At 40.1% G+C, this 57526-nt stretch overlaps 1 protein-coding gene across 1 annotated transcript; it reads right to left on the bottom strand.

Annotated features, from left to right (window-relative positions):
• Positions 1-304: 304 nt before the first annotated feature.
• ALPK2 (alpha kinase 2) lies at positions 305-42910 on the bottom strand. Its single transcript, XM_062599597.1, has 10 exons — positions 41383-42910; positions 29104-31999; positions 26008-26155; positions 23639-23766; positions 23504-23539; positions 17111-17385; positions 16899-16987; positions 12836-13053; positions 9207-9255; positions 305-928 (listed from the first exon to the last, which is right to left on the bottom strand). The coding sequence occupies exons 1-10, from the start codon at positions 42790-42792 to the stop codon at positions 706-708; spliced, it is 5472 nt and encodes a 1823-aa protein (XP_062455581.1). The 5' UTR covers positions 42793-42910; the 3' UTR covers positions 305-705.
• Between the last annotated feature and the right edge of the window lie 14616 nt (positions 42911-57526).

Consider the following 57526-nt stretch of genomic DNA (forward strand, 5'->3'; position numbering starts at 1 on the left):
AGGAATTCTATGGAGAATCACGGAAGTTGCTCAGCTTTCAGCTGGTTGGTGGTTAGTTGGTTCTTAATTTGTGAGAACCCTAACGATGCTAGCTATCTTTCTATGGGGAGAGAAGACAGGTATGTACAATCATCAACGGCTTTATCTTGTATTAGATGACATGACAACCAACCAACCAACCAAAAAAAAAAAAAAAAAAAAAAAAAAACAGTAGCACGATCACAACTACACAAAGATCTGGTGAAGAAAGCAATTGTTCTAGAACAGCCTGAACAAAATACTAGTGCAAAACATTTAGTAAGTGGCATCTTAGATATATTGATGTTTACATAGCAGCTGAACCCACAGGGCCACTGGCATAAACACGTATGAGGGAAGATGTTTTCCAGTGACCTGTGTTATGCACAAAGTCCAAGACTCAAAATATGCAGATATAAATGTACAGAAGAGTTGCAAGATAATCCAGGCAGATGGCTTAGTGTGTCTCCAAAACCTTAACTTGGCATTAACTCTTACCTAGCTGGGTCCTAGAGTCAGCCCCTTTCTTTGCTGCTAGCATTAGCATCAGAATGGCTTCCAAACAATGTCATAAGGCAAAGGACTCAAGTTATCCCCCCCATCAGGTCATCAGCACCTATCACTACTACGTGTCCTCAAGAGGAGTCTTCACAAGTTGGGCCAGTGTTACTCAATGTTCCGAAGAAATTAAGTCTCTGTTTTCTTGCTTTCTTTGGCACCGGAGAATGTTTTCTTTACAGCTGTTGAGTTTGGCAGAGTTTTGCTTTTTATGGATGTTGGTTTCTTCTGTTTTTGATGAGTGGATCGGAGAGATTTCAACCCCAGCATCTCACAGTATTTATTGCACTGGTGAAGGACTCTGAACTGCTCAATGAAGGAAACAGAGCAGTTGCCTTTAAAACCTTTATATCTGTAGTAACAAAGAAAAAAACAAAGCCAAATGGAACTTCAAGATTTACTTTTCAGCATAGAGGAGGTAGAGTATGACTGTTCACTTATAAGTAACTTGGAAACATTAAACAAGTCTCTTCTACTCATGCTATGTTGAGGAGCATTAACTCCCTTTCACAGATAATCAAACTGAGCCTTTGAGAGGTGACAGAAACCAGGTAGCCAGTAGTAACAGAACAAAGGAAAGGACTTAAGAGTCCTGGTTCTGAGGCCTATGTTCCAGCTTTCTTCTCTGTTTCATTTTGTTGGGAATATATTGTCAGCTACCTTAGTCTCAGCAATATATAAATTGAATGTATTTTACAGCGTTTTCTGTAAACAGTACTTTGGGCTACCGTCAAGAGACAAGGTTGCAGCAGGAGGTGTTGTCAGAACTACAAGCTGTTTTGATTCAAATACCTCTGCAACTTCTCTGCTACACTCCTCCCTCACCCAGGCTTCATTACAAGACCTGAAGGAGCCAAGCCTCTGGGGAAGATGGATGTAAGAAGCATTCCTGAAGAAGACAGTCCCACCTAGCCTGCACAAATCTCAAGCTACCACCATGTCTCCCTCTGCTACCCTTCCTCTTTCTAGCAGATGAACAAAGCCAAGGACTGGACACAGCACTTGCATCCCTCTTCTCTCTACTCTGTCACTGGCTGTGGTCTTCTCTTTCAATGCCTTTAGATGCAAAATAGAAGCCAATGTCAGCCCATTGGAGCTAATGACCACTCAATGTGTCTCCCATCCCAAGGAACACTGCACCTACTTTTTTAAGGAGTCATTCAGGTCAAACAAATTATCAAGGTGTGGAAGAGAGAATAATAGAGGCCAGGGTGCCCCTATTCTTGCTTGGTACCTTTCTTAAGAAGTAACTGTTCTACCCTATTCTCTTGGTTCACCGGATGTATAAAATCCTGAGATGTGAACTGCAGGTTATTACTGTATGAGAATCAAATTTAAAAATATTTAGCACTTCAATTAACACAACATGGTCCTTGCACAGCATTCTAGAGAACTTATTTCCTCAGTTAGCTAGGCCGCATAGTGGTAGTGATAGTACTACCCTGAGAAGTTCAAACTCTGTCTGACAGATAAACTTCTTTCTTTGTTGTCACATATTTTGCCAAATTTTCATGTACAAAAAAAAATAGCGCTAGTGGTTAAAATCTATTAAAATACCTTTTACCAAAAGGGAATGGTTTCTGTCTCTACTTGTATCTAATTTTCTTATTTCACATTTCCAGGGTTCATGTACACAGAAGGAATAGAAAAGTTGAAACCTCAGGCTGACTGCTTTGCTAGCATCCCATGCAAGTTGAAAAGACCACATGGGAAACATCTTATGTGTCAAACCATGATAGAACATATAATTCCACCCTAGGATGAAGAAAACCTCTTTGGTTTGGTGGAAATGCAAATATGAAGATTTCTCAAACCTATCTGAAAGATAATATATATTGCATATTTGGGAATATACTAAAATGGTAATGTATATATTGCAGGCTCCATTGTCCCCTTTTAGGCCACAGAAAGGTCTTCTATAGACTTTGCTGCTGCTTTTAAACAGGATCCAAAATGATTTCAGACAAACTGTTGCAACCATGGTGATGAAGGCATTGCAGATAATTGTAAAGTGGACAGCAGACCTTCATTTTTCTCAGAAATGAAATTATTGCTTGAGATTAACTTCAGTAAGAAAAGCTATTTTGGAATTCAGCTTTCTAATTATATTTATTTAGGAGTCTTTTCTGTCTTCTCATAGCTACATATTAGTTTCAAATTCTTCTCTGAAGTCAGAGTTCTTGAGTGTTAAATATATATTTCAATGAAATAGAGATCCAAACAAATTTTACTATTATTTGTCATATGAAGCTCTTCATACCAGACCAGGTTAATCTCTGAGTTAAACAGGTGGTGAGAGTGTGCCCTGCTCTAGAGAAACCAGTCAGCTAGCATGCTAAAAACAGCCAGATGAACCTCAAATGTTAAGATTTTTTTTTTTCTCTCCAAGATTTCTGCTTGTTTACCCAAAGAGAGTTTAAGAGGAGCACCACTGTTGCTTCAGGACTGTAGCCTGGTGCTCTGCAAGAGCTCCAAGAGCAGGAAATGTGCTCTGGCTCCTTTCAGAAAATAACAGACTTGAGACTTTAGACCTCAGTTCCCTTCCTAGAGTCATCAGGTAAGTGCTCCAGACACATCAGCAGAACATAATGCCCACAGGCAAGCCTACCTGTGTTCAGCAAGAAACTCTCTTTATATCACGCATTGATCCCAATTCCAAAAATCAGTGAGAGCAGAGAAATACACTGCCAGCAAAGGGCAGTAACTTAGATTGAAGGATTTTGATTAATTTGCTATGAATATTCAACTAACTGTTGGATCTTTGTGGAAATGAAGGCTAAATTCCTAGTGAATGTCAGGGGCAACAAGTAATTCAACCAGCTGTCATTAAAATACCTTCTACTGTCATGATGTGTCACTGCTGGATGCTGCAGCACTGTATGTAATACATGCATTTGCCAGTATCTGAACAGATAACGAGTCTCTGTGCAGACAGTCTCTGGGTAGCACCTGCTCACTCTCATACTGGAAATTCTCCATTTCTGCTGCAAGACTAATTGAAAGGCGTCATTCCTCCTGCACTTTGTGTAGGTGCATTCGACTGAGCCAGCAGAAATACTAATGATAAGGAATCTCCAGAGCTATAAGTTAAGTGATAGGTTTCACTGCAGTGACTGATGGCTACTTTAATTTGTGGCTGCAAAATGACCACACACTCTTGCTCTTGCTCTCTCTCTTGCCTTCCCCTCTCCCCCCGCCCCGTAGCCATTTTGTTGTAGCTAATGGAAATTTCTTCATGTGTTCTTCTCCCTTACAGGAAGCTTAAATGCTTTAAGATATGATATCATTCATTTATTTGTGGAAATAATCTTGGCATGAAAAAAATCACCAATAAAAAGTCCGCTTTTACTGCAAACTAAAGAGCAGTTTGTGCACCAGCTAAATTACCAAATCTTACATCCAGCAGTATTTTTGAGCAATTTCTACTGGTGCAGTATAATTAGCTATTGATCATCCAGAACTTACTAGAATAAAGGACAACCTAAACTCATTAATTTAGTCACAATTTTTTGTAAGGGATCTTTGATTCCTGGTTCCTTAAATTTAACTGGAGACTGTTGTCATTCCAGTGTGCACGCATTCTTCTCATGCAAGGAGGTCTGACTGCAGTTGTAAATTTGTGGACTCAGCATATAATTTAAAATCAAAATGTCTCAAGTGGAGTATCTGTAAAGTTTATACTGAGGATGAGTGGCCAGACTGGAAAGGATGAATTTAATTTCGTTACTGGCTAGCATCTGACCTAGTTGAAGAGTAAATATTCATAAACTGCATAAATTGTTTTCATATTTGTATTTGGTATCTGTCACTTCCTGTATGTCTTTGAAGGAACATCTAAAGAAAGAGCAGAAAGAATAGCATGTGCTCAGAAAATACTATGAATAGGAGTCACTTTAAATGAACATTTGAATGCTTTGCTAACTGACTTTAGCTTTAGGATTCAGCAAATGCCAAAAGCATTTTCAGTAAGGAGGTAAGAGCATTGCAAACAAAACCAGAGACCAGAACACTTGTATTAATAATGTGGTTATTTTTCTTTCACTAGCTTTGCTCATAAATCAAGCCATCCTTATTTCTCTTCTCTTAAAATAAAAAGTTTGCATTTGCTCTTGTGGCTAGAGATGTGGCCTAGGCACCATTCCTTGTCCATTTTGGAAGCTGAGAGGTACAAATGAGCCTAGTTTGGCTCTGCACTCTGCAGACAGCTCCAATTCTTATAAACAACCATAGAAAAATTAATCTATGGATGTGAGACTGAAGTTTTGCATCTGAGTTCTCCCAGCTGTTTGCGCTTTGTTAGTCACTGCTTCTACCAAGCCTTCACGTGCTTCCAGACCATATCATTTATTCTGCAGAGGCCTAATGACCATAGCTCTGTTCTTGTTTGGCAGGACTTGTGAGCTTAATTCAAACCATTCAGTGCTCTTACAGCTTGTGGTACGTGTAATAGGGAGGAGGTGAGCATTAGTGAATCGCTTCTAAATTGAACGGTCCATACATTGCTTTCATCTGCTTTGTATTCAGTAATATAGAACTATTGGCCAGTCCAAGCCTTGAAAAATAGTAATCTACTATTTTGCACAGCATGGGCTATTAATTCACTGATTAAATGACTAACAGATAAAGCCAATTCCAACAGAATAATTGGGGGTGGACACAAACCAAATCTTGCTTGACTCTGAGGGGGAGGATGTCAAATTTAGCTCCAAGTTTAACCACCCCAGTGCCTGTTGTTGCCACACTGGGCCCAGCTAAACCTGTCAGTGCCCTGAAAGCAGACTTGCAGGTCCATGTTTGCCAATGGGGGCAGGTTTAGCTCAGCTGGTTAGAGTGTGGTGCTGCTAATACCTAGGTCACGAGTTCAATCCCCATATGGGCTACTGAGGGTTGGACTAGATGATCTCCAGAGGTCCCTTCCAACCTTACCATTCTATGAAACAGTGCTCTTGTTGATCAGTAATGACTGCAGGTCACTGTGTCCCCAGTTCCTTCGTGTTTGTGTTTACCATTCCAGGCTACAAACCTGGGCACTTGTGCATAGCTTCTAAAATGGTTTGCTGCTTGCACTTAAAAGCCAGTCACTCTGTTCTATTATTTTTGTTTAAGTTTGGCAAAGAACACATTAAAAATCTTATTTAAAGGATTGCTTTCCTAACGCTGGTGCGCCCCAGTGGCTAAATTAAAAACTTTTCAGGCTTTTGTGATTATAGTTAAACTTCGCCCCCAAGTGACAGAAACTTTATTGCATCTACTTCAGTGCATTGAATAACCTTCCCTTTGCTTTTGTGTTTGCTTTTCAACTCACATACACAGAAAGGATGAAAGATAAGAATTCGTTTAAAGAGTGTCAATTATTGAAAACATCAGTTACTCCACAACTTCTACAGGAAGCAGAGGAAAAATAAAGGCACTGGATACATAAATGCTCATTCAGAAATGTTCATGTGGACTTGGAATATGAGTCTGGCCAATAAAAGAAGAGATTAATGGCAATGAGCATTGCTGAATATGTGCACAAAATTTTAAAAATTTTAATATGTTCTGTTTCTTGTGCTTGGTTTACACAAAACATCTGGGGAAAAATAATAGTCATGAATAATTCATGACAGTTGCCATATTGGCTTTTGTAAAATCATCACTTAACAGTTTGTGCCATGACATCAGATTATTTGGAAGCTTGATTACACTATGAGCACAGAGGGTGGTGGATATTGTTTCCTTTTTCTTTTTTCCTCTGTTTTAATGTCAGAGTGAAGTTAGCATTTTATTTAATTTCCATTTTGATCAGAAACAACATGAATGTTTTTCCATTCACCAAGGATCATAGAAGCATTTCCCAAGCCTTGGAAGAATTTGAGAGAGGATATAGCCATGATCAGTGAGGGCATTACCTCTGCAAGGCGGGGGGTAGAATTAGAATGATTTAGATGAATTATATGAATTAGAATTCATATAGGCAATTACATTCAAAAATTGTCTTTGTATTTTCTCTCGCAATACAGTCAAAGAATATCAGGATCACACTATAATTTTTAGCCAAGTGTGACTGCATATGATTTACAATCATACCCCCAACATGTAAAATTTACAATGTCTCATTGATATGGTTGCATTTTCCCAATGGTAGCAATAGCCTATACTATGGGTGAGTTCTGTGTACTTCTTTGTTTTCCCCATCCAGGCTTCCTGTATTAAAAATCAGACTGAAGATATTAATGCAGAGATATCCTTTCTGGGAAATGAGCAATGAAGGTAAAATACCAGACTAGAAAAAAATCTCTTGCCTTGTACCAGTATCATCAGCTAAATATCAAACAATGATGCAACGTTTTAAAGAAGTTGTTTATGAAGGGAATGTCTGACGGAGCTGATCCTTACTACAGCCTGCATTGTATATTCGTTTTCTCACTTCATCGTCCTCTTTCTTAGTCCAAGATGTGTTCTTATAGGAGTAATTTCCCACACTAAGCTAGATAACAATATCCATTAAAGCCTTTCTATAAATCTCTTAATTCCAGAGAACAGTGTTGCCCAAATAAAATTTTTATAACTTCTTTGTTTTCTAACAGGATGATGCAAGAATAATTCAACTAATTTCACTTTGGATACTCAGTTAAAAAGTAAATGTAAGTTCTGAAAGGGTGCCAGCATGAAAAATGTTAAGGATTTTCCCAGAATATTATGGCATCAAATGTTTAATAATTTAAAAGCTGTTGTGAGGGATTTTTTTTTCCTATACCATCGGGATATAGAAAAACTCACATTCAGCACAAAGACTGAATATATGTGATCAGATCTGTCTTTTTTCTATCAGTTTCTTATGAGAAAATATGCATTTCCAGGCATTTACCTGGAAAACCGTGTAGGATGCCATGGAACAGAATGGTGACAATACCAACAACACAGCTTGTGTGCATGTGGGAGGAGAATAATATATAGTCACGGAAAAAGAAATGTGCTTAAGGAAGGAAGTACTGGAAGAAGTACTTTTTCTGGTAAAAAGAAAAAAAACATTATAGTCATTATGATTAAAGAGTTGAATTACTGAATGTTCTCCAATGACATACAATTGGTAACAGGAAGTACATTACTATATAACGCATTAGATCACTGGAACTCACTGCAGCATGATACTATTGGGGAAAACAATTTAGCATGTTTCAACTAAACATTAGATCTCTGAGTAAATGTATCAATGAGAGTAATTTTTTATATTCTTTCTGTAAAATTAAACAGCACTCATTTTCACTGGAAAAACTGGTGGTGTTCAAAAGATAATACCAGACTGGCTATGAGAAAGATTTATTCCTACTAATGCTTTGCATACATTGCTCATCATGTGTATCTTCAGGGTTATGTTAAGTGCCTAGAAGCAGCTAGTGTCTGATATATTAGATCAGCAGGAAGTGGGACAGAGCCAGCCCGACTGCTTCTAAGCTCCATGGTGTAACGCACAAAGGTTATACCTACTTTCTGTAGGCCTCTGAACATTTAAAATATTCTTCTGCAGGTACATAGTGTAGTACCAGACCTGCCACAAGAATTCACAATGATTAATCCAAAATCTGTGTGCAAAAATCCTAGTTTCGGCAAATCTTCCATTGATTTGAACGGAACCAAGATTTCATGCAGTGATTTTACCCCCTAACAATAGAATGTACTTACACTAGTGACAGAGAAAGTCTATTTATTTTGCAGCATCTCTAACAATGTAGGCAAAACTGGTATTGCCATTCCAAGGGAAGAACAACATTTGCCACAGAAAGAGGGAGATCCAGGGAACAGGCAAACCTGGGAGACAGACTAGTGGAGACGGACTTGCTGTTCGCATTGTGACAGAGGGGTTGGGATGGGTAGTGGTGACAGTTCCTTCCCGCAGTGGTAAATACTACATCCAGACTCTTCTTTCAGGAGCAAAGAGTAATAGCTGGTCTGGCCTTCTAGGCAGTAGTACAGATAAAGTGGACATTAGGACTGTGGCTCTTTTGCTGTCCCCCCACACCTCGCTCTTTCCAGCAACTAGCTACTTTGAATGACTGCCTACACTGCCTATTTCTAGCAATGGCTCTGTGGTATATTAAGAAGCTTGAATGAATAAAAACTTGGGAGAAGTGGAAAAAAGATAGAACATTAAAGGCCTGTATCTTCACACATATGTTAGAGCATGCTGGATCCAGAGACATTCCCTCTGTGGTCATAAGCTCTCAACAGCACAAACATCAGGTGTTCCCTTGTAACCCAAGCTGCAGCCAGTGTTGGCACTGCTTTTTCAGCCCTACCTTCCTCTAGCTGATATACTGCCAGGTAAAGGGGCTTGTTTGGAATACACCAGAGACCTTGATTCCACTCTTGAGATGCCCTTTGAATAAATCTATTTTAAGGGAGGCAAAAAGGAAAACAATGCAAAATCTATAGCACATCCCCTTCTAGAATTAAATGAATGTGTTTCCCTTGAAGGAGGGTTCCCATAAATATGAACAAAAAGATGTCAGAAATCAGTTGAGGACTGCTTTTTTCTAAGGTTAAATCAAAAATAGATTTCTGATGTACTCTCCTCCAACATATTTACACTGTGAAGAGTCTGATGTGTAAAGCAAAACCATGCCATTGAGAAATAATTTTTCACTCACCCTTTGGTCAATGTTGCTATGCCAACGTCAGTTAACTTCATTCCTACACCTACAAGGCATCAAGGAAATAGAGAGCTTGCATTACATTAGCATTTCTAGGAATATCTTCAGATTTAAAAGAGTCACAGATAGAGATATTAAAATATTATTTAACAATTCATGCTTTTCATTTTAATTGTCACCATTTTGACAGAACATTTTAATGTATCTCAATTAAAAATAGGATGTTTGGGCTCTGTATCACTAAGAATTTCTAGAAGTCAGTGTCATAACACTAAGTTACAGAGAGGGAGGTGATAAATAGAGCATAATTTGTCTTCTGTGCTGGATAGTCACTGGGGGGATACATGCTGATGACCGCATTTTAAGAGAACATCCATAATCCTTGCATATGCATCTGCCATGAGATGGTATGGTTACTTACGGTTTTGTGCATGTCTGCTTTGCAAACTTGGACTACAATATATATCAACGAGAGACTGCTTTGCTAATCAACCTGATCAACCAACCTTGAATTTACTTTTGGAGTGAGAGATTCAAAAGTCTTCGTCAGTCAATATTTCCCAAAACTTTTATTTTCTTTAACTTGACCCTTCATTCATTTTATAGGCAAAATCTAGTCCTGTAGCATGTGGTTTTTCTGTACAGAAAAATGATGGTCTCGGTACCATTTTTCCTTTGACAATACCCTAAGAAATCTCAACTAGGATGCCTGAAAAATGCAGCCTAGATACTCTAACAATAAGGTGATCAGAGAGGAATTATGTTTCTCCTCAACAGCCACAGAGGTATGTTGCCCTTTGTGGCAGCAATCATTATACAGGCTCAGATACCAGATCTGCTGTTGTGCTTCCCTCAGGCTATCATTTTGCCATTTCTTCTCCCCTTTAATTATTTTAAGGGTCTTGTTTAGATGCTTTGTGGCTGGTTTTCCTGGCTTCTCATGTTAAAGGGTACAGGTTATTTTCTAACATTCCACCTTTCCTTAGAGATCTTAAAGCAGGCTCTGCCTTTCTTTATTTCAAATACATACACACATACTGTGTTGCATACAGCTCAGCATTTCTGCAGTGAGAAAGAGTCGCACCCGTAGGAGCATAAAGGCAGCAGTTAGTAAATGTGGGAAAGGCATTTCTTTACCCTTGTTCTTTTTTTTTGAGGAAACACATTTCTTCAAACACAGCCAGGACCCTAAGTGTGGAGCATTCCACTGTTGAGAGATTGTTGATGTGTGTTTAAATGTAAGAAAAAGTGAAGGAGAAGGATGCTGTTAACAACTGAAGTCTCATTCACAAGGTGTTTAATTAACCTCTGGGAGGTGAGGCAAAAATCCTCTAGGCTTGACTCATTTACTAAGGGGACATTTGTGGAAGAACAGTTCTCCTGTTTAAGAGCATAAGATTTGTTTTTTTTTTTTTTAATTTTTCAAAATGCTTTATTATAAGAACTTAAGCTAAGTAAGAATTTCCTTCCTCTGCTGTTTCATACAAACATTATACTATTGTATGGGCCAATAAATACTTGCCTCAGCTGCCAGAGTAGGCAATTAATTAATTTCTTTCTCTTCCCTAGGGATAACATGCATACCAAATAAACACAGTGCACTTATAAGAAACTAGAAAAGAAAATATCCTAACTCTCTCCTATCTTTTATTCTAACCTGCACCATGCTGTATAAAAAGAGCACACATCTGAATTGTTTAAAAATCTGTATTTGTATTGTTTCTCCATTCACTTAGCCAAAGGCACTTTCAAAGACCGGACTTCTGTGCTTACATGAAACTGAGAAAGATTTCAATTAAAATAAAACTTATGTCCCCAATAAATATCTTGTCTATGGTTCCTCTGGCACTTTAATAGCTTAAACTACAATTTTAAGAATTATAAAAAGTTTTGTATAGCAGTTCATTTTTAATCTTGAGGGATGGTTTCCATGACACTAATCTTGCTATTGTAATGCAGTTGTATTGCTGTGATGCCTCTGAATCCCTTCACAGCCCTCTGCTCTTACTGTGGCAGCCACTGTTCGCTGGAAACTGCAGTTATGAGACTTTCTTGTTTGCATAACAGGTTCAGATTTCAGCGCTGCTTCTAATCTCTTGTTATTGAATGGCTAAAGCAGTCACAGTGATGATGGAGAGGGAATCACAGAGTGGCACAGCCATTTCCCAAACATGAGGTACAAGCTATGATGATACCAGCTGTGGGAGGTTACAGCACTTTCTTTTTTTTTTTTTTTTTTTTTTTTTAGTAATCCCTGTCTGCAATAGGGGGAACTAAACATATCTCAGATGTGGCCCTTTTATGTAAGGTTCTTCCTTTGGCCACAAGAACTATGCAGCTGAGACATGCAGGTTCCTTCTGCCCATAAGAAGGTAGAAGGAAATGTGAAGGAGGAAAGGACAGCAGGGAAAGGTGGAGCTTCAGAGGCTAGGAAGTGCTCAAAAAATTTTGCTAAGATCATTAGAGTTGCTAAAAATAAACTGTTTACGTTTACCAGAAACAATATGGAGTAAATACATGAAGAATTGACTTGTAAAAAATACAAGGTTTCAACCTGAGAGTTGAATGTGGTCTTAAGTCTGTAGATTAACCTACTGTAGGTAAAAATTATCTTCATGCAGTAGATAAATGCATGCTAATGCATGATTTAAATCCTCTTTAGAGATATTAGGAATATAATAGACTCCGTAGTATTTCGCTATGTGACTCCTAGAACTGCTGGCAATGCCCAATAGGGGTCAGGTTGTATCTCTTGTGCTGCTAGAGAAGGTACTCAGTGCATTCACAAACTGAGAGGATGGGATCACTAGATTTTCATGCCCAAATACTCATTTCCTTTTCACCCTTGGTACGCTACAGCTTTTACCTAAAAGCTTGTATTGATGCTTGTAGATAAGGCACTTGAGTTTACACTTAGGCATCTAAATAGATGACCTGTTCAAATTACATAGAACATGTTGTTCCCAGATCAGGTTGTAATGTATAGTAATGATTTAGCCTTTTGCTGCGGACAGCTTTCTGGTGCATTTGGAAGACTCCTGAATTCCTGGTAAGACATCCAAGGATAAGACACAAAAGAACTCCTTGAGCATCCAGGGTGAGGGGCAAACAGTAGGTCAACTATCTAGATGAGGAATCAGTCACAAGGGATTCAGAAGTAACAAAAACTTTTCACAAGAGGTACAGCAATGGCCTGTATACAATGCTTCTGACACATGACTCAAGGTTCCTGAACCAACAGTTTCAAGTGATAGGGACATTTAGTGTAGCAATATGCAGATTTATCAGTTTGTGTACAAGATAAGCCACATGAGCATGGTGACACTGCCTCTGCAGGCAGCCCATGGGCAGAGCCAGCTCCTAGTGTCCACACCTACAGGCAGAGATGCCCTACCTGTGTTACCAGTTGTGGGCCACGGTATTGGTCTCCGTTTGGGGAAGACCTTTCCAAATACTGGGTTATAGAAGGTGCACATACAGCACGGCCAATAGGCCACAGAAAGCCGAGAATAACATTGCTATGGAACAAGTCTCTGGAAATTCTGCAGTTACTGGGACTGACTGTGGGTGGGTACCAGTCTGTATCACGGCAGAGCCATCTGATTGCCTCAATTCAGACAACTCACCTTGCAGGTCAGTGACGAGCAAGCTCCCATTGGTCTTCTCATACACCCAGTGCTGGAAGGTGCAACACTTCTGGCCAGCCTCTGAGTCTCTTCTCAGGAAACTGATTTCCTTGCCATCCTTGACAGAGTATTTCACAAATTCCCCAATCAGCTCCTCCTCCACTGTGGCATAGGGGATGTTATTTGCAGGGCGATGAACAAGAAAAATAGGAATGATCCTGAAATAAAGGGATAAAAACTCCTAAACCTCACTGAGCTCTGTCAATAAAGAAGTAAGAAAGAGACATTAGTCTGGCCATTGGTCTCAGAGAATGAATAAACAGTTACCAAGTCTAAACCAATCTGGGAGACATCCGAGTAGGACTCGGATCTTCTAGGTGCTCTAGAAGATGATCACATTCTGTTTTATGTTTTATTTCTTTGTATTATTTAGTCAGGTCTAAACTTACAATTTTCAGAGTGTAATTTCTAACACTGTCCTAGTATGTCCCAAAACCTAAACTCTGCACAATACAAGATGCCTGCTCATTTTGGAGTTTTAACTGCTCATGGTTTTAACTGCTCAGTTGGACTCACCTTTCAGAGGTTTTAGGCACCTGCAAATTCTATCCACTGCAGAAAAAGCTTTGCCCAAGACCAGTGTAAATGGAAGATTTCTTAGAATAGACTTCTAAAACCTGACACATCCAAAATTAGCAAACAGTTTTATAATGAAAATACAAAGCAACTATTTTGCCAAGCAGTAAAAAGAAACAAGAATGTCTTTGGAAGATCATAAGATTCTCAGGACAAAGTGGTTCAAGGGAAGATCTGGAATCTGAAGATTCTTGGACTTTGACAAAGTTTGGATCCAGGTCAGAAGACTTCAACTAATTCTGAATGAAATTTTCAGGAAACTGCAAACTGGAAAAAAAATCACCTAATTTTATTCACTTAAAAATTGAGCTAGTTTAGCCAGAAAGACTTGCAAGTTTTCTAGGAATCTAGACTAGGTCCATTTATAGGTAAAGATGCGCCATGCCAAACACTCGTATCCAAAAAAAAAAAAGAAAAAAAAAAAAGTGTGTTTGGAGTTCCCAGAGAGGAAGACTAAATGTGAAGTGAGAATGACAACAGTCTGGAAGGAAGTACCTGTCCCACTGGTAACATGAACTTCTTGATTAACAGAACTCTTGTTGACTGGAAAGCAGTGTGCTGCCTTGCCAACAGTCTCCTGCTCCTGCTTACACTGGAATAACTCAGCATTCTCACCAGGCAGCACTGATACTACAATATAAATTTCCCAAATTAAAACCTTAGATGTAATAATGAAAGGAGAAATGTGACATCAGTGTGCATGAGAGTGAAATTAAATACTGCTTTGAGATAATGTCATTTGGAAGTCTTTTTGTCAGCTGGAGTTTGTCACAGAACATCACCATATTTTATCAGCTAGCTCACAAAAGCTCCTGGCACTGCCTCAGAACAAATGGGAGAAATGACTGTCATCAGTTTTATATGAAACAGGTTTCTAGTTACTTCTTTCCTTGCAAACAGCCTTATCTCTTACAGCAATACTGCCAAAGGGGTGCTATAATTACTGCCAGAAATACATTTACACCAGAGAAGCCAGATTCTGGAAATAGCAGAGTCATGAATGAACAGAGGTGCTGTACATACATCTAAAGGAGGTCTAGAAGATTTAGTCGTGGGGCAGAGACCCACACATAACCAGAATACTCCCTTATAAGTCTTCTAGTCCTATCCCACAGTCAAGCTTTATTGACATTATTAATCTGTTCATGATTAGGATATTTTACCATTACTGTCCCAGTTCAATTGGTACAAATGGCCTTTGTACTGGTAGAGCTTTTCTAAGTAACAATCAGCTCGAGACTAGGTACTTGTCTACTACTAAACTAACCTGCTCACTCAAAGGATGATATCACCTTAGCTCTACCAGTATCCTTAAAATTATCGGCTTATATTAGCAGACATGGCTTTGTTACCTTCACATTTATAAACACTGAAAGGAAAAAAAGTGGGCCACTGGTTAACGAAAGTGTTAGTTGTGCTCCATGGTGAAAATACAATAATAACCTTAAGGCCACAGAATCACTCTGTCTCCCTTCCAGTCCTTTATAAATGTCTAGCTGCCATGACAGTGACTGTTACAGTGCTTTCTCTTTCCTTTTCTTACCTTTCTCATACAATCAAAAATGAGCAGATAGCCTAGGGCTGCAGCCTTAAAATTAGCACGAGAATGTGGAGGACCTTTCTCTTGCTCAGCAAAGCCTCTCTATTTCTCTTATAAAATGTTGTAAGCAATACACCTTCCTTTAAATACAAATTTGCTCTGACAAGGGCTGGGTAGAAGAAAGCAAACCAGCCTTGAAGTTTTGCAATTAAAAAGCAACACAAAACATGCATATGCATGCCTCTCTTCTCTTCCCAGGCTGCTGTCTTCCAGCCAGTTGTTTCAAATAATGCAACCAGATCTGAAGTTTCCATGTGTCTGCTCTTTGCACCAGACGTCTAGCTTCTGCAGTGTGTGTGTATGCTCTCCTATCAAAATTAGAGGTTATATCCTGTATGTACAGAAATTTCTCAAATAGAAATTTTGCCACAAGCTACATAATTCCAGAAGGAAGTCTGACTTCCACAAATATTTACCTAAAAGAATTTACCACTAGTTCTAGTTCTAAAAAGGTTTCTTTAAGGAAACATTCCAGAGGTTGATTTTAAGTGCTGCTGACGTGACTTATTTGGAAAACCTTTGTAAGTGTCAGCATAGAATTATTAGAGCCACAAGGTTTTTGCCCACATTTTACTGCAGAATTACAAAAAACTCCCACTGAAAAACGTATGAAATACGGTTTTGAAAATACAATACCAGTTAGAATCCTTATGTGGGAACTCTTTTTTTTTCCTCTGATGAACCTCCTGTCACCAAACTGACAATTTTATCTAAGTGCTGCAAAGAAAATAAAGCAGCCATACTGAGCATGCATACAGCACACAAAATACCCAAATGGAATCACTCCAGCCTTCCTCTTCCCTTCTAGTGTTGTGTGAAACAGCTGCCACTGTGAATGACATGGATATAAATTCTCCTAATTAGTAAAGAGGGAAAGATATAGTGCAGATATCAAAATCGCATGCTGTATTTGATTAGCAAAAGCTTAGCTTTTTGCAGTTTGAGTCAAGGCATTAAAATGTCCTGTGGATAGGATCTCCAGGACAACTAACTAGAATTTTCTATGGAGGCTGCTGAGAACAGTTACTTCTAACTTTTTTTTTCAGTGATTCAGTGCAGCTGAGAAGATCTTGTGTCATCTAGAAGGAGAGGCAGATTTAGTCTGCTGTCAAGCATGTAGGTCTTATCCTTGAAGCAAGGTAGGCGGAATTTCAATCATCCTTTGCAAATTCAACTCTACATGGTAGCCTGACACCAGAACAGCAAATCCTTTGAAAAAGATCTCTTACTAAACCCTCAAGGTGTCATTTCCCAGCCTCAGGGGCAGAGATGAGTCTATACTCAGCTATTTGCCTGATGCACCCGTATGCGAGAAATGGAAAACTTCTGATATGAAATAAAACAATTCATCTTTTGAAAAATCCAGAACGAGAGCCAAGCTTTCTGGCTTAAGCTCTCTTTGCTTAGAAAATCTGCCTAAGAAGTGATTCATATAAGCTTTAGAATGATATCTCTCAAGATTTTATTTTTACTGGGAAGTTGAAAGGCTTGGCTTATCACCTAGTGTTATTAGGTGATACTACTGGTATCACATACTGGTGTTACTTTATTAATATGAGTAATTTACTCTCAATGTATATCAAAATCAGGGCTTTCGCTCTTACATCTCTGCTACTTACTCTTTACTCCTTTTTCTCTTTTTCTAATATGAATGGAATTGATCTTGCCATCTTGATACCTGATATTATTTTGATTATGCCTCCTTTGTATCACTGTTCTTAAGATCCTTCCTCTCTAGAGGTCACTCCTAGCAGTCAGCAGGCAGGTGTGCCAAGGATAACATATACATATATGTGTGTGTGTGTGTGTTTGCGTACATATACTCACTCTGGTACTTCTCCAAAGCCTTCCAAAGGTTCAGCCTCTGCAGCATATATCTTCGCATACTCTCTTGCAGTATTTTGGATATAGCATTCCTACATTACAAACAGATATGCCTATGGAATATTACTCAAAACATTTAATGGATCAGCTGTTTGAACATTCGAAAAACAGCTTTTCCCCCAAACTCTTGCTTGAAGAGGACAGGGAAACCTTACCTGCAGTGCTAGTTTGTAATTCTTTTGAACTAGATCATCCTTGCTCTTGGTCCCATACATGATAGCACTGTGCACTTTGAGAACGCAGGGGTGGCCAGGACTAAACACCGGCACCAGGCCTTGCATCACTTTGCTGCGGAATGCTTTCCGGTGCATGCCTTCCCCAAAGTGAAGCTCTTCTGTAGCAATTATTCCATGCAGGTTCCCACCAAAATAGCTATCACTGATGAAATCTTCTCTGAACATGAGCTGCATGAATTCAATTTCTTCTAGACCTAAAACACAATGCCACTTTGTTCTGCACCATCCTTCTGCAGTCAGCAGGGAAAGGGGTGCACATGGGAAGAGAAACGGATCTCTGCATTGAGGATTAACGAACAAGCTCTCAGGAAATGGAACACACAGCTTCACGTGTGTTAGGATAGTGCTGGGATTCTGCCCCCTTGATGTAGCTTGTTTTCTGTATTGTCTAAAGTCAGCATGGAGAAAGGGGGCAGTTCACGTTCATAAGCAGAGAATACAGAAGGTATCAGAAAAACTGGAGGAAAAAGTCACAAAAGCTGATCTAAAACCTACTAATACAGTTGTAAATTGGCGCTTCACAGAAATGTGAAGCAAGTCAAGCTGCCTGAGAACTAAAGAGGAGTTGAGGGAATACAGTGATCCTTCCAACTCTCTGTGTTTTGGTAAAGGCAGAGACAGTAATAAAGCTAATGTGCAGCAGTGTATGTAGCTATGAATCCAGAAGTAAAATACAGCTCTGTGACCAATTTGCACAAGTTAATTTCAGAAAGCTTCTCTGAAATTAGCCTGGATTTTCAGAAAAGCCTGAAGAAAGAAGGGTATTGCTGATACACCCAGAGCTTGTTTTAGCTTTCAGCTTGGAGCTTTTTCAGGGAGGGATTCTGCCAACATGCATTTTTAAAGGCAGTCAGCTGAGGTCCTGGTCCTTACTCAGTGCTACCATAATGAAAACCTCCCTCTCGCAGTACAAACCACATTCACTAGACTAGCTCCAGTGCTGCAGACTTGCATGTTAAAGTGTTTATCTCTTTTCAATCTGGCAAGCACCAGCTTAAGAATAGATTCATTAGAAAAGGCAGAAAAAAGAGGAAGATTTTTTATTTCATATGTGGTTTTGAATCAGAACTACGTTTTTATAAATTACCATGCCAAATTCATTCATAGAGCAACTGTATGAATTTGACTGATCTCTAAATTCTGGATAATTTTGTACGGTAATCTTTTTCTACTCTCCCTATGTGGATTTTGAATGTACCACTAGCATAAAAATTCATGCCTAAGTTTGTCACAGCTGAAATAAAGCAAGAGGAGGACCAGGGAAAATGTGGGCCCGCCACTGAATGGGGCGGGGGCCCTGGTGACAGGGGGTGCAGAGAAGGCAGAATTACTGAATGCCTTCTGTGCTTCAGTCCTCACTGCTAAGGGCAGCCCTCAGGAATCCTGCAGCCTGGACGTGAGGGAGAAAGTCTGGAGAAGGGAAGACTTTGCTTTGGTTGAGGAGGAAAGGATTAGAGACCTTCTGGGCAGGCTAGGCATCCTCAGTACCCATGGGCCCGGATGGGATGCACCCACGGGTACTGAGGGAGCTGGCAGATGTTGTTGCCAGGCCGCTCTCCATCATCTTTGAAAGGTCCTGGAGAACTGGAGAGGTGCCTGAGGACTGGGAGAAAGCCAGTGTCACTCCAGTCTTCAGAAAGGGCAAGGAGGAGGACCCAGGCAACTACAGGCCAGTCAGCCTCACCTCCATCGCTGGAAGGGTGATGGAACAGCTCCTTCTGGATGTCATCTCCAGACATACGGAGGAAAAGAAGGTGATCAGGAGCAGCCAGCATGGATTCACCAAGGGGAAATCCTGCTTAACCAACCTGATAGCCTTCTCTGATGGAATGCCTGGCTGGGTAGATGAGGGGAGAGCAGTGGACGTTTTGTACCTTGACTTCAGCAAGGCTTTTGACACTGTCTCCCGTAACATCCTCCTGGGCAAGCTCAGGAAGTGTGTGTTGGACGAGTGGACAGTGAGGTGGATTGAGAACTGGCTGAAAGGCAGAGCTCAGGGGCGTCATCAGTGGTGCAGAGTCTAGTTGGAGGCCTGTGGCTAGTGGCGTCCCCCAGGGCTCAGGACTGGGTCCCATCCTGTTCAACTTCTTCCTCAGTGACCTGGATGAGGGGACAGAGTGCCTCCTCAGCAAGTTTGCCAATGATACCAAGCTGGGAGGAGGAGCTGACACACCGGAGGGCTGTGCTGCCATTCAGAGAGAGCTGGACAGGCTGGGGAGCTGGGCAGAGAGGAACCTCCTGAGATTCAACAAGGGCAAGTGCAGGGTCCTGCACCTAGGGAGAAACAACCCCAGGCACCAGTACAAGCTGGGGGCTGCCCTGCTGGAGGGCAGCTCTGCAGAGAAGGACCTGGGAGTGCTGGTGGACCATGAGCCAGCAATGTGCCCTTGTGGCCAGGAAGGCCAATGGTGTCCTGGGCTGCATTAGGAAGAGTGTTGCCAGCAGGTCCAGGGGGTTGATCCTGCCCCTCTACTCAGTCTTGGGGAGGCCTCATCTGGAGAACTGTGTCCAGTTCTGGGTTTCCCAGTCCGAGAGAGACATGGAGCTACTGGAGAGAGTCCAGCGCAGGGCTGCGAGGATGATCAGAAGGCTGGAGCACCTGCCCTGTGAGGAACGGCTGCGAGAGCTGGGCCTCTTCAGCCTGGGGAAGGGAAGGCTGAGGGGGGATCTGATCAATGTGGACAAGTACCTGAAGGGAGGGTGTCAAGGGGACGGGGACAAACTCTTCTCAGTTGTCCCGTGTGACAGGACAAGAGGCAACGGGCAGAAATTGAAGCACAGGAAGTTCTGCCTGACCGTGAGGGGGAATTTCTTCCCTGTGAGAGTGACGGAGCCCTGGCCCAGGTTGTGCAGAGAGGCTGTGGAGTCTCCTCCTCTGGAGATCTTCAAGGCCCACCTGGATGCAACCCTGTCTACCATGCTCTAGGTGACCATGCTGAGCAGGGGAGTTGGACTAGATGATCTCCAGAGGTCCCTTCCAACCTTACTGATTCTATGATTCCATGATTCTAAGATTATGGATTTCACAGCTTTAAATTACCACAGAAATATAAATGGATCAAAAATAAAGTAATAAATAAAGAAGTGGTTAAGCACTGTGGAAAAAAAGAACTGAAAAATTCTAACTGCACTTTAAGTCTCTCTTCAAGGAGAGTCTTTCTTCAACATTTCAAGGAACTTCAATGGAAAAGATAAACAGGAGCAGAGAAGCTGTACATTACACAATAATGAAATCTTTCCATTTCCCCTTTGTAGTAACCTCCGGTTCAGACTATGTAAACGACTGCCTCTCTTTGAAGCATAGAGCAAGCAGCGCAAATATAAAGCTAGAATTAAAATGCTCTTACCTCCACCTACTATTAAACAAAAGTTATACAGTGCTGCTAAATGAAAAGTCCTGTCTTTATTTTAAAGATGAACTAAATGTTTAATTTTATTCTTGAAGAAAGAAAAATCAATTGGCTGAATGAAGCACTGGACTAGTACAATGTGTTCAGAAATGATAAACCAATTTGCAATGTACTATCTTTAGTTGCAGCACATCAAGACATATGCCGAGTGTGATTAAAGACAAGATAACACATGGGGAAAGTATTCCAAATCTTAATGTCTGCCTTTCTTTTGGAGTAAAGTTACATAGCAGATGACTTGCAAAGACCATGTGTTCAAACACCACTGGCAAGTCTGTCTGCCAAAAGAGCTTTATGGGCTGCGTGTGCGTGTGTGCGAGTAAGTCTCTGTGTGATGCTGTGCTATCTCACTGTTTACTATATGTGAAGTGCCAATGCATCAAGTTAACGGAAAGTTACACAGACAGCCCAGTTCAAATCAATAGTCTGTCACAGCGTGCGCTCTATCCCTCTGCACAAACTAGTCTATCCTACAGGAAGGTACTTCACCTATGAAACTCTCACGAATTAAAAGGGAATTTCATCTTTGATAACACAGCAAAGTTTAGTGCAGAAAGGGAAAGATATCCAGAAAAATACAGCACTGATTCAACAGCTTTGAGGGATTCCCACAGTTTCCCTTGGGGTGATTGTCAAAAGGTTGCATATAGTTTGTAGACCAGTCACATCTTTGAGGTATTTTCATCATTGGGCTTCTGCCTGTAAACAAAAAGTGGTGAGATACTATAGCTGTAGTCCAGAGGTGAGTATCTCTATGATTTAAAGAAATTAAAAATCCAAATCTAGATCTGAAACAAATTCAGTATTCCTTAAATTGCTTTTCTCTCTTGAAGTATATCTTTTGTTTAAAGTGAAAATGCACCTCATGTAGACAGAGAAAAAGGCTTATGTTTTCAGAGCTGCCTGAGAATGGAGCAACTGATAAAACATGTTGTCCTATTGTATCTGGCTGTGTGCAAAACAGAGTGTAGTAAACACAGTGCGTTCTGAGGGCAGTGCCAGCTTTGTGAATGCATACATTTCATTTAAGAGAAACTCTCTTGAAAAAATGTGCCACAAAAATGTTTTCTTAGTCCTAGAGCAACCAGTGTTGCATCCATCAGAAAATGGAGTTGAGACACCCAAGGAATGTCAAGGGCAACAATAAGAGCTTCTAGTGCTTTATCAGTAGCAGAAGGCTGAAAAAGGAAAATGTGGGTGGGTTGCTGAATGGAACGGGTGATTCAGTGACAGCAGACACAGATAAGGCCGAGGTGCTCAATGCCTTCCTTGCCTCAGTCTTTGCTAACAAGGTCTCACAGGCCTCTATGCTCAGTGACACGGTTCAGGGAAGACAAAAATTACCAGCACTGCATGAGAATCAAATCCAGGATTACTTAGAGAACTTGACCCATGCCAGTCCCTGGGACCAGATAAGGACATGCTCTGCCTGAATGCTAAATAACAAATGGAATACCACAGGGGTTAAATCTTAGACCTTTCTCTTTTACATCTTTATCAATGACCCAGAAGAGGCAACAGAGCGCCTGCTCACAAAGTTTGAGGATGACACTGACCTGGGGAACAGTCAATATGCTGAAGTGCTGAGCTGCCTCCCAGAGTGACCTGGACAAGCTGGAGGAATGGGCTGACAGGAACCTTAAGAAATTTCACAAGGACAAATGTAAATACTGCATCTGGGAAGGAAGAACCCCTTGAACGATACAGCCTGGCTGGGGAGTAACTCTGCTGAAAGGGCTGAGGGGGCCTTGGTAGACAGAAGACAAACATGAGCCAGCAGTACACCTTGACAGCAAAGGCAGCCAAAAGCATCCTGGGCTGTGTCAACAGAAGCACAGCCAGTAGGTCAAGGGAAGTGACCTACTGAGTCTCCTACTCAGCCCTCATTAGACCACAGTTCTGGGGCCCCCAATACAGGAAAGACATCAACCAACTTGAACAGACACCTAGAGGGCCAAAAAGACGGCCAGGGGACTGAAGCACTTGCCCTATGAAGAGATGGTGAGGGACTGGGGTTTGTTTAGCCTGGAGAAGGGAAGGCTTTGAGAGTCCTAGCATATTTACAAGTAGGTCATCAAGAAGACAGGGCCAGGCTCTACACAGTGGTGCATGGCAGAAGGATAAGAAACAATAGGCACAGGCTGACAAAACAGAGGTTCAGGCTGGATACAAGGAGAAACTTTTTCATAAGGACAGTCAAGCTGTGGAAGAGGTTGCCCGAAGATATTGCACAGGTTTTCAACAGCTGACTGGATAAAGCCCAGAACAAGCTGATCTGAGCCCATAACTGACCCTGCTTTCAGCAGGAGATGACCCCCTGAGGTCCCTTCCAACCTGAATTATCCAATAATCCTTTGAACTGACAAGAGAAAAAGACAAGAGTTATGATTCACGGCAAGCTAGATGACTCAACATGAAACTAATTACACCTCTATAGTCTAGTCATTTGCTGCTTTACTGGAGTTCACTGTAACTGTCTATGTGTGTCTGTCTATTCACTTTTCTTATTTAGAGGGTTCAGACTTCCATGTCTGAAATGCTCCTCAGCATTAACAGACCATCATTAGGACAATCTTTGATATAGTAAAACATATTCACCCACTTTTGCAATAGAAATAAAATATCTTGGGTCAAATTCACCAAGGCAATGCAGCTGCTTAGTAGCTCCTGATAACACGAAACAACTGTAAACTCAATTTAACTGGGTGGTAAAAGGAAGATTTGAAAATAGTTTGTAACAGCAAATCAAAACCTAACTGAGTGAATCTGGTCCTTTATGTTCAGAAAGCTCAGAAGTGAAAATACTGCTAATTATTTTGATCATATTTTTACATCCTTTGTATCATTTGGAAATCAGAAGGAACAAAGATTTAAGCATATATTTAAGCAAATGTGTACTCACCTTCAAAATTCTGAAAACTTGACAGATGTTCCAAGACTACAAGGAAGCAAAAAGAAAGGGACGTTGTAGTCAAAAAATATGAATGGAAACTGCCATTGTTATTATTATCTATTCAAATTATAAATTGGGACTTACCTTCAGAAGTCAGATTAAACTCAGTAGTCACCTTCCCATAATTATTCTTCAAACAGCAATAATACATTCCCTGGTCCTTGTTACTAGCTTTAGCTATTGCCAAAGAGATGGGAGAGTCGTCCTGGGCACTGGAAGAGAAGATGTTAATTTTTCACGTTAATACTTTTAAAACATCTTTCCCGATTATTCCATACATCTCTCCTTCTGTCCCTGGAATTTCTGCTCATCACTGCAAAGATTGATTCAAATGTGATGCAAGTAGAAAAGGTATTTTATTTCACTTCAGTAAGAAGCATTCAGCCTCTTAAGTGTTGTACAATAGATGTTCCTGTTACATCCTAAAAGAAAAATGTATCCATAAAATACACATAATTATTAAATCACACCAAAAGGCATTCTAATATTCATATCAAAATCACAGGGAAATATGTAAGATATGAACAGATAAAAAAATCTTGTATGCTGTCTCTCAATTCTGAGTGAAATCTAAGATGATATGATGGATGTTTTCCTGTTGATATTTAGAATATTTGGAATAACTCTGCATGGGAACACTTGGGAACACCAAGTAGTAGCAGGAGGCATGGTTTCATACGACAGAAAGCAATAGCATTATACTGACTAATATTGAGGCCTGATCTTGGCTCTGAGCAAGTCAGAAAGACTTCACTTCAACTCAATATAAGCTTAGGTTTAGGCATACAATTCAATCTGTCTTGTGCAGAAAGGTACATAAAAATTTGCTGACTTAATTCAATCTGAATTAAGAACATGCTGAACACACTGCTGTATTGTGGGGCCAGTATAATAACAGTTTTTGGTTTCCTTGTTCTCAGCTGGAGCCAATGTAAGAAATTCTCAGTCTTTCTTCACTATGTTAACAGATCTTCCTCATTTTCTCCGATCACCTCTGTTTTGTTGCTTTGCTCTGTCTTTTCGCTCTGCCTTCCTGATTGTATCCTTGGAACTCCTCACTCAGCTTTCCATGTTCCTTTGCTTTCTTCAAGCTGGATATTTGCTGATGCCTGCGTATGCAACTTCAGGAATGGATGGCTGGTAGATGCTATCAGCAGGGGTGCAATGACACATGAATGCAGTTACACTACTTGTGAAATCAACTCGGTTCCAGAATAAAAGTACATATATACATACTAATATATACTACTAAGTTGGAGTTTGATCTTGATAGAAGTGAGATTAGAACAATTCCACTGAACTCTATTGTACATTTTTGAAGTAAAAAATCTAAATAAGTATTTCTCTCATTCTAAAACTTTGTTAAACATCTCATCTTCATTTCAGCATTTTAAAATTTATTATATTTATTGCATCAAGTGAAAATTCAAATATTTTATTTGTTGTCATATATTTTCTTTGTATAAAACTGAAAGCTTTATTTTGGATGTTAAAACATTGCAAAATTACTTAGCAGAAATATATTCTTATACAATAGATAATATAAAACTATCATCAAAATCAGTGTAGTCAGAACAAAATGAATCAGAATGACACAGGAACTCGAACCAATTCATTTCTTTCCTCCATTGAAAATATAATCTTATCAGATGGCTTCCCACAAAACTTTTTAATTCCAGCAGAATTGTCTTCTGACATATTTTTTTCTTTTTTTTTCTTTTTCTTTTTTTTTTTTTTTTTTTTTTTTGCTTTGGATAAGATTAATTTTATATTTTTAAAACATTATAACCAGATTTTAAGAGCTACATGCTACGAATGTTATTACTGCTATGGAGAAAAATAACTTTTGTTTCATAAAACTGGAGTTTAGAGAAGATTCTAAGGAAAGAGTTTAAGAACCTTTTATTTTCCACCCATCTCAATGCACTGCCTCTAGACACTCAGTCTAATTGGCTAGATCGAGGAGTGATTTCATTTTTCTTTAAATATAACTTCTTTTAATCCAGTCAGCTCAAAGCTCCATTTGAAACAAAATATAAAGTTCAAAGGGGTGACCATGTCAAGCTCTATATCGCATGTTAGTTGCTTTAATTAGGTCTCAGCCATTTACCTCTCCCACAGAAAGAGCCTTCCATATATTAACCAGACGTGTTTATATCATTTGGCCTGGGTGCTGAGGCTGAAACTTCAGATGATCTTTTACAGTACTTGACAGTTGGGTGGGGCTGGTTATGAATGGGCTGAAAGAAATTACGGGTAATGGCATGCTAACTTTGCCCAACTTTAAAGCAATATGTGAGGATATTCTTCTTAATTACCCCATTTAAACTGTTTTTTTGCACCAATCTTATTAATTTAGTTAACAGGTACAAGAGTATATCACTAGCAAATTTAATATTTTCTGAAAAGCTATTTAGAAATTAACAGAACTACCTTCAGAAACATTCACTCACCTTCTCTGCAGTCGAGCTAGTAACTTGGAATCTTTAGTCCATGTAATGATAGAATCACCATGAATGTCACCAAATTGACAGCACAACTTAACATTTCCAGAGCAGTCGGGGAATAACTCTGCTTGTATCTTCTTCAACAGCTTGGGAGCTTGAAATGAAACAGCCACAGTTAAGAATTGGATGATAATTATAGTGTTTTGGTATTTTAAAGGAATCACAGACTGATATACAAATGGTAATAATATGAATCTGACAATACTAGTCTTCCTGATGCAGAAACTGAGGCTTTAAAACATGGAGGTCTTACCAAACTGACCCATTGACCCACATGGTCAGTGGAAATATTTTCAATGCAAAGACTTTTGAATTTAGGGAATGAGACCCCATGGCAGTTCTACTCTGAAAAAGCACCAACATAAAAATCATTTCTTACTCAGAACACATTCTCTCTGATTAAAGGACCAGCTCATTTTATCAGAAAAAAAACCACCATAAAGGTACAACATATTATACAGTTACATAATCAGAGTTGGTAACAACCAAATACATGCAATTAGTAGACTTTTTAAACTATTCACAGCATTTGAAATAAAGGACTCTAAGTCCCAGGAGACACTGGGTCTCTAGGATGACCCTGCAACGTACCTAACACACACTGCCAGGACCAGGCTCTTAGAGGATGCAGTGAAGGCACCCATTTTATTTTAAAACGTATCTGGAGAAGCAGCTCGCACCTAGTGGTTGTATAATGCTCCAGCAACGGCAAGGCCATTCAGAGCACTACGTAACCTGAACATACAGGAGGCAGTGGCCTTCACCTGCCTCCTCGGTCTCACAGGATTCATTTCATGCCTTTAAGGAAAGTCTCCTTTCACAGCCACATGACATAGCTCTTTTGCTAAACCTTGGCCATCAGTAGAGAAAATCATTCAGGTTCCAGAGAAGAAATCTGGGTTCCAGTCCCTGCTCCGAAGATCATTTTTTTCTATTTTAATGAATGACTTTTATATGAGATACTGGAGTAATCCTGGGAACCATGACTGGGACTCCCTCCCAGGGGAAGACCCTGATAATCCATTTCTCTGCTGAGCCTTATTTTCCTGCACACAGAATACACGAGTGTCTTTTGCACGTGGGCACGGCATCAGCAAGAGGACCGGAGGGCACTCCCACGTAAGGGGGAGCCCAGAGCCTTGGGCACTCTCCAAGGATGTAGGAGACAGCAGGCTTAGAGCCTGTCAGCAGGAGGAAGACAGTGAACCTCTGTGTCATGCTTGGGGAAGGGCTCTGATCACAAAGTCCTTACAGGAAGGGGGAGAATCACTATTAATTCTTGAGGAACAAAAAAAATAGGAAACAAGACCTTCCTGGTTTTGGAAAGAAAATGAATGGACTCATACTTACACAAAGGTTTGGGGCCAATGGCACATCCAGGCACTCCTGAGCGAGATGTCTCTGCTAGAGGCATGTAAGATGTTTCCTAATGTGTTAATTCTGAGCTGCTGCACTCTGAATGAGCTGGCATGACACATCTCCCTCGAGGATCCCATTCCAGTGGCCTCACTTTCCCCATCTAATGCCTAAGGAATGCTGGATCTGACTCTAAGGATCAGGCACCTGGAATTCGCTATGTTTAACTTGTAGTCACTTAAGCACTTACTGCTAAGAATCTTGCTGAATCAGGGCTAAAATGACTTGCAGAAAGTATGTGAGAGAACTAAAAATAGAACTAAAGCCTCCACATTCCCTGCCTAACCACAAAGTCATTCCTCCTTGAGTTGAAAAAAAATAAAAAGAAAACACTGAGTATATACTAGACTGAACATACCAAACTTCCATGCAAACTCTCTAACCTACAAACAAACATCTGTTCTCAGTCTAAACTGAAGCAGATCAGGAGCAGGTAAAGGTAATTCCTTTACCTGCAGGCAAACCCAAAACAATGTTTAAAATATTTTTCAAGCACAGGTTTAACTCCATGAAAAAGATGAAGCATTTCTCAGTAATTGCGGTTTCCATGTTCTCCTTTGAGAAAGGAGTATGTGTCCGCTTCTTCCACATGCTTGATTCTCTGGTAATTTCTGATTTGGCTCTATGTTACTGCTGTGGGGGTTGCAGCTGACCTCCATACAGCAAATTCCCACCACATCCAGTCCTTTGTCTTGCTTTGTACAGCTTGTCTCCATTTATTCCCTTTTATGGTCATTTCTTGTAGACAAGTATGATTGCAAAGGAGACATTTCTGACATCACTTTTGAACAGAGAAAAGGGTTTTTTTTAACACAACTGGAGGAAGTAGGACTCTAGCATGACTGCACTGTATTCAGAATCTCTGAAAAACTTCATTTAGCTTACCCTAAGTCATGGTTCAGTCTTGCTCTCATCTGAAAACTTATTTTATGATGTAAATGTAAAATGTAATGTAAAGAGGTGAAAATAAGGCCTTGAGCCTTGCAACGTATCCACAGGAACCACCAATACATCTGTTTAGCTAGCATGCCAACTGCTACTCTCATCTCCATTTTGTTTTACCAGTTTGTAACTTCCTAGAGACTGTGACCAGCAACCTGATTCTCATTTCAAATACATGTTTTTTTAATGTCCATTTAATATTGCTAATCTCACCAGTGTCATTTATGACTGATAGTGGGTGAAAAGGAATGCAGAACCAGCCAAAAATCATCAGATACGATTTGGGAGTCACAGTGCAGAAGCATAATTGTGAACACCATAACCTGCCACTGTTGGGATTACAGTTACTACAGTCTGTGTAGTTTACGCAGTAACAACTTGCTATAGATTCCTGAAAATTGACTTGAACAGATGAATGAAGAACTATTTCAGAAAGCATGAAAAGTTCATAAATGCATTCGTCAGCTAGGAGAAGGATGCTAGAGAGGAATCATCATTGTGGCATGGGGACAGCCCTAGTTATTAAATTCACTGGAAATTAACACCAGTGAAGGTAGGACATCTCTGGCTGATATGATTTAGATTGACATATGCTTGCTTGTAGTGTGCTGGAAAATAATTTGAATTTCATACTGTAGTCAGAAGGACTGGAAAGGACAGAAATGAGCATCAGTTTTCTCGTACCTTTGCTATCCTTTTCGGAAAGTGTGCTCTGCTCTTTTCTATCTTCTTTATGAATCATATCTGCCTCACTTTTCACAGGCTTTTTAATACAGGTAGGATTCTTGCTCACATTTCCTCTCTCCTCCAGTCGAGGTTTCTTTGAGAATGCTGTTGGTGGTAGTTTCTTCTTAGCCCCAGTAGCTAAATGCCCACTGTTTGCTGTGTCTTGCTTACGCCTGATGGGCTCAAGCTCAGCAACAGTTGATGCTGTCTGGTAAGATTCTGACCCTTCTTGATTCTTTAGCTTTTCCACTTTGGCTGGGAATGCACTGTCTGTGGTCAATGCTAAGGAGTAGGGCTGAGTTGTGCTGTGAGGTGGTTGCTCTTGAAAATACTGGTCATTCCCTGAATCAATTGGTGGCAAGTGAACCAAACCACTTACTGCACTCTCTGATACCAAGATTTTTTCTGTTTTATCAGTAGACTGAGGAGACTCAGTAGATTTAATTGAATTTTCAACCCCAGTTAGCTTGCTAGAGGAGATCAAGTTAAGACAGGACTGCTTAATGCTACTATTCATAACCTGTTCCTGAGCATCACAGCTAAAGAAAGCATGAAGAGGAGGTTTTACTTCAGCTTTATCTGGATTATATTCCTTAGCTCTTTGAATTTCTTTTTCTTCCTCCTGCAATACTGTTTCATTCTTGTTCCTTTGGGGTACCTTATGGAACTGATCCTGCAATGCTTTGGGAAATTTTTCTAATTTATTCATTTTTTCATTCACTTTGACTGTAGTTTGTGTGGATTCTGTTTGTACTTGATTTCCTATGCTGGAACATCTCGTTGCTGATATGTTGGTAATAGAATCCTCTGACTGTCCCGTGGGTACAAAGAATGGTAATGTTTCTCTTATGGCCAGTTGTTGGATATCCACCTGATTAATGGTATTTTTATAATCCTCATCTGCTGTGCTGGGGTAGTCATTTCGAGCCCTTCCAGGCTGTGAGGTACCAAGCGGTGTTGCACTCCCAGCTGCATACATGTGATTCTTTGAAGAATTTGTTTTGAACTTTTCATGAGACTCGAAAGTGTGGTCAAGAAAAAATACATGTTGTTCTGACATACTCTGAGGAGAAAGTGCACGCTGACTTTCTGACACATGCTTGACTCCTGTGCCGCAGGACGTTTCAGCCCTTTGTTCACTGTCTTTCTGTTCTCTCATTTTACTCTGTTCATATTTGGGCACCTCTACCAAAAAATCAGTTAAAAATCGATCCTCATAACGTGGAATGAAAGCCTCTTCTTGCTTTTCTATCTCTGTCACTTGGTGTATATTTTGGGGTAGATTCTTACATGTCATGGTTTCAGGAGTCTTACTTAAACTAGGCAATTGAGTTAAGTAACTGCATTTCTGTGCATTAGAAGCAACTTGAAAATCCTCATAAACATTTTTTGAAAGATGATAATGACCAGAATTCATGTCATTCTGTGCATTCAAGTCTGAGTGATTTCCTTTTCTCTGAAAATTCTCTTCAGTACTATTAGATATAGCTTCAATAGAAAAGTGTGTTTCATGTGTAAATTGATTGGCATTTTCACCACAGGAATTCCTGGTGAAAAAGTCCTTCTCTTCAGGGAAATAAGCAGTTTTTTTTCTTGATGAATAACAGTCTCTAACATTACGGTGTTTACTATTATCTTTATCTGTATACTTAGCTATAGTCTCATTCATCAAGGATATGTTCTGATCAGTATAAAGTAATTTTCCAATAGACTTATCTGACATAAAAGTTGGGTTTTCTTTGTCATCTTCAAAATTACTACTCTGAGCATTTTTTAATCTTTGAGGAGAATCTCCTTCACATGTTTGGAAAGCACTATTAACAGTCAGCTTTCCTTCCTGGACAGCAGTCATTTGAATGGATCCATTATCGACAGTTAACTTTTGATTTGTTTTTTGCTCCAAGCACTCCTCTACATTTAATATAATATTTGCTGAAATATGACTAGATGGTGTTTCTTTTCTATTTCCAGTGCTAAAACCTTGATGTATACCAACTGTTTCTATCACCTGTGTAAGAGAAATGTTTCCTGTGGATGCACTGTTACATGCTTCATTTATTTTTAATGGGATATTAGAAACACTGCATTCTTCTTTCTCTGCTCTTTGTCTACTAGTCAGCTCTACAATAGGTTCTTCCTCTTCTATTAAATTTATTGACAAAGGATGATCAGGACAAGCCTCCTGTACAAAGCTCAGTTCCGTGTCTTTGATGTCCATTGGCCTAATTTCTAAACTTGTGATCCCCCGGTTTTCAAATGGGATCTGATGGTCTGAGTCAACTTCATGAAGAAGCTTCCACAGCTTGTCATGCACTGCTGATAAATCAGCATCTTCTTTGCACCCAGGTTTTCCAGATTCCTGGACTGTCTTGCCACTAGCTTCAAACAGATATTCACCACATGACACACCACAGACAGTATCTGTGTCACTGCTATCATGCGAGTCAAAACTATACTTTTGCCCTCTCTCCCTTGGCTCATCACATAGCTTTGCAGGAGACTGAAGAGCACATAAATGTTCTTGCCTATCATTAACAGAGTCTGTATCCCATAAGAAACAAGTTGAAATGTCATTCTTTGATTGGTTGCCATTGTTAATAATATTAGTTCCTTGTTCCCAGAAGAATTGCTGCTGATGTCTTTCACTCTTATCACATGGAGCATGGTGTTGAGAACAGGTTTGTAAAGTTGCACTTTTTGCTTGTAATGTCCTTTCAGAACACAGCATTTTTGATGCGGGATCAGTGGTGATTGCACTCTCACAAGTCAAGAAGATACCTTTCCTCTCTGTTTCAGGTTCCACACATCGTCTGTCATAATTCTCTGTGAAGTTATTATGACTGGCATCTTGAGCCTATAGAGAGAAAAAGAGAGAAAAAGAAATATAAAATAGAATGTAAGTAAACATTGAGACAGCTGCTTGACTGGATCCAAATGCGGAGGAACATAAAATTTTATCAAGAAGACCAATAACTGATACAGTTCAGCTAGTTAGAAGCAAATAAAATTAAATAAAAAAGCAATGTCTATGCCTTGCAAAACAGACAGGCTGTCCCACCATACCTTACTCTACAAAGAGAGTTTATTGAAAAAGCCACGAAAAGAGCCAAAGATTCACTGAAATTCATTGTGCTAGTGCTGAGCAGCAGGGATAATGGAAGGAAAAAGAAAAAATTAATAGGAAAAAAGCTGAGGTGTGGGTGAGGAAGAGAGGGAAGGAAAATATGGCCTGTTTAGAGTGGGAAGATCCAAACTCTACAAAACCCCCTACCAGAGAAAAAGCGAGTAAGAAAACTGCTCTGACACATCCCTAGTCATTTCTAAACTTAACATAATGAACACATGAGTAATTATCATCTAATCCAATCAGATGAGTTCAGGGAACTATCTAGGCAACTATTCACCTTGATAGAGCTATGCATCTTGATTTGCTTTCTTGCTCCCTGCTCTCAAGAGAGAAGTTTTCTAGAGTTTATTGCCATGCATTTTAACAATTGCTTCATCTACTGGACAGTCTGCTTGACTCCAGGGGCAACAAAAGAATGGTAACAAACTGCACAGAGTTTAATTATGTGAATGTGGTAGAAACAAGTTATTTTAATTTGTGTGTGTAACAAATTGCCTGATGTGTGATGGCAGACAGAAGAAATAACAGTCCATGTACCTTCTTCATTATAAAGCCATGGTTACTGTGAGTAAAGAAGTGATAAACAGACAAGTTAGTGATCTAATAGCTGTGCAAAAGGAAACTGGAAACAGCCACTCCAAAATCAGAGCTTGCTTTCTAACCCCGTAAAAAATCATGATGTAAACAGGACCCTTCCTTGTTTTTTTTTGCTCTGATGACAAGATTCATTGTGTTCCAAAGCCTGATTGTAACATTTAAATGAAAAGCAAAGAAAGATCATTGGGAATAAATGGGTAATTTAATAACCTCTGAATTATGGAAGGAAATAGGGAAGAGCATGAGGAAGAAAAGAAGAAATTAAAAAGGATCCTACTTCTTCATGACAACTTGAAACTCAGAGCATTTTCAGCTGTCTCTCTCTGTTTAGAATATATGGATGACCCAAATGATGATCTACAAACCTGCAAAACATTTTACAGGTGGAGTGGCCTTTTCTCAAGACGTTTCAAGTTGCCTCCCCAGGAACCAAGGAATCAAGGGACAGCACCTGACTTGTGGCCTCTGACATCCTTAGCCCCCCACAAAGCATGAAAAAAATCAACGCCAGTTACTGCCAAGTGGGACAGTAAGCATTTTTCACCCGAGGTATACCTGTATACCAGTTTCATCAACAAGATAACTCTGCACTAGGAAAAGGTTTGAAAACTCTACAGTCATTTCAAAAAGGCTAAAAGGGGGCCAACAGTGGTAATAACGTCCAGTCATGACTTAGTGTTGTACATATGAGGAGATAGAGTATTACTCCATTATTGGAGCCCTCAAACCATTCAAGTTTTGAAGGTATTATCTGTTTGATTTCTTTCTCTTCGGAGAGTATTTGCTACCTTCTATTTTCTGAAGATGTCAAGCTAGATCCAGAAAAGGATTCTAGTGTCTAAAATAAGTTTCAAGAAAAATTAATACTCCCAAACCTCAAATTTCTCATCTTAGACAATATTCCCATTTACTATGACATCTTCTAAAAGAATATGGCAGTTTTGTCTCTGTTGTACTCATTTCCTATTCCAAAGCAACAGCTTTCATTGTTTTCCATTATCCCCAAAGATAACTTGGGTGGTCAAAACAGGCAGTTGTGCTTTATTGTCACTACCACAAGACCAAATGCTACACCAGTCTCCAAATGATGTTTAACAAAATATTTGAAGAATATCCCAAACATCCTATGGTAATAAAGATGATCACACAAAATTTGGATGGGATACAGAAAAGATGCTAACCATATCCTGTTTTCAGGATCATGTGGCTTGAGTTTGTTCTGGAGTGGCTACCTCTTTGAGACCAAGCCCTTCTGCAGCCCGATGGTGGCTAAAGCAGTACACTCACTACTTTGAATTAATACCAGAGTCTCTCTGAGCCTGTCTAGTCCCACAGCAGCAGTCCTGCCCTGCCCAGTGGGAGAGCAAAGTCTCGAAATCAAGGGGTTTAGGACCACTGATCAGATGCAGCTAGAAGTGTTGTGAATGATTTCATGTACATATTCTCCTTCCCTTACAAGGCCAGCAAGAAAAGAAAGGAGACACAATAGATTCATCTAGGATTAACAGTAGTACTGAACAGATCAATATATAGAATAATGTAGCTCAATCAAAAGAAAGGCCAAAGTGTTAGTCCAGAGCCCAGTCTTCCCTATGGAGAGAATAGAGAAAATGGTGAGCTGGTGCCTGATTTCCCATATTCAAATGAGACTTTCTTTAGACATGTCTTATACCTTCCTTCGAGAGCAAAGATTCAAGTGTGGAGACCATATGATTACCATTACTCTTAAGTAACGAAAAGTCCTTTGCAGGCTATTAAATACACAAGACACCAATTCTGCCACATGATTTCCCTGACTTGCAAATTCTTGGAGGCTAGCAGTATATTCTGGAGAAATACCACTGTGCTCTGTTCTGAAATTCCTCCTTATGTATCTACCATTGCGCACATATTATGCTTAAAGGACCTCTGGTGTGATCCAATACAGTACAGCTGTTTTACATAGCTGGATGAGCCTGTACTTTAAACAGCATAATGCATCAGCAAATACGTGATACAAGTTCCAACGTTTTCCCTGTCCTTCCTTCCCCTCCAGTTCTTCCTCCCTCTGATACACAATGTTACAGTGAAACCAACTTCCAGGCCTGGCTTTTCAGCCTAAATTGGGCAAATTCATTTTCAGATGTACAAGATTTGCAATTCAGTCTCCTCTGTCACCCAACTTAGTGGTCAACATATTACCACTTTTTTTTTTCTTCCTATTAACGGTTTTACTGACATACTGTGCTAATAGAGTGCTGAGTAAGTACATTAGATATGTATATGTTTAAATCAGGACTAGATCAAAAACTTGATTTCCTTAAAACAAAATGCTCTGGCTTTGAAAGCCCTTGACTTTCTTGTGGCAATCAAGAGATCTACTTATGTTGTCAAGTTCTCTTGGACCCTACCTCCTGCTCTGCTATTTGCACATGGTACCCCATATACACCCTCTCTTTCTTATCATTCAGTGGACCGACCCCTTTTTTGGTGGGAATGATGGTTTCTCTAAGTTAAAGGGGATAATTTTTTGACCTGGCTGACTGTGAAGCTTGGCAGGCTGTGTCATCAGTTCAGCAACGAAGTAATGCTACACTGTTCAATGACTGTCTTTAAATAACACTGAATTAACATGCAATAGGAAATATTGGGGGGCATTCTAAGCAACGTTATACAGATGGGCTGTGCTGCAACGTACACCATTGCATCAGCATGACATAAACGCTGAGGGAAAAGCAGGAAGTATTTTCAAATAGGAGCAATCCTACCAGTACTCTGGTTCCAGACTTGTGCCCGAGAAATTGACCCAGGGGAAACATCAGTTACTTGTTTTACAGAAGTAAACATCAGTCTGGTGCAGCCTATAGTATGGCTGTTTTCCATTTTAGCTTCTTTTATTATTCTTAACAGTAAATTATTCTGTGAAAAGTGCTGAACTGATACCCATGAAATCTAAGATCATTTACAATTAAGGGAAAATCGCACAGCAACCTGACTGGGAATGATTCCTGCTGGTGTTTGGAGGGAAGGTTAGGTAATTACCTTCATCAGTTGTTGTCTGGGTTCTCTAAAGCCTCTACAGAGAGGCCGAATCACATAGGGTACTGTGGGAATGGGAGCAGTTCAAGAACCAGAACAAAATGCAATTAGTGCCAAATCTGGTAGGATTTCGTTAAATAAATACTTGATTCATAATGAGAGTTTTCAGTGTACGAGGCCTGGTAACATAGCACTTGAGCAAGATGTGCTATTTAATTTCATTACTAATCTAGCAGACAGAGCAGTCAGTATATTTGTGAAAACTGCAGCATTTGCTAGGTTTTGAAACAGCAAACTCAAAGGCTAGGAAGTCAAAGGCTACAAAGATATGAAGGCCCTGAGAGTGCTCTCAGCTCCTGGGTCCTGCTTTGTCTTACAGCCACATTCCAGTCCCACTTCTAGTTGAAGTCTGGGCTCTGGCTGGTCCCATTTTTGCCCTGGAAAAGGAAGCCAGGAGAGTCGGCGCATTTCAACAGATCATCCACGCTAACCTCACGCACAGACAAACCGAAAAGACTAGGGATCCAAGTAGGAAATAAAACAAGATTAGATCTGAAAAAATGCAACGCAACGCCTTTGGGAATAAAATACATACATGCCAAAGGGAAAGATATCATGAGTAAATTACTGTGCTGAATAAGACACACGGGTAACAGGAGGGAAAAATTAAACACAGAAGGAAATAATCAAGTCAGTAGAAGTTGTGATATGATACAGGAACAGAGCTAATATTTTCTCTCAATGTTTCTTACGACACAAAAAATAATGTTCAGAGACTTATTAGAATAATAAACTGATATAATTACAGACAAAATATTGAGATGGAGTTAAGTTTGAACAGCAATATGTCAGTATAGGTGCTCCAAACAGGTGAAAGAAAAGACATGAGAAAAGACACACTTTATCCTGCAAAAGTTTACTAAAATTTCTGCTGAAGAGGCAGAAAAAGTTCAAGAAGAACTATAATATTTTAAGGACAGAAAGCTGAGCTCTCTGCCTTCAAAAACAACATAGAGCAATTAGCTGACCATGCATAGCTGTGATGGGTCTATGCTGCAAGCTGAGTCAGAATTTTCCTATGTGTTTTGTGTCTGTCCCAGGAAAGATTGGAGCCAACTATGTAATGCAGGTGAGCAAAAAGCGATGGTCTCTGGCAGCCCTTGTGTAGATCCTACAGAATGAGTCAGGAAAACATTCATCCGAGAATGTTCACCTCTTCTCAGAGTCAGAGCAAAGCAGTGAGCCACCACCACCCCTTTTCAAGGGAATGAACTAACTACTCCAGCCTGTTAGAAAGCATGAGGTATAGCCTCTCAAATTCTCCCGCACACAGTATGAATACAATATTCAGAACCAAAGCATTCTAACCACTGAACAGAGAGATATTTTGCACCCAAGGACTACTGAAGAATTATATACAGAGTACAAAATCTTCCAATGAAGTGACATACTTCTGAGAAATGAGAGACCTAATTTCTGCTAAGACTCAAAGCTGGGGGATTTGGAGATTTTGGAAAAGAACCGGAAGTGAACAAAGGCAAGTTGCAGCAAAGAGAGCAAGAATACATTAAAAACTATAGGTGACTTGGTTTTGATCTCAGGTAACCATAAAACCTGCATGTTTTCCAGCTATTATTCACTCAAATGGCAAGAGACAGATATGTGCTTTAATAAAACTCAAATGAAAAACCAAACAACTATAAGCTGATAGAAAATGGTGTGTTGGGTATGCACAGTAATTTTTACTTATAATTGTTTTGGGACAGAAGTCCCCACTCATTTTGCATTCATACCCAGCCATTAAATCAGTTCTCATCTGAGAGCTGTTCACTGGCCTGTATGAAACCATTTGCTGGGCGTCAGTCGGATTCCTCATTGGCAGAGTCAACCCATCACAGCTGTACTGACACCCTTCTAACAGCTTCCTTCTACTCTTCTTTCACCATGTAACCTAAGTCCTTCCTCCTCTCTTGCCTTTCCACCTTTTCCCCCCAGCCTATCTGCTTTTTGCTCCCAGCACACGCTCTCTCCCTCGTCACGGCGTTGGAGTGTAGCACCACAGGACCAGCACCTGCATTTCTGTATTAACTGCAGAGCAGGGAGCACTTCACAGTGCCCCAACGGTGAAACACTCTAAACTGCAGTTTTCCATTATATGTGGCAGTTTCTAGGACATCCCACATGAATGTTCGGACAGTTACCCTCATCACATACTGAACAGAGACACCGGCCCCACAGGCAAAAGCTTCACTGGCCTACGCAATTCTTGACATTTTGGCTATGCTGGAATCTGACAAAGCAGAGGTAGGACGTGCTCAGCAAAATACTTTCTGTTCATAACAAGATTACCCAATTACTTGGATGATCTGTGTTCGTCCTACTTCTCTCCCTTCTGTAAAATAAAGTTAAAATAAGCTGATGTAAAAACTGAAATGATGTAAACTTATGTGAGGAAGGTAAAACCAAGTATCACTCACATTTTATGAGAACAGACTGTTCTGGACTTCAGTGAGAACAAAATAATGAATACAGGGGATCTTCTGAAAGGATGAACAGGGGACAGGAAAAATGAATAGGAAAAATGCTTTAGAAACAGGCAAATAGCACATGCCATTCTTCTTGGGGCATTCAGTCCAAATGATACGTATTTTGCTTATGCCCCAGGAACCCTTTGAACCTGTCAGTTCCAGCAGGACTTCACTAACATGGGGAAGAGAAGACTGAGGGGGGATTTATCAATGTCTACAAATACCTGAAGGGAGAGTGTCAAGAGGATGGGGCCAGACTCTTTTCAGTGGTGCCCAGCAACAGGACAAGAGGCAACGGGCACAAATGGAAGCACAGGAAGCTCCATCTGAACATGAGGAAAAACTTCTTCACTGTGAGAGTGACAGAGCGCTGGGGCAGGTTGCCCAGAGAGGTTGTAAAGTCTCCATCTCTGGAGATACTCAAAACCTGCCCAGACGTGATCCTGTCTAACATGCTCTAGGTGACCCTGCTTGAGCAGGGAGGCTGGACTAGATGATCTCCAGAGATCCCTTCCAACCTCAACCCTTCTGCGATTCTGTGAACATTGCTGACATTTGACAGGCCCTGGAAATGGGTTCTGCAATTCAGGAATGACACCAGCACTACTCTGTGCTGGGGCTACTGGCTGAACACTGGACCTCCTGGCTCTCTATACAGTATGTGACACCACAGCTAGCACAGTCGGCTTTTATAACCAATTACTAATTAAGCTTCTTTGAAATATTAAATAAATACAAAATGTCACTAGAGCTAGACCTTGAGGTCATGGGAGGAGTCAAGAACCTCCACCTTGCCTGTCTGATGGAAAGAAGAGCAGAACAGCAGTTGCTGCACAGACAGACGGCAAAGGCTGTTCCAGTTAGAGGCAACTTGGCAAAAAGGGAACGGGGAGAAAAGGAAGTGTAAATCCTTGAGCAATTAGCACCGCGGTTCTGTGGCTGCTACACACTCCCCAGCAGACCTGATCCACCACACAGACAGGGCATATACAAAACTTGTCACAAGGGGTTAGCGGTGTTTTTCTCTGTGAGCTCCGCACCCTGCTCCGGCAGAGCTGTCCCAGCTGCTGGGCTCCAGCTAACACCGCAGTGCAGTTTTACGTAAGCTTGTGTGTAGCATTACAAGGTTGATTCTTTATTGCCTTTCTTAGGTTACACTAGGAGATTGATGAGGAGTTTCTGGCTCACTATATGGGACTGAAGTGGTGAGGAGTTGCCCACGTTTTTCTTGTGCTACAAACAGTAGTTTCTGGATGTGATACTTCTGTTGGCTCATTTTTATGATCACATAATTTTGAACTTAGACCTAAATTTCATCCTCATTCATGAGTGCTTAAAAACATGACTTTGGTCCATTCTCATCTCTAGCATTTTTCTATATACTGAGTTTTTTTCTATTTATTTGTTACCTACTGTAACAAAATGTTGAACATGGACACACATACAGATTGCAGCTAGCAAGCCTAGCCAAGATGAAATTTGGCCAGGGCACTCATAGTAACCTACTGTAGCTGCTTTTTGCTAATAGGGTCCTGGGATTGAAATTACTTTACTGTAGTTGGAGAAAAAAATGCAAAAATGCCTCATGCAAACCATGGTAATATATACTGTCAAGAAATTCTCAGTAGGCTAATTTCAATAGGAGGTATTCTACACAGAATCACAGAATCAGTAAGGTTGGCAGGGACCTCTGGAGATCATCTAGTCCAACCTCCCTGCTCAGCACAGTCACCTACAGCATGGTAGACATGGTTGCATCCAGGTGGGCCTTGGAGATCTCCAGAGAAGGAGACTCCACAACCTCTCTGGGCAACCTGGGCCAGGGCTCCGTCACTCTCACAGGGAAGAAATTCCCCCTCATGTACAGGCAGAACTTCCTTAAGTCACATCACAAGAATATGATGTACTGCTAAAATGTGATTGGGATTTTATGTACTATAAAAATGGAGAAAGGCCAGAATATGAGGCAAGCCCTATGTGTGCTTTTCAGGCAGAAGAATTCAATAATTTTTGATTGCTTAAAACACCCCAGTGATCAGATTCAAAGTTAGACTGTTATTCAGATCAGGGAGATATTTTTCATTAAATAATACAGATGAAGAAAAGCACATGGAAATGGAAAAAAATGTGTGCCTATTTCTCATAAATTTTTTTTCTGTGCATTCTGCATTAAGTGGATTATAAAGAATAAGATTATTCATGACTTAATATTCTTTAATATATATTCTCTCTTTACTATGTGAAATAAAAAGTATGATCCACTTCTCCTGCTTATGCAAACTGGTGTAGCATCATATCAGTCACTGCAAATGTATTGATTTCCCTAGCTGATTTCCTGGCCAACAGCATAAAATAATACAAATATGAGGAGAATATCACGTTGGGTTTGATTTTTAACTATTTTTACATTTTCTTTGGAATATCTGAATCTTCCGTTGTTTTATTTTTAAAAAAGCAATACTCTGCTCACTTCTCTAACATGAGCTCTCTGGATCGAATTCCCCTTCTTGGTGTAAATTCAGAGCAAACTTCTCTTGATTTATTTTATATTTCCAGTAGCATAGGTGGATGACAATTTGTTTTTCTGAGTATCAACTGAAAAAAAAGTAAATCAAAATATTCTCTGCTCACAATAGGAATTTGAGAAACTTTCTGGGTTGGTAGAGACATTCCTTGGATAAAACCTATGCAGTAGCCTAAATATCAGATTTCCCTATCCAGCTGTCCAGAGTCCCATTAGTGCCTCTTACTATTATCAGCCTCACTCTATAATTAGAACAGCTTATGGTTCATTTGGTCCTTTTTCAAAACCAGATTTCCTTCCCAGCAGTAGCTGTCATTCAGAAGTGCATGAATAGTATCTTTCGAAGTAATTTACATCGTACATTATTTTGTCACAAACAGGAATAAAGTGCATTCAAATCAGCAGAACAGCTCTTTCTATTAAATGATAAACACTGTACTTACCCTTTGTGAGACACTTTCATCTGGCACCTGATTTTGCTCCGACAGGCCCCAAGTCCTTTTCCATTCCCAATGACAGTCTTTATCTGCCTCTTGTGTTTGACACAAACCAGCCTGCATTTGCAGGCTTTCTGTCTCCTCATGGATTTGTGTTGAAATGACACCATCCTGACAGGGAAACAGAGTACTGGATTGTCCAACCTCAGCTGCAGTCTGAAAAGATTGTCCTATATTACTTACATATCTGCAAAGCTCCTTAGGGTTTAATAATTTTAAAAGGTTTCTTCTTAGATTTTCTGTTAAGGTACAGACAGCAAGCCTTGACTTTTCCTCTGACAGATTTCTTCTTCCCTCCTCTAGTTGCAATGAGCTGTCACCTGGTAAGTCTTTGTCCATATTATTTTCTGACATTATCTCTGAAGCCTGATCTGTCAAAGAAGCACCTATATGACTAGTTGAGGAGTCCGCCTTTGCAAGTACATTATCCACGTCCTGTGATTTGTCAACTGAGAAATCTGCAGCTGAGTGACCACTTCCATTACTTTCTTCTTCAATTCTGGGATAGTCATTTCCAATGGCTGTAGAAGCAACAGGCAGTTTATACTTCTCTTTGTCTTTCAAACTGGTAGTTTTATCTTGGCGACTGGTAGTTTTACCTTGGTGGTGTCCAACAGTGAGAGTCATCTCTGACTGCAAAGTTGACTGGCTGGTAGAGGGATCTCTCCTTACATTTACTCCTTTGAATTTTGAGTGATGACCACAGAAGCCAATGGTGATATCCATAGGCACAGTGTTATCTGACACTTGAAACAGACAAGGCATTTCACTGAGGAAGTAAGCACACCCATCACAATCCTTACTCAGTTTTAAATCATCTTCATCATCACTTTCTAATAAAAACTGCAATTTCTTTTCCCAGATTTCATTTTCATGGATTGTCAGCACATCTGAACATTCAAAATGCCCTAGGTCATCATCAGAAGAGTCATCATTTATGCTTAGACTTTTCTTTGGATGAATCTCCAGAAGAGTGCCAGAATTTTCAGAATCTTCTTTTACAAAATAATGGTGATTTACTACAGGAATATCTGCCTGCTCATTGAACAGAGTATTCATGGTTAGAGGTTTACCCTGCTCATTGTTCTCACATGTGAGGGCAACTTCCACAGACTGACTAGAAAAAGTGTCTCCTGTGTTAAGGCAACAGTTGTCAGTGTGATAAGTGATCAGATCTGTGGGGCTGGAATGCACCTGTCTGCCGCAGTATTTTGTTGCTTTTCCAGCAGTGACACTAACTGTTGTGTTAAAATGAATTAGACCACCACCATTCTCTGACACATCCCTTAGGCAGGAAGTATTTTCCTGGGTTTTAAATATGTTTTTTACATCCCTATTGTTATCCATGTTAGGCATACTTCCATAGGATTTCTCACATGAGGAAAATACTTCTGGTTTTCTAATCTTCTCAAGCAATAAATCACTGCTTTTTGAAGGGTCAGAATCTGGTGAAATTAAGATGGAGTAACCCTCATAGTGGTGACTCTTGCATCATGCAAAACATGTCTCATTCTGCTCATTTTGCTCTGAAGTTTCCCACACTGTCACTTAGGTCAGCAACCAACTTTCGGAAAATTTTGAATTTTGTATCTCTTTCCATTTTAATGAATGCTGTACAGTGGGTCATTGTAGCTGCCAAAGGGTTTCTGCATACTGTCCAATAAAGTACAGCAGCCTGCTCTGTACACCTGCAAATAAAAGAAAATTGAACTTTATAACAATTTAAAAAATGGGTTTACTATTTTCTAAAAGATAACAAGTTGACATACAGTTGCAAGAACTAAAAAAAATAAATAAATATTTAAAATGATGAACATTTATCAGCAGTAACTAGAAAGCCTGCTATCTACACAGAGCCACTTAGTGGGAACACATTGTAGCTGTCCAGACTGATTTTTTCTGGGAAAACAAGTTCTTATGCATGCCTGCATGTGCACTTAGCAGCAAAGAAAATGCATCTCATTTAACCATACCTAACTGCAGAAAGAAATCTGCAGACTCATGTAAATGTGCATTACTTCTACAGCTACCAAGCACCTGCTATTTTGATAGTCACTGTGGCACAATAGTAGGCTATTTTTTGAATCTGCAGCTCAGAAACATTCCAAAAATCTGTCTGTAGTAATACATGGAACAATCAGTTGGCAAGGGGGGAGTAAATTTTATGGGGCTATCTTTGTTAAAAGTAACTGTTGTATTTTGGCCTGATGTTTGCCATTTCCGTGGAGAGAGAACAATGGAATGAGGCTGGCCAGTTCCTGTTTCCCCTTCATATATGTCTTACTTTCCAACAGTTGTGCAGTAGCAAAATGGTGCTGCAAAGCAGTTTTTGTAAAACAAACTTAAGCATACCAAAAGCCTTCCATCAGCTGAACATGAAGAAATACGGAAGCTCTTCTAACTCTTTTCTTTCTCCAAAAAATTTTTGCTTTCTAAAAAATCTCCAAATCTTAGGATTTCAGATACCTTGGGTCTGCCTCTGTATACTACTAGAGGCCCTCTGGGTCATTCTTTATTTCAGAGTATCCCTGCTAATCACAATACAATCCAGGGATTCACTCATCAGGGAAAAATAAAGTAGCAGAACTCACTTTCAAGTACATTTGGTCTCACAAAAGACACCAGATTAACAATTCTTAAAAACAATGTCCTGTATTTATTCATAGAACTTGTATGGCATGAAAAATAGCAGAAAAAAAATCTTTGCTGCCCTGCTAATCTCATGAAGCTGTGTAAAGGTACTTCTCCTCATTCTCCTTTCCCTTCCCTCTACTTCTCCTACTGTGACCCTTTTCTTGATTAACATATCTCCCCTGGCTGCAGGATCCCAAGCCGTCTAGTATCCTAGTACAGCAGCCTTTCCTGATACTCTTTCAAGCACTCAGTACCACTCTGCTTCCTGCAGAGCTTCAAGCAGAGCAGATATTGGAGCTGCCAGCAGCCAGCTGTGCCACAGCCCACTGCAGACACTGATCAAAGACACTTAGTAAGAAAACACGCACGGAGCCAGATTAAAGCTGAATGGTTAGATAGCAAGGCGCTTGTACGGGCTTGTTTGGAATCCGCCTCTCATGTAAACAGCACAAAGCAGCTGGGTGTATTTTCATTTCCTTGGGACAAACCCTGACACAAACACCTTTTCCACATGGTTACCTTATGCAAGGGAACCAGTATACTCTTTATGGAAAAAAGCCCTTAACGTATTTAGCAGAGCATTGACTGTTCTGCAGATTCTTTGATAATGTTACAGAGAAGCTAATAGTTTCTGCAGCACATTTCTAAAACTGATCAAAAGGCGTTTAATTCCTTAGTAAATACTATAGGAATTCAAAGTAATTTTTATAAAGCTAAGTTTAATTTTATCCAGATCTGTATGTAATATATTCTTTTTGAGTGTTTCACAGATCCATACGAGCATAAAGCAGGGTGTAAAGCTGGGAAAAGGCCAGCTAGAGATACAGGTATTTATCTGAAATGTTAAAATCCCCAACATACAACACTCCAAAAATGATGGAGGCTCTGTTCTTTCTCCTGTGATGCGCAGATTAACTAGGAACGAGAAGCAGAGGAGGTGAATACACCACATACAACATATGAGGAGGACAGGAGATGATGATGACAGACTTAAATCAGAACCTGAACAGAGCACCATTGCCCATCTCATGTAACTCACAACACAGTATCGCTGGTTGATGTCCAAAGTGTGTTGACAATTTGACCGCTTTTTGTTTTCTAAATTTTTTAAAGCTGAGCCAAATAGTTTTACAGCTTTGTGACTCAGAATACGTCCTCCTTCCTAAACTTAATATTTTATTTTACAGTATTGCTTGCTAACATGGAGCAGTGTTCCACTGTGCTAGTATTTTCAAACACAAATTAAAAGATGGTCCCTGTACCAGAGACTTTGCAATCTGATACAAGACAACAAATGAGTAGACAGATGAAGAGAATACAAGGAAACAAAAAATAGCTGTTGCAAGCTCTAGCATAGTGGCAGTTTGACATTTAGTATTTGTAGGCCTGACTGCAAAGGAAGATCTCAATGAGAGATCTGAATGTCTGTAAAAAGCCTCTTCCAGGTCTGAAGAGGAGCACTGAAGAAATCATAAAGGCACTTGAAGTATGACCTGACAGGCAGTGACAGCTGCTTTGGCTTATCGGAGGCTATAGGCACCCCACCAGCTACTGAGTAAGAGATGAAGGTAGAAAGATCATTGACGACGAGAGAGCTTTAAGAGCAAGACAGCTAGTTTACCCTTGATGCAGAAATGAACGGAAACTGGAAATCTTTTCTCTTGGAGATACTCAGATCCCTACAGGGTACAGCCCAGAGTAACCTGCAGTGGTTGACTCTGCTTTGAGCAGGGGGTTGGACTAGACCATCACCAGAGGTCCCTTCCAAACTTATCCAATCTGTGAGAAGATGTGACCAAAGTGATACACTAGGAAACAATTCCTACCGTACCTTTAACAGCTTATGAGCAGGAACGCATTAAGAACACTTTTGTCAAAACTGCAGATTTTAAGTCACCATTAAAGCTTTTCTGTATGTTTAGATGTCATGGAAAAAAACACAGCACATGTAGAGCTTCAGTAAGAGGATTTACAGAGGTCAAAGTCAAAGACGTTGCATAGGTTACAAGATAGAGTAGTCGGTGGGATGGCAATGCTTCTCCCCACAGAAACTAAGGAAGCAAGAGAGAAGTGTTCAGTGAGGGATTAGGTGAACTTCTGTTTTAGCCCTTTAGAGCTCAATACCCCCAAAAACACGTTAGAGAGATCTACTGAGTTAAAAAGTAAATCTGCGAGACGTCAGCATAGTGATGGTAGCTGAATTTGTTTGTGGATGAGATTTTGTGTCTGCGCATAAGGTAGCTGAGGACAAAAGGGCAATTGTTGTACCAGCAATTCTAGTGGCACTGTGGGCCTTGGGGGCTCACATGCCCAGGTGCCAGCAGCTGGGGAGACCAGGGATCCTGGGCAGCTGTTGGATGGACTGGATGTCCAAGGTCAGCTACTTGGAATCCACTCTGTGTATCGGAGGGAGGGGAGGAGGACCCATATCAGCAGCCGCTGTGGGCCGTAGGCTTCAGGGTTAGCTGGAGAGAGCGGGGATCCAGGGACAGCTGCTAGACAAGGGGGTGTTCAAGGCCAGCAACGGCAGGGATCAACATTGCACACATGTATTTCCCACTAACAAGCTGTTGTCCAGATCAACCAGAGGGGAACAGGTGGAGGCCATCGGTGTTTGTGCAAGCGCTGAGTGTATCTGCCCACGCAGGTCGGTGCGGTCAGCCATGAATGCATATGTACATACATACATGTGTGTTGTATACATTTATTTTTGTGTCTCTTTTGGGAGTCCATGCTCATTCTTGCTGCTGGTTGGACCTGGGGGCATAGAGCTGCAGCACAGCATCACAGCAGATTTGAGGCTGGAAGGGATTTCTGGACATCATCTAGTCCAATCCCCCTGCTCAGGCATGGTCACCTAGAGCATGTTAGACAGGAATAAGACCATGTTTAGTTGGGTTTTGAATATCTCCAGAGAAGAAGACTCCATAACCTCTATGGCAGCCTCGCCTCTATCAGATTACTGGATTTGGCAACTCCTGAAAGACAAGATAAATCAGAACAGGGCTTCTAGAGTATATGGAGGGATCACAAGACAGCAGATGAGATCTGTATTTATGATAGAGGGAAGAAGTGGGTGTGAGAAGAGGTAGCCAAATGGCAGCAAAGAGGTGACATGTTTTGTCAGTTTAGTCTTGCTTGCAACAACAGCCTAGAGAAAAAAAGGCATCAGATTCCACAGTCTCCAGTCTTGCATACCTATGTTTTTCTTTCTATTTCAATTCCATGAAATATAAATGTTTAACAAGAAGAATGGAGCAGTAAAAACTAATCTTTTCCTCATCCATTTTCATATGGTGCCATGGAATTACCCTCAGCATTCACCCATTTCCTCTTAATAGTTATTTATCTAATGTTCCTGTTGCATTCTTTCAAATCTGCTTTTATCACTGCTTTTCAGAAGATTAAATGCATCTTTTCTCTTTTTGGAGAGTTTAAGTTATTTAAAAAGCATGATAATTTTACCAGCTGGAGAGAGACTTGGCAACATTTTTTTAATGCAGACTGAACTCATGAATATGCTTTACCAAAGCATTTATACTAGACAGTTATCATTATCTTAGTTCAGCTGCATTTTGACATCAAGGGAAAAAGAGCTGTCAGACCTCTTGATATGAAAATTAGATTAGATAAAGCTGGCAAAATGCACATCAAACAATGGAAATTAAAGCAAAATTATTTTCCATGAGGAAAACTGCAATAAATGCTTTTTCCATTCAAAATGAAAAGATGTGATTAAAAAAAAAAAAAAAATGAGGAGAAAATGGAAGATATTAGATATAATCATAATTTCAATTACTGAATTTAGACTGAAACTGGGAAAAAAACTTCTGGCATAACACACCCACAGTTCCTAAAGAAAACTTGTGATAGAAAACGCATAATGAAATTCACTGAGGAGGGATGAATGGGATTATCATGATAATTTATCTTTGATTATTGACTAATAATTGACTGAAAATGAAATTCAATTTCCTAATATACCAGGCAAAGAACACTTGGTCAAAACATGAGAGCTGAGGACTTCAAACGCATAAGGGTGTTCTGGCTGCTTGTCTCAAGTCTTGCCCTGGAAACTGGAGACGCTACTTCCCAAATCAGGTATGCTACTGATCATTGGAAGAAAGTAAAGCAGAACCATTCAGAAATCAATACTACTAGGTTTTAACAGGAACTAGCACTGGAAAGAAAGATGATTATTTTGTTTCTTTAGTGATCTGTAAACCTATTTATTATGTCAACTTGTTCCAATTTGAAATTGGAATTTCAAATTCCAATTTGAAACTGAAAAATTTAGAAATTTTCAATTGTTGATCATTTATTCCAATTAAGACTAAAAATTTTTTTTTTTTTTTGATTACCTTTCAATACAGAAGGAAAGACGTTTTAACTGTTTTTAAAAATAACAATTTGGGACCCAAAAATAGCAATTTGGTTTTGGACTTAAAGCCACTTCTCTTGATTTCAGTGGGAACTGTGGGCTTAATCTTAATGTTGGCAAAAATTTTCTTCACTGACAAAAATACACAAATTTGGTTAAACCTATATGGTGTCAATTAATTTTTTTTTCTCTTGCATCACTTTTTTTTCTACTTTATTTAGTTATTTCCAAAATGAAATTTGCAAGTAATTTGTCTTTCACTCGAGTTATTTTTACTGGAAGCTTATAGGGAAATTGGAGTCTTCCTGTGGGGCTCAGTTCCTCTTGGGCCAATGGGAGAAGTGCTCTCTTTACTACCTCTGAAGTTTTTTTCCCCCTCTTGTTTTCTATCTAGGCTTCATGTAATTACTCTGTTTTGTGCAGCCCACATCCCTTTTCAGTAGGATTTATTCCTATCTTTCAGATGCACGTGCTCCTCCTCTTCATTCACATGACCTGTCATTCTGTATCCATGTATTGTTCCTTTCCTTATCTTTAAAATGCAAGCTCTATGGATCAGGCACTGTTCTGTGTATTCACAAGTCGTCTGGCACAATGGGCACCTGATCTATGCCTAACTCTTGTATAGTACTGCAGTACAAATAATCTATGTAAACATGCTTTGACAACGAAAGCACTGTCAAGCTACATTAAAAACCACCACATAACTGCATAAATACCTCCATATGGCTGTAGGTTTTCTACAAATGCCCTTCGTTACACCCACATCAGTGCAAAAGGACGGGAAGGAAGCTGCCTTAGCCCACACAAAAGATTATCTTAGCTAAACGTAGGGAAGGAATGAAACTGATATTCTTCCTGTGTTTCATATTAAGAAATATCCTTCAGTTCACTAATACTTTGGCCTCCTCAGACCAATTTCACACCAGGTCTGATATATCTGAAAATATTTTTCAAAGGATAGTACCTAAATAACATGCTTGTAATTGCCATATGCTTGTCCTGACTCTGAGCTTGCCAATAATCTATATACTCATCCTACCACAACTGTCAGCTCAGGCATTACACAGTAGATTTTGCTCAGAAAGAATAGATCACCAAATAGTTCCACGCATATCCCTCTAAAACAGAACATCTGAGGAGCTGTATCTTTCAAAATCAAATGCAGCTCTCAACTGTATGCAAAGATAATAGCATTCTTAGTGCATCAGGTCAAAGAGGTTTATCAAATCAGCTATGATGATTACCAGGTATCTGAGAAGTAAACCTCATGTCATCACTTTCTGGTACGAACTGGGAAATTAAAGCAGACAGAGTAAGGTGAGCTTCTCAGAAATATACCTGGGTCTATCTGAATTGTGTCACACAGTTCTGAAAGTATGAAATCCAACCACTTTACCTCTTCTACTGGCTGCTATTTCTATACAGCTGTTTTCTTTCTTCCTCTATCATTTCGTAAGATGACAAATACTGTAAAAAAAAAAAAATTAAATTGCTTAGGCCCAGGATGTATATGTTTTGTTGCATCTGTGCTATTCTGAGGCACTTAATGAATAATGACTCTCTAAAACAGAATTTACACAACAGAAAGAACTGTCTGTTCTGTTTGTTAATTCTGTAACTGTTTATTTTGGAAAACAATATTTATACAAAGGATCTACTTTATCTGCCTACTATTTTCTGCGCATATAGAAGATATTTTTGCAAGGTACAGGCTTTATTACTATTTGTACTCTATTAGAGCTCTTGCCTACAAACAGTTAGAGAACAATATACAAACTGAAGAGAGGAGTCGAGAAGAAATTTAATTAATTATTCCAGTTACACAAACAAGGAATTAAGACACTGTGTGATTTTCCCCTAGTGGCACAGAAAGTTTATGCCAGAGTACCAGAATGAAGCTGTTTAACAATTCTCAGTCTATCAACTAAAATTGTATGAAAGGTCTTCTTCTAGGAAGGCAGAATAGACGAAAAAATAGCAAGCTGTTACAATTAAATTTTGCTGAAAAAAATCAATTTCATATAATTTCTACTAAAACTTTATGAAGCAAACTTAAATGAAATATTAAATAATACATGTGCTATTATGAAATATCATGAGGCAAATTATTTTGTATATAATGAAATACTATTTTAAGCTGCACATAAAACCATTGCAGAGTCCAATCGCAAGTCAGTAATACTTCCACTCGATTATTCTTTCATTATCAATGTACATTTACTTACTAATAGAATGCTGCATGTAAATAATGTCTCAGTGATTTATTTCTTGTTACCTAGGAAGAAGCATTATTTTGATAATTATATATATTTGGGTATATCTAAGCATAATTATAATTTGGATGACTACATTTATAATTACATCAAATCAAAATATATTACTCAACATATACTCTATCTCTGGGTCAAAAGTTAATTTTGCAAAATGAAGCAGACTAGTTTCTTCTTGATAGTAATTAAATGACGTGGTTCTAGTGTTTGCTGTCTTCTTCACATATTTACTTAACGAAGTGCCAAGAATTACAGTTATTTTTCTACTAGCAGTAAGAGTAAACGTAAATTGCCAATCCATTCATCAGCAGTTTATAATCAAAACTAACAAACAAACGCAGCAGGTGACTATAGCACCAATCTGATCCAAAGTCTCTCTCTTGAGTAACTTGGTTTTAGGCCTAGACCCTAAAGTAGATGTTTTAACTCTACCCTGGAGAGAATTCTCCTGGCTTCAAAGAAACTATTCAGATATGCTTGCTTTACAGAAACAGAGGCTATAATGATAAACACATGCCAAACCGACCACAGATAAAAAGTTTTTCCACAGTGAAGTCAGTTACATTATAGGTTCTGGATTAAAATCCATCCTGTACAACAAGCGGACTTGAGCAGGTTAGTATTTATAGATCTGTTGAATGTTATTATTTCTCTTTATATTACGAAGGTAATTCAAAATCTGATAGAAGTGATAAAGTGTGTTTTAAAACAAAGTTTGACAAAAGATGTGTCACTAAGCTGCAGTACCGGAAAGCGTATCATAAATGACATGCAGAGCCCTGGAAGAAGATAAACCTTACACAGACAGGAACAAACCAACAGTATTGTTTGATGAATATGTTATGGTTATTTTTGTATCCCATTGACAATGTATACTGGCATCTTTCAGGGTCTAATCCAAGCCAATGTTGCTATCATTGACCCTGGTGCAACTTCTCCCTTCAATTTCTCTGGGCCTTCTATGAGGTCTCTAATTGCTTAAGAGTCTTCTCAGATGAAAGAACAACCTAAGACCACAGGAAATTTGATTTCTACTCTTAGACCCTTCTTTGAAAAAAAGTTTTCATGCATTCAGTATTTTTAAATGTAGCTTTTATTTAAATATTATTTATGACAGAATATTAGGTCTGGTTTTAAACAGCAAAACCAAGAAGCTTCTCTTCATGGAGTAGTTCACTCTACCAGAATGATTAATAACAAGCAATACTATGCAAATAAGGAACAGAACTGAGTATAAGGAAGTCCTATTTCTGGTGCCCCCATAACAGCTGTAGTTACCTTACTTGAAATTCTCCCCAGCTTCATCTGCACAGCAATGAATGAACAAAGAGAAAATTCTAGGTGCAAACCTGTCACTATTCTACTTGGCATAAAGAAACATTTTTATGTAACGGTAAAACCTCTGAAACATTTCTATGTTTTCATCCACCATGAACAATCAGAACTGTTGCTCTCCTTTGAAGAGTCTGCAACTAATGCTCTAAGAAGCCTCTGAGTATTTTAAAAATAATCACCCAATACAAAGACCACAAATGGCACGGAACAGCGGTAGCTTGTCTCTTTCACCGAAATCTTCATATGGCCTGGGGCCACAGGATACATCTCACCTGCCTCAGAGATCCCGGCTCTGGCAGTTGCTCCCGAGCAAGAATGGGCGACGGCTCCCTGGGGAGCCTCCCATCCCTCTGCGGGAGGAGAAAGCTGAGCGAAGGCCAGCCTGGCTGCGGGCAGCTCCGCAATGCCAGCGTTAGCAGGCCCCCTCTGTCCCAGCTCCCTTCCTCTGGCGGGATTTGGATCACCTAAGGACCTGCCTTTTGGGAACAGCATAGTCCTGACCTGCATCCATGGGGCCAAGGGACCGCCTTCCAGATCAGGATCAACTGCTGTCTTGAATGCTTGCTTTCTTCCTCTCCCCTCACCCTTTTTTTTCTTTTTTTTTTTTGGGGGGGGGGGGGAGGAGGAGCTTAGCACTAGAGAGACATAGCAGTGCTGAATGTCATCACTGTGGTAGGAAACCAGAACTACGTTCCTTCAAATAAGCTTGAGGAAGAACTCTAACATATGTGCACAGGAGAAAGCTTGTTTCACGTTCATATGTGCACGTGAGGGGGATGTGGATGCACACACAATACAGTCTGCTTGTCCTCTCTGTTAATCCTTTTCCATTAGTCAGACTTCATTTACAAAGTCACTGGAGCATTTGCTTGTGCTTCATTGTTTATCCTGAGAAACTTGGTGCCCCGAGATGCCCAAAGTGCCTGCATAGTCCCCTACGATCATCCACACTTCACAGGCAAAACACTAGGACTTGGACTTGACTGTTTGAAAAAACAATTGTAATCCCCTAGATTATCCTGCTACACCTTACATGTATTTAGTACGCCCAGGCAGGTAGAGAAGGGGCCATTGATACATCTTCGTATCTCCCTTTTTAGAGATGTTATACTTACAGGTATTTTAACTACAGACAAAGCTGGTAGATATAACCAGACTTCATTGAGGATGAATATGAAAAACAAAACAAAACACTAATGACCAAATCCAATAGTCCATGGTGAATGGAAATGATCATATGCCACACAGATCCAATCAGAAATCTCACTGGTGTTGTGGACAAAGGGATTTTATAAATATTATATTGATTTAAGTGAGAGAAGGCAGCAAAAGCGGAACAGAAAAAAAATCAAAAAGCAGAAATGAATCTCCAAACCACTGAAACACTAGTAGCACGATCCCAAGAAAACTCTAAAAGGAACAATGTCTAAACTGTGGTACAAGGCAGAACTTCCCATCTCCATCCAAGCCCCAACCTTGTGCTGTCATCACACTGGAATGAGTGCTGGATGCACACCATTTTTTCCTGTGGCAAGTATGGGATAAGGGAAGAAAGTACAAACGTGTAGGACAGCAAGGAAGCCAGCCACAGTCTGGCCAGGTTCTCAGTCTGCATGATCAAGGGATGAGTACTCCGGCAATCACTGAGAAATGCAAGGGCTCTTTGGTCTAGACATAAACAGAGGAAAGTTTGGGGCAAAATGCTGGCGACAGGAAGACTTGTCATTGTAATTATTTATTACTACAGTGCTCATGGAAACAGGGCTTATACATATTTTTGTCAATAAATGACTGTACTCTTCATGAATAGGCATTACAAGGCATATCCAAGGGATAGAAAGTGAATTAACTCTTGCCAGCCATGATGATTCCCAGCACTGCATGTAAGAACTGAAAGGCAGAAGAGATAACTTAAGTAGATTTACAATAATTTGCAATAGCAAATAACTTGCAGTAGGAAATGTTTCATAACATGAAATATCAGTGTTAACAAAGCTTGCATTTTTATAATCCTGACCCTGGGGTGGCAGAGACACAAAGTTGTCCTAGGCCTGATCATTCAAATAACCTTCTACTTCCTTTCCAGAAGCACTAACTACGGCACTGCACATACAATACCCACCTTGTTGTCCATTCATCTGTGAAAGCTAAGCCTCCTACTTCAATGTAATTATGTTCCAAAGTTAATACCAGTTCCTTTTACATTCTCTCTGAAAACATTTCTCAAATTTGTATCTTAACTTTCATACAAGAAGTAAGGCATCTGTAGAGTCTTCTACAACATTCCTGTAATAAATGCCGTAATTCCATCCACCTCCTGTTTCAGCCTGCCAAAGCGTTCTGCATTTGGGAAGACAGGTATTGATAGAGGCTTTCTGAGGCCTCTATCAATAAAGATTTTTCACTTTGTAGCAAATTTCACAAGTTTAACATTTTCCTTCTTCCAAAAGAAAACATAGACAAGTCAAAATCTCCCAGACAACAAAAAACAGAATTCTAGAATTCACTTATAACTTTGTGAACTCTATTCACATTAGGGTCATGTTAAGTATTTATGTAGCAGTTTGTTTACTGTAGAGTCTGATATTTGATGGGTTAATAGTAGTGAGAACTCATGCACACAGAAGGATTTACAATGACTGTTTTCTGTTTGTTTCTGTATCTCACAGTAGATCTGTCTGACTCATTAGTTCTGACTGGAATGCCTAATGCTGGAATACAAATAACTACAATCATATTATTCTTCTATCAATCCTTGAAGACACTGTGATCAAATCAAACATTTGCTGCAAAATACTCGTCAAAAGCCTGTAATATCAGAAATCAAACTAACAAAACATTTGAAACGGTTGTTCTAAATCTATTGTATTAACAAGCTTCAGATAAGAAAAACTAGAGTGAAGTCTTGGCTGTTTAAAAAGCGGGTGTCTGGAAAATATGTCCTTGACTAATACATTGTGAGACACTGTGGTTCCTCAGTTTCTGACGTTGCAGGCTTTTTGGAACCTCTTGCTCTACCGCATTGCCTATGGTAAACAGCACTATAGTATAAAGAAATAAGCACAACTACGATTCTTTGGTTAAACCTAAGGAGAATAAATGACTGGCTGTGTTTCTAATGAAGAGATTAAAATAGAGTAATTAAAATAAGCAATAAGAGCACAAGACTTAATGCTGATCTATCCTAATCTATTTTTAACATTTGACAAGCATCTGACAGAGTCAGCATAAGCAATTTGTGCATCTAGCTTCATAATCATCTACATGCTACTAAATGATCAGATTATTTTGAGAAACGGAGGGAATTTTGACTATTAGGCATCATAATGCATGTTTAGAAAGAACAAACTGAGTATCACTGAGTATCTAGTATAACTTACACATTTTTTGAAAAAAAAGGAAGCTGGCTTTCATATGGCTTTTGCAATTCTGTTTGTCTTACTGAAACTTAGTGGAATTTCATAAACATTCTAAATATATTAACAAAATCTATCAAGATAAGCAAAAATTACTAAATGATAGCAGAAACAACACATTTTTTGTTACGTAAACAGTAAAACTCACTATAAACATGTAGTGCATTAAGAAAATATAACTTACGCTTTTCCATTTCTTTGACTTTTATGACCATGCATTCTATTTGCACATAGGAGGAATAAACAGCCAAGTAATTTTAAAAGCATGAATAACTTGACTGCTGAAACCATAAACACATGCACTTACCTTTAACTGTTCACTCTTCAAGCTCTACAAGTGGGCCAGGCCTGCGGTTTGATTCTGTGTTACAATACAAAAGACATTTAATTTATGCATTTTGTTTAAGAGCTTAGAGGCTAGCTGAAGTTTCAGTGTTGTTCTGCTGTTGTGACCTTAGTATAGTGAGCCTGATCACTGAACGGTTTGTCTTTTGACAGAGACTATTTCATTACACGGAGCAGATGGTTCTCCCCGGGAAAATCTCAGCCAGAGACAGTGATAGAGTTGGCAGCAATGAGAGGATATATCCTACCTCTATAGAAGTCCATGGGAATTTCCTCATGGGCTTGGAGAGAGGAAATGTTGGTTTTAGGTTTTCATAACAAAGCTCTGGGTTGTTAAAGAACACACTTAAGAGTGCTCAACTCCTTTGCTAGGCATGTTTGGAATTTCTTACTTGCTTAAACACACAAAAGTACTACTGCCAGGAAGAAAATCTGCACAATTACCCCCAACAAGTAGGTTGAGGAAACCACAGGTTTCCTTTTAGCTTTTAACAATTACTGCAACAATTTACTTAACCATTCATATTCCTTAAAGGCTATGTTCATCTAATGCATATTTAGATGACTCCTGGTATTAGAGAGTATTCCCGCTCCTCTACCCCAGCAAGCCAGGGCTCTCTCACACATGAGGAACCACTAAGAGCTGCAAATATTGTCCTGAGCTCGAGGGGTCCAGAAAAGACTCAGAAGCTAGTTTTGTGCCAAATTTATTCTTGACTGTTCTTCTGAAAGTCCAGCTAAATCTCTGCTCAACAGAAACTGCGAAGTATCTCTCAGTGTTTTCTGGACCTAGTCCAAGGACTATAAAACTGGCAAGATCAGCAAAAAATACAGCAACTACCTTCATTCAGGAACAGCAGCAGACATCTGTATTTTATAGCACACCATAATGGTTAAAATAACCACCAAATAAACTGGAATTCTAAGCCCTCTTCAAGCTGAGGCAATTCACCTCGTCCCTCGGACGTTTTAGGAGGATGCCCAGCGAGCACGACTGCCAGCCGAGGCAGGTGAACGGCACCTGCCCCATCTCCTAGGGAGCTAAACCACGTGCAGCTGCGGACGATGACACGTCATCAGGAAGTCACGTCCACCACCCTACCTACACCATTTCACCACGCAGAGGTTGGTTCTGGTCCTAACTGGGGAGAACAATTTTGGTTAACAATAAGGGGAAAAGGCCGCTGAATGCCATTTCTTTAAGTCTTACTAAGTATCTTGTTGTTCGGAGACACTGGGCCCCATAAAGTCAGCGAGGGACGCCGCGCTGCCACGGCCCTGCAGGCAGCCGCGCGGTGCCCGGCGGGCCGAGCGGGCCGAGCCGGCGGCGGGCCGAGCCGGCGGCGGGCCGAGCCGGCGGCGGGCCGAGCCGGCGGCGGGCCGAGCGGGCCGGGCGCTGCGCTCCGCCGAGCCGAGCCGAGCCGAGCCGCCCGGCCGGCCACCCTCGCCGCGGGCTGCGTGGCTTCCAGCCGGCCTGCGAGGGAGGCAAGGCAGCGCCTGCAGCCACGAGGAAAAACGCCGCAGAAACACAGGCAGCGCTTTGAACGCCCGGCCACTGATTAACACAACGGCGAAACGCGCTTCCAGCCCGCGTCGAGTCCGCAGCGAGCACCGCCGCGCCCGCCCTCGGCGGAGGCCTCGCCGCCGGCGGAGCCCCCGAGCCGAGCCGAGCCGAGCCGAGCCGAGCCGAGCCCGCTCCGGCCCCG

Source organism: Rhea pennata, chromosome Z, assembly GCF_028389875.1.
Source record: "Rhea pennata isolate bPtePen1 chromosome Z, bPtePen1.pri, whole genome shotgun sequence".
Taxonomy (NCBI): Eukaryota; Metazoa; Chordata; class Aves; order Rheiformes; family Rheidae; genus Rhea; species Rhea pennata.

Bases quoted from the DNA above. Each gene is read 5' to 3' on its own strand.
- ALPK2 (XM_062599597.1), bottom strand. From the start codon at position 42,792: ATGCCTAACATGGATAACAATAGGGATGTAAAAAACATATTTAAAACC. The intron at 32,000-41,382 runs GTAAGTACAGTG...TTCTCTCTATAG, and splicing joins ATGAAAGTGTCTCACAAAGG to GCTCAAGATGCCAGTCATAA. The intron at 16,988-17,110 runs GTAAGGTTTCCC...TTTGTAATGTAG, and splicing joins ATTACAAACTAGCACTGCAG to GAATGCTATATCCAAAATAC.